Here is a 69753-nt window from a genome sequence, read left to right on the forward strand (position 1 = left end):
TCAAGACAAAGGTATAAATGGTAGGAGCTATTTTGTTTTGGTGATCAAGACACTTAGAGAGTGTGATCACATTTAGGTTCGATAGCCATACTATTAAGAGGGGTGAAACTCGTATCGGAATGCGGTTATAAAAGTGCCACTAGATGCTCTAACTCATTGCATATGTATTTAGGATCTAGTGGAGTGCTAACACCCTTGAAAATGTTTGTGAAAATATGCTAACACATGTGCACAAGGTGATACACTTGGTGGTTGGTATATTTGAGCAAGGGTTAGGAACTTCACTGGCAGAGTGTCCGCCTGTAGAGTGCAAATAGTCCGACGGTGCCACTGGCGCCCTAGACAAAAAAGATGAAGGTCACTGTAAGTGACCGAACGCTGGTCTCTGAATGACCGGCGCGTCCGGTCCGTAGCAGCAGAAAAAGCACAGCATCGGTCATCGACTGGACGCTGGCGCTGAAATGATCAGACGCTGACTGGCTACGTCTGATCACACTGACATGGTCACGCATAGAGGAGTCGCCGAGTGACCGGACGCTGGGTGTGTCCGGTCGAGCAGGACTGGACGCGTCCGGTCGTGAAAAATCATTTCTGGATGCTTACTGGAAACGATCGGACGCTGAGGTCTAGCGACTGGTCACTTTGAGCTGCTGTGTCCGGTCGTCACTTGACCATTGAGATCGAGCGATCAACATTTGAAGAGAGGGGACACGTGGCACGCATCGCGTGACCGGACGCTGAGGTCCAGCGTCCGGTCGATATGACCGGAGCGTTCGGTCACCCCGTGTTGTGCCTAGTGAAGGGGTACAACGGCTCTATTTCGTGGGGGGCTTCTATTTAAGCCCCATAGCCGGCTCAAGCTCACTCTCTTGGCTATTTACAATTGACATAGCAACCTTGTGAGCTTAGCCAAAGCCCTCCCACTCATCTCCATCATAGATTCAATATCTTTGTGGGATTGGGAGAGAATCTAAGTGCATTACTTGAGTGTTTGCATCTAGAGGCACTTGGTGTTCGTGTTTCACTGTGGGTTTCACTTGTTACTCTTGGTGGTTGCCGCCACCTAGACGGCTTGGAGCAGCGAGGATCATCGAGCGGAGGTTGGTGATTGTCTCCGGCTCCGATCATGGTGATTGTGAGGGGTTCTTGATCTTTCTCCGGCAGAGAGCCAAAAGGTACTCTAGTGGATTGCTCATGGCTTGTGTGATTCTCATCTTGTGTTGGTTGTGCGGCACCCTATTGAGGGTTTGGCATGTGATGCCAATTAGCTCTTGAACCTCCAAGTGAGTGAATCGCCACAACGAGGAGTAGCTTGCCGGTAAGCAAGTGAACCTCGGTAAAAAAATCATTTTGTTCATCATTTGATTTTGAGGTTATTGGTCTTCATTGGTATTCATTCTTGTGATTGATTGGCTCCTTCCTTGACATGGCGGTATAAACAAATTGCTCACTCTCTTTACTTTACCATAAACTAGTTGTCAAGCTCTTTAGTGTAGCTAGTTGTGAGAGCTTGTTAGTTCGGTTAGTGTGGCTCTTTAGTTAGCCTTTGAGAGCACATTAACTTAGTGTAGTATCATAGCTATTGTGTGGATAGAAACTATATAAACTAGAATTGTGGTAGGTGGCTTGCTTTTTTAGTAGGCTAGCACAACACTTGCTTCGCCTCATAATTGTCTAACCAGATTGTTAAGTGTTGTTGTTGAATTTTTAATAGGCTATTCACCCCCCTCTAGCCATTAGGACCTTACAGCTGGCAAACCAAATCTGTGGTGATAGAAATCTTTGAAGACTACAAGCTCGTCGTCATTAGGGGTTGGATAGCGCTCACCTGCGGTGGGCCGCCATGTGACTGTCGCTTGGTCAGGTAGGACTCCATCAAACACCAACTCCTACCGATCCTCCTAGGTGCTGGTGGATGCCACCCACTCCTTGCTGTAGGTGGTCATCTTCCATGACTTCTTGGATGGCGCCATTGTTTTGGATCTAGATCTGGGGACTTGCCGCGCTCGCTTTGATCTTGTGGTGAGCTATGGCACCCAAGGTCGGATGCGGGCGGTGGTGGAGGATGCAGCACTAGTGGCGGCAGCGTGATTCTGGGTTGCTCGAGGAAGAAGAAGAAGAAGGCGGTGTGTGTAACTGCTCCTGTGAAATGGAGTGCACCGCGGGTGGAGTGGGGTTTATAACATTTTGCCCCCATCTCTTCATCTCTAGGGTTTCTAGGAAACCATGTCACGCCACGCGTGCGGTTCCTGCATTCACCGTGCCACGCGCACGCATCTGCTTGTAGTTACTGCGCGATGCTCTGAATTCTCCGCAGACACTTTTTAATGGGCCATCTTTTGGGCTGTCGCGTTTTCACTCGCCTGGACGACACAACGGGCAGCTCAGTTTTACACGCCGCCCCGATAATTAATGCGTTATTGTGGCCTAGCAATTTTCTACTTGTTACTCCGTGCAAGAATCTTCTCTGATTTGGTGCCATAATTTCAAGCCTTATTCTTTGACCCTGCTACAAGATTCATCGTTCATTTTACAATAGGCTCGGGGACTAAGTGTGTACACTTCACCTCGCGGTGAATGTACTGATTTTTTTATCACTGAATTCTTCGGCAACACCGGGGACTGGTTTCTTTCTTAGCTACGTAAGGGACTACATATTTTTATTTGATCCTGCTACAAGATTTATTCTTCATCTTCCAGCAGGCTTGGGACTACATTGTGTACAATGCACCTTGCGGTGCACGTATTGCTTCTTCTTCATGGTGTTGTGACTGTGTCAAGCCTATCACTTATTGCCTTTGCCCAACTCAGATGACCACATCATCCGAGCCATCGCAATTGGCAATTAAGAGTGTACACTTCATCGATCAAGATTTCTCAATTTTTTTCTGTTGAACTCCTTACATCCTATTGGTGAGCCTCGCTCGGCGGAGTCCGAGATCTGTTGGTTGGTCACTGTAACACCCTTGGTGTTACACCATAAATCATTTACTAAAACATATCATGAGCATCATGTTTATGTGTTAATGCAAGTGATAAAGTGTGTAGATCAATTTCTGTAACTCGAAACGATCAACTAAAATGCGAAGCGAAAGTTGATTCGATAGTCATGTTATATCACTTAGGGTTTAAAAGAAATTTTTATTGAGAAAAAATGTTATAGAACATGTGTGTGATACTTAAATAAAGTTTGGAGTACAAACTTTGTAGATGACAATGAAATACTTGCGGTCAAAAAATGATATTACTAGCTAATATTTCCACTAGCTTAGAAATGCAATTTCAAATAAAACTCAGCTCAAAAACTTAGAAATTTTCAAGTCTGCCGACAGTTAGACACTGCCATGTTGAGCAATTTATTGTGAGAGATTGGATTAAGGAGTGGTAAGGTATTATAGCTCGATTTGGTAGTCTCATGTGCCATCTTGAGTATGGTGAAGACGATTTAGGTTTAGGAGCAACCGTTTGGTAGTGTTGAGCGCTTTAAAATTCGTGCGTGTCACGGTTTCGGGCTGGTTGGCCGCGTGGCCGCGATCACCACGCTCGGGCGCTCGGCGTGGCCGCATTGATCACGTGTGTACATGCGCACACTGCCATGTGCGGTCGGCCGTGGCCGCCTCTGGCCTGGGCAGGTCTCGGCTGCCGTAGGCCCCACTGTGTGGAACCGCTGCTGCTGCCGCCGACTGCCCCACACGCGTCGCGATAGAGCCGCTATCGGTGCCATCAACTCGCCGTCATGTCTACACTGTCGATTTGCCTCACGTCGTTACACTACCGCTACCGATGTCACTGCGACGCTGTGCTACTGCCGCTTGCCTTGTCCTAGTTCGCACGTGGGCTGCCCCGCGCCGTCATCACACCTTAATGGCGCTGCGGCCGCGCCTGCCGCGCCCCCACCTACCTTCGTGTGTGCGCACATGGTTTGGTTGCATTGTCGTGTAGTTGGTGCACAGACATCGCCTTAAGTCTGGTCGACCGCGTCCCGCCAAGGTGTGGATGGGCCGAACCCACTGCCAGGCCCCATCTCTCTCTCTCCCTCTGTTTTCCGCCGCCGTCGGGTTGCGTCACGGTAAAGCCAGAGAGTGAGCACCTCTCATCAATTCCTCATGCTCATGTCTCTGCCTTCATGTCCCCTCTCTAGCCGACCCACCCCGCCTTGACTCGCATCACGCCGAGCTCCAATTTTGGAGCTTTGCCGTCACCTTGCCGTTAAGGCTCATCGCTGCCCGCGTCGTGGCTAGTCTCCACCACTTCATCCCATGCCAATTCCTCTACACCACTAGCTAGCCTTGGCTCCCTCTTTGTCATGCGCACGCTAATCGTAGCTCTACTGTCGCCTCCACGCTACGGTCCGCCGTTTACCTCACAGCGCGCGTGTGGCCAGCCTCGCTTTGGTCATCTACGGCCGAGCCGGCTTCTTGGTAAGGTCATAGTTGAGTGGTCGTTGCTCACCCGCTACCCCTACCACCTTGTTGTTGCTACGGCTCACCTAAACACTGTTGCCATTACCGCAGGGTGCCCACCATTGTAGAGAGGTCCCTCTACGGTGTCTCGGCTCATGCAACCACCGCCCATCATCTCGCGTCAAACCCTAGGCGAGCGTCGGCCTTGTAGATATGTCAGCGGGGGCCCCGTGTGGCCGACGTAAGCGCCAATGCCATCGCTCACCACGCCAGAGCACGCGGGGATGACCGAGGACCTTGCTGTTGTAAAGAGGAGAAAGATCCAAGGGTTCCGTTGCAAAGTCATTGTCTATAGAAATAGTAACATGGATTGCGGGTTGTTTTGCTCATAGTCCAGGGGCGTTTTTGCAAGAGTGCCGGCACGCGCGGGCTTCCTCGCCATGGGCTGCCTCCGCTCGTGGGCCTTGCCTCGCCTATGGGCCGCCGCACACTCATGCGCGCGCGTTGCGCCACATGGGCCGCGTTGGGCCGAATTGAGTTTATCTTTTTCGTGGAGAATAGAAATAGCTTTTTATTTTAATTCTGAGCTGGACTTTGGTAAATCATATGAAATCATGTAGGTATCCAAAAATTATGAAACTAATTTTGTTAGTTCCTAAAATTATGCGCTATCTGTTGTGTATTTAGTTCATATATATATTTGTTAATACCAGGAACTATTAAATCATTTGAGAGTGCTTAATATTATTAGGTTAAATATTGTAGGAATTTTTGTGGCAATATGGTGATATGTATAGCTTTGAAAATTTTATAGTAGCATCATGATATTATTATGTGCTCACTGTAATTTTTATTGCTTTAGAATAGACTTAACATAAGGGTAGTTAAATGCTCTTTGTTTCAAATATACCCTTCAAAGATATATCCTTCATTTGTAAAGCTAGGTGTTTGTTAGTTGAACCCAACACTTTACTTGATGAAGATGATAGTGAGCTTAGTATCTTAGTCATTAGGGCTAGCTTAGTAGTTTACCATGTGTATTCTTAAATTAGGAGCTGTTGTTGCTAAAATATTAAGTGTTGCATCATCATCGCATGCATGTAGAGAATGAGTTGGCGGAGATCATGACCATCGGAAACAATGAGTTCGAGGAGGTGATCGAGGAGTACGAGGAGGAGATCCTTGTGTAGGAGGTCCCGGAGCCACCCCTGACTGACTGAGCTGACACCGCGCCTGCCCAAGGCGCTCCGGTGCATAACCCTTATTTTGAATAATTACTTGATATATATATATATATATATATATATATATATATATGTGTGTGTGTGTGTGTGTGTGTGTGATGTGCATTTATGTTACATGATTTATATTAAAACTGCAAGCATAGATAACCTATCTATGAGTCCTACTAGCATAGGTCGAGTAGCTATTATGCTTAGGCTATTAGTAGCGTGAGTAACCTACCATTACTCACAATAGGTGATTATTATTTTCACTCTCATGATAAGATGGTGAAAGGAAATGGAGACCGGGTAGGGATATGGTACGGGTATTGGTGGGTGTAATAGGTTGTGTCCCGCGGCCAATGGGGCATAGCTTGGTTACACTGTTTTCTCCATCCATGTCGGTTAAGGACCGGCCATTGCATTGGATTCTAGTCAGGTTACAGACTTATTATCATGAGCACATACTTGCTTATGGAGAGCGGGAAGGCTCGTTGCTCTCTTGTCGTGGGTTTTGGCTCTTTTCGGACCGACTGATTGGAAGCAGGGATGGGGGAGGTCTAAGCACCACACTGAGTCCAGGACTTAGGTGTGGGGGCTTGGAGTCCAAGTTTGGACGAGAACCTGGACCCCTTGATAGAAGAGTGGTGGGTTGGTCTTGCTTGTGCCTGGGGTACAAACGGGGCGTGTGTTTTGGGGTACCCAGCTGGGCTACATTGGTTCGCAAATCACCGTGTAATATGGTATGACTTGTCTATGATCTAGCACCGTAGTAAGAACTGAAAGATGAAAGATGGTGAAATGAATCTGATTACTCAACTCTTGCTTGAAAGTAGAATAGGTGCTTACATAGAATGGTTAGCTAATGAACTAATCATGACTGCTAATAAAACATACATAAGGATTCACTACTAGTAATGCTTTTTACAAAAAAGAAACCCAGCAAACCATAAAGCCTATCATATCCTTTGGAGTCAGAAAAGTATTCTCACTAGCCGGGTAAGTCTTACGAGTACATTGTGTACTCAGGGTTTATTTACCCCTGTTGCAGGTGTAGCTTGAGGAATGGCTATTGTGTGAAGGATTCTTCTGGTTGGCACAGATGGATCCTTGTATCTTATCGTTAGATGTTTATTTTAATTCCGCTATTAAATTCCACACTCTGAACTTGGTATTGTAATAATGTATTTCTAAGAACTTTTGTTGTATGAAATAAACTAAGTATTGCAAACTCGTTCTCACTATTGGATCCTGGAGGAAAAACATGGATTATTTGAGTTCTTCCTTGGGGTGTGCTCGACGGAACCAACTGATGTAGCTTACTTTCGGGGTGCTTAGTGTCTGGTGGAAGACAAGCACCTCCATAGGTGTGTTATTTCGGGCGGTTCTACCACAGTTACACTAGTCGGTAGCCACCCTTACAGGTCGGTAGGCTAGTTAAACTGGTCGACATGCTTTTTCACCGCCCAAGTCACCAGTTAAACCTGGTTGGCTTCCTTTTCACCGCTCGGATCATCGGTGGAGCTGATCGGCTTCATGGCAAGCTGCTCGGACTCGATCAATATGGTGTCACCAAGCGGATACAAGGCACTTGAGGACTAGCTATGGGGGGTCTGACCCCAAGTACCCACGGCAGACTACATGGGTCGCACCACAAGGGACGGTTGTTAGTGTTTGTTAACGCAAACAGAGAAATCCGCAAGCGTACGGATACCGTTGTAGCTTTTACCCAGGAGTATTCCAGGGTATCGTATTTATCCTCAGGGAAGCAAAGGTTAAATAAGTTTGTATTTGACCATCATGTATCGACTAACTAGTATACTAACTAGACTAATATGGGGGTAAATGATAAAAGATAGGAGTTTCATATAAGTGACACATATAGGAGAACTTCATGATAAGATAGAAGAGTAGACAAACTAAGCTGGGAGGACAACGGGTGAGTTCATGGTTCCTATTTACTTCTCCATTATTGTGGTTATGTTCTAGAGCGGACCAAAGAGATTAACTAAGCAGAGGTCAAACATAGCGATCACACCAAGACACTTTGGAGCAACAGTACCTTTTGATTCTCAAAAAGACTAGAAAGGGGTGATCGGGGTCAGGCTGCCAAAAAGCTCTACTAAAACACCAATTTGAACGTGGTGGAATACAAAGGTCTGGTCGGAGCTGTCATCTCCGGGGCTACCACAACTATCCGTGGGGTTGGGCGTAAACTCAGGTAACCTATAGTCTAGACACCATGTCTACACTATCGATTACTACTCTAGTTTCACGTAAAACTAGAGCATTCGGTCGAACGGAGATCCCATGCCAAGGTATAAACCGCTATACTAACCATCATTATAGATAACCACTAAGGTAAGAACTAGATAACCATAATAGGTATTTTAAGTAAATAGAGAAGATGAATATATGAAATAACTGAGTCTTACAAAGGAGCGATACAAGATTATACCACACCTCTGAGGACTCCTTCGGAACCTTGGCATCTCTCTCTAACTCCCAACTAGCTAGTACTACTACTACATCTTGAAAAGAGAATGGAATTGCTCTTTGAGGTGTGTTCTGAGAGGGGGGGGTTGCCCCTCTATTTATACAAGGCTTAAGGCGGTGTTGGAGGCTAAATTTGGTGCGAGCACCATTCTCCACCACCTCTGCATGCCCTCAAGCCACCGCCTAATGAAGGGGCAGCAGAGAGGCACCGGCAAGGGGTCAGCCACCCCTAGGGGTCGGCCGTCCCCTGACCTGGCCCCCTCGACACTGCCTTTGCGTTGTTGGTCGGTGCTCGGTCCTGGGCTGCTCCTCCGTCGGTGGTTGGCCCAAGTTCTTCGGTGGAGTGGGCCTTTCATCTTATTCCTTGGACCAAATCTGCTTTACGCTTTGTCTCTTTTGCACATTTTGCATGTGTTTTTCTTGATAATCAAACATGTGTCCTTGAAAACATATAAACATCAAAAATTGTGGAATTAGTTAGTTATAAACCCTATACTAAGTTCGGTGTTTCGAATAAATGGATTTTATGCGGGGTTTTGGCGGTTAAAATTATGCATTAAGGACCGCCAACAACGGTCCAGCCCACAAGATGATGACTTGCGGCTCATAGCATAGCTCGGCGCACGCCGCAAGACACCTCGGCGGCATCATGAAGATAGCATAGAATCTGTTAGGATATGCCGAATGTAATATTCCATGTAAATCTTATTTGTTACACGATTAGTTGTAGACCTGATCGGCATGTAACCCTACCCTCAGGCTATATAAGGCGGGTAGGGGATCCCCTCAAAACACGCGCAATCATATACGATAGCCAATACAAACCGATGGGACACAGAATTAGGGTATTACGTCACGCTGACGGCCTGAACCTGTCTAAATCTCGTGTCTTGTCACCATCTCGCTCCTGATCTCACTCACCTCTAGGACAAATCTACCATCGTGGGATAACCCTCGGTGGGCTACCGAGCATCTTTTGTCGACGGCGGTCAAGAACGTCGTGGAGTCAGGGAGGAGTGGCCGGGGACCTCTTAGAGAATACACGAGCCACACCAAGATCTCACGAGAGGAGAGACGCCACGCGATCAAGGTCTCCAGGTCACCGAGAGGGGTGTTTGGGACCTCGTCGAGAAGAGAAGAACCGTGTGGCTAGAGGAGCTCGCTAGAGGAAGGAGCCACGTGGCTAGGGTTGCCGGGAGGAGCAGCCAGGGGACCATGCTTGGGAGGAGAGGAGCAACCAGCGGACCATGCTGGGAGGAGAGGTGTTGCGCAGCCATGGGAGATCTATCGGGGGAGCAAGATGTCGCCCAGGAGGAGAGGGGGCGAGCAGGTAGCAATTAGTTCCAACGGCCAAGGACCAAACGGAGCGTGCCTACGAATGAGAGGACCGACGGTGGGGGGGAGGGGGAGGTTGATTTCAGTGCCTTTCATGGCACTGTTGGACCTACATTTTTTCGCTTGAGTCCATTTTTCAGTTTAGGGGGTTGTTTAAGAGCCAATGAACCATCTGCTGGTGTAAACGGAAATTAGGGTCGAACATAAACTAGTCTACCATTTTCGTTGTCTAACATCCCACAAGTATCATTTTAAGGTGTTTGATTTAAGGATCTTCCGAATTATATGTATCCACGAGATTAATTTTTGGTTTCCATGTGCAAAAGCAAACCATTTCGTTCTTTGGACCAACCAACCGAAAAGATGGGTTAGTCCATCATGTTCTCACTTCTCAATTTTTTGTTTGGTTTGTAGAATAAATGGGCTGATGCATCATCACCTCCTCACAAGCAAATAATTAATACTACTGTGAGAATAGAGTCAATCCACCAAATTCGAGAAATTGATTTATAATGTCAAACCTTTATTTAGAATTGTTTGCCTTATCTAGAATGGTTTCCTTGAACTAAACCCGCTATTCAGTCTCCAATTAAACAAACGCCGCTTCTCACTGATCGCAAGCATGAACTGCCAACGCCATCCTTTGACGGCTAAGCAAACGTAACCAAGTGCCAAGAACAGGGCACCGCTCGTTCATGGAAAATATCAACTCCCTCCACGTGGCCATTTTTTTTTCCATCCTTCAAGCGAAGCAGATAAGCCAACGGCATCGGTTTATCATATATCCAAAAGATGGACAGGGCATGCTGTTCAGCAAAACGGCAGTGACTTAAAGCCGAAAACGAAAAGTTCCCAAAAAAAAAATCCGAAAACGAAAGCGCGTACCTTCGCCGCGGCCGGCCCTGCGTCAAGCCCCCGGGACATTGGTAGGCCTTGCAGAAGAGTTTCTTGTGACATTTGCCATAGTATATTCATATAATATCTGAGCACGTCAGTTGTACACTTGTTCTAAAACACGCCTTCAAATCTGCTGGCCAAACCATGGTTTCCGTATCCAGTTATTATTACACTACTCACATCAAATTACATGTAATACAAAGCTCTGCCCAGTGACAAACGCTTCTAGAGCATTTAGCCGAGTCACTCCTGGTACCATGGCCGGAATATTCTAGCGGAAAACAGGGGAACCATACTGGAGACAGAAGAGCAGGCAACAGACCTAGATTCTCATGTGCCCTTTCGAGAAAATGGAACCACTTCAGTTAGTTTATGAAGAAACAGTAACTGTTGGTTCTGTGGGCATCACATTTCTGTTTTGTAGATTATTATTGCACTACCAATAAGAAAACTGATGTTCAAATAGTGGCAGGGCCATGGAAAGTTTACACACTCAACTCAGCCTCAGCAACTAATGGCTCAAAAACTGATTCAACCTCGCCCATATCTACTTCTTCCAGAGTGGCTGGATTCCACTTCGGATTCTGCAGAGTGACAGAAAAATTCAATGAGAAGTCAACTCCTTTTCACTTGATCATCTTGGTTAATAAATGCAACCGACCACTATATTTGCATAACATAAACTATCAAGTTAGTTATGGAGATAAAACAAATGTCAATCCGAGTTGCACCATGGTTAATCTAATTATCCGTTTTGCCACCAATTGCACCCAGTTTGCAAGACAGGAGTGAATAGTACGGCTAGCCCTGTACATGGACTGGGTTTCCCGGCTTATGGCTAGTTTGCAAGTTGCAACTAGCACGGAGGACAGGCTGGGTTGGTCTCCGCTAGTTTCAGAGCAGATTTGATTTGCCGCTGGGTTGGACTAGTCCTAGTGGTTTCAACAGGTTCAGGATGGGTTTCACGACCCCACTGCCCTGGACTGAGCGACACCAAGGAAATACCAGTTCCTGTCTCATGGCCAAGGTCGCCATAGATGTCAGCAACGCAGACGATGCCGTGGAGCTTGCCTAGAGGCGTTTGACCAGGGTCAAGTGGAGCTGTAGCCTAGGGGCGCATCCGGCCACACATGCTCCATCTCCGTCGTTCATCAAAGCATCTGGTCAGGAGATATCAAGCATGTGTGGCAGTCATGGGTGGGGTTAAGGGTGTTGGAAAGATCTCATACTTGTTGGAACTCAGAAGACTTCATGAGTGGCCAGGAAGAGGAAGATCCAAGAAGAATTAGGAAGGGACATCTAAGAGGATGCAATGGAGGAACCTAGACTCAGGAAGAGGACAGGTTACTTGGGTAGAACAAAAACGGATGGAAACAGACGAGAAAACCGCTTAACCATTTCCGTTTCCGTATTCGATCACCATAAACGGGAATGGGACCAGGATAGCCAGGAATGAGATACACTGGAATATGGAAACGAACAAATACAAATGGGAACCAAAAACTACTTCCAAAGATCATGACATGGCTCGATGTGCCTAATCGGCATGTTAGGAGACTTGTTAAAGTGCCTCACAGGCTTCTTGATGCCCCTCAAGACGACTTTCTAAATTCTTGAACTAATATTTGTTGTGAAGACCAAACGTTCAAAGGTTGCTACAATAACAACTGCTAAAGCTTATCCTGGATTTCGTAAATACAGGTCTATCCGCCTAAAAGTGGGATCCTGCAAAAACGGACAGGAAACACCTCATCCCACTTCCTGTCCAGTTCCCATATTTTTTCGCAAATACAGAAACAGACAAGATAAATGTAGAAAACAGAATGGGACGGGATGGGATTTATCCTTCTTGGATTAAACAATTTAAGGAAAGAAAATTAGATAACTTGCCTGGTCCTTGTCAACTAAAACAGCACGTACACCTTCAACAAAATCATTTCTAACCGATGACCTCAAGGCAATGCGATATTCCAATTTCATAACACCAGCCAGCTGAAACCTCACCAAACACCAGAATTAGCAATACCGATAAGTGGTCCATGAACAATTGAAAATGTTCAGCCCTAGAGGATACTAGATTCATAAAAAAAGGGCGTACCTAGTGCAGAGAGCTCCCGCTCTGTGCGGGGTCTGGGGAAGAGTGTCAGTGGCAAGCCTTACCCTCGCCTGTGCAATGCGAGGAGACCGCAACTCGAACCCGGGACCTTCCGGTCACAGGCGGTAAGACTCTACCGCTTGCACCAGGCCCGCTCTTCAGGATACTAGATTCATACCTTAGATAAATAGTGTTCACTAGTCCCATACGCTGATGCAACTTGAGAGAAATGCTTCTGTGTTAAACAAATAGAAAATGGAGCGCCTTTCTCAATTCCTGCTAAAGCTTCATTGGCCCATTCTGCCACTGCAGCCACCAGAGAAACAATTAAGTGCATAAATACAGATATCCCTTCTTAAACCACCATTGGATTAAATTCTTACATACTCCCTTTGTCCTAGAAAAAGTGTCAGCTATGGGATTTGTGCTAGTCAAACTTTCTTAACTTTGATTAGGTTTATAGAAAATATTAGCAACATTTATATCTCTAAATAAATTTATTATGAAAATATATTCCGCGATTCATCTAATGATACTAATTATGCACCATAAATATTAATATTTTAATATATATTTGGTCAAAGTTGATAATGTTTGACTTCTTGAAAAGTGAGGATGACACTTTATGGGGCGGAGGGAGTAGCACAGAGAAAGTAGGGGCATTTTTTAACAATCAAAACAGTTGGCATGTAAGTGTTTAATACATCAGTTTTGCCAAGGTGCACTAAAAGGGGTAAAAGGGAAAGCTTCATAGCAGGTACCTGCAGCATCACCACTTTGACTACATTTCTTTAGCTCTTCCACAGATTCAGCTACTGATTTATCACGACTGAAAGAAGAAATAATATATGGCAAAAGCTTTTCTAGTTGTGATTCAGACTCTGGTTCTTTCTTGTATCCTGTCAGAACCGACTCAACGTCTCTATGAGGATCATTGGTGCTGCAAAATAAGATCCGATACCATCAAAAGCTACAGATGTGCCAGCAAGCGTGATGAGGAACAAGGAAACAGAAAAAAAAAACGGAGAAGTTACTGATACCATATATTGATTTTGAAAGTATTTAGTTTTTGTCAGCAAGTACAGATAAGGAACATACAAGTTAGCACTCAGGAGGGATTCCTTGAGTGAACCCAAATTTGCAGAAGGTACATAATGAGTACCAAGGCCTATAAACATAGCATCAGCAGGTGATGATATCCTTTTTCCAGTAATCCCAAGGTAAGCTCCTGAAAAAAAACAAGGGTGATCATGAAAAGGAAAATATGTGTAAATATATTACACATACAGGCGAGGTGTACCCGATTGGGAACAGCTAGCTTCTTAAATATTTTGGAATAGTAGGGAAGGCCACAACAATGTCACGACTCAAGACTCATTATTGGTAGGACGATCAATCAGAACAAAATAATGATGATGGCTTAATAACATATTAAGATGATTAAGAACAGATAATTAAGTCTTATAAGCAATAGCAAAGATAGTAGAGAGCAAACAAAGCGAAACGGTCAAAATACCAAGAACTAAATAGTATGTGCTTTATGATATTATATATATTGGAAAAGAATATCCTAATGAGGAAATAAATAGCATTAGGCCTTACTTTATGAATTGATACAAGAAGGGGGAAATTACAAGGAGCATACCAACTGCACCCCCTCCTGGGGCTTTTGCACCAATGTAAGCAAAGCCAACATCTGGGAACAGGCCAATAGCATTCTCAGGCATGGCTAGTAGTGTCCTCTGCAATAATGATACACCAAGCAAGATGAGTATTCAGAATTTATATAATGAAATTACAAAACAAACATAAATTGGAGTTAAAAATTGCCTCAGTAATAATGTGGTAGTGGCCATGCCCTGATAGCCCAATTCCAAATCCCATTGTCACTCCATCCATCAAGCATATATAAGGTTTTGCATACTCATGTATCTTACAAATCAAGGAGTACTCTGCTGTGAAGACCTGAAAAGCATTAGGGTACTTTTTAGTGATCTATGTGATATAAATATTTAAAACAAAGGAATGCAAACTACTTTCAACCATCATTGCAAAACATCTACCCAGTAACATAAAATGGTAACATCATGCCAAAGTTTAAGATCCCAGTAGTGGAGGTGGCCTCTGGAGCAGAAATTGTTTCAAACCCTCCTAAATTGTTCCACCTAACTAATTGACCCCAACAGTCAACAGGGGCCTGGATTCATATGTTTGTACATGGTACAACTAATTGCTCAAATTCAATTATAAATTAAAAATCAATTTGATATTCAATTTTAAATTAAAACACAGTATCCATGAATAAAAACATAACATCAAATTACTCCAATGATTGCACACATACAATAATATTTCATTTCTTGAAAGGGTTGTGAAATTCAAATTATATACTTCCTTTGTTCCTAAATATAGTTCACTTTGGTTTTGTCCTAGCTCCTAAATCAAACTTCTCTAACTTTGAATCTTTGACCAAGTTCATAGGAAAATGCAACAACACCTACAACATCAAATCAGTTTCGTTAACTGCTCCATGGAATGTGCTTTGAACTTTTGGTAGTGCATTTGTTTGAACGTCTATAACAGTATAACCTAATATATTTTTCTGAAAACTTCATCGAAGTTGGAAAAGTTTGACTTAGGACAAAATCGAAGTGAACTATAATTTGGAATAGAGGGACTTCCAATTTGTCCATTCGAACAGGAGTTACAATTTCAATACCAACATTCTACAGTCAAAATTTTGAGAAGGTAGCAAAAGTGACCATATCACCAATTCATTTTAAATTTCACAAGGGCATGCTATGTCCAGGAATGCATTATCATGCTATAGTTAGACCTCTATTATATCTGGCATGGTGCAATCATTAGCAAGTCTCTTCACATCCCCACCTGCAGTTTACACTAAGCACTAGTCACTGTGTGTATAAGTTTCAGTAAAGCTACAACAAATAACATCATGATATAAACTATTGAACAAAAAGAAGAGATAAAATAGCCATGATAGCAAAATCAGATTAAAATGGAAGCAGTAAAGACCTTTTGCACAAGTGGTGTGTTTTTGTCTTTTTGTATTTCCGCGGCCACCCCCTTAATATCCATCCCTGCATTGGCCATGAATCATATTTGAAAGCATTTCCAATGCTCCGGAAATGAAAAGACAGATCACCGTGTTTGACATCGATTGCTTAACATACTCGTAAAAAGATAAAAAGAAAATTAAGAATCACCTGCTGAGAAGGCACGAGAAGAGCTGCTTTCCACAAGAATACACTTGACACTTGGATCTGTTTCCCATTCATCAAGAAGTGCCTTGTATCTAACATCCATTTCTGCAATCATGTTATAGCCGAAATATGTTACTGGAGCTCAAAAGGCTATTAAGCAAAAGTTCCAAGGGAAGAAAGATGTAAAAAGGACATCTAGAGGAGTAACAGAGTAGCAGGACATCTTATCAGAATTTGTATTATCAACTAGTAAAATACAGCTGTGCACATGCTTTGAGTGTAAGCCATCCTCAACATATATCCCAAATCAGAGCAACCCCAAACTTTGTACTGTAGAACATGTCCAGAAAGGGGTTAATCCTCAAGCATTGTTTTTCTGCCAGCATTTTGGCGAGTAGAACAAATGGATAACTAGACACAGGTTCAAACTTCAACAAGAAAATATACAACTTTTTTGTATCTTATACAAATTAATGTTAGTGTACGAAGTTTACACAAATCATCTTGCGTCAGGGTTAGGTTTACACAAAAGGGGTTGAATAAAAAAGTAGTGATGTTATTGAAACACTCAAAATGATGTCTCTTTTCTTTGTTAGGGTTTTATGCAGTAAACAATATTACAACTATACATAAAAAGGGCGTACCCAGTGCAAAGAGCTCCCGCTCTGTGCGGGGTCTGGGGAATGGTGTTAGTGGCAAGCCTTACCCTTGCCTGTGCAATGCGAGGAGACCGCGACTCGAACCCGGGACCTTCCGGTCACAGGCGGTAAACAACATTACAACTATACATAGTTGTATAAAAAGTGCACCTTGAGGCTTGAGCACCCAATTTAAGGATGCATGAAATGCAAGGGTTTTGCAGATCATAACAAAATCCAACAATCATAACAAGGACTTCAGATAATGTCAGCCTCAAATTTCATGTCGAATCAAGTGTCGATTTTCAGATTTTAACATCTATTAGCACATGGTCACAATACAGATTCTCCATAACATGAATTAATTTAGGAACACGATTGGATGATAGATTTGAAATGAGTCACCCCAGCCAAAAACTTTCCTTAGCTCTACGGTATTTTTAGCAGCAAAAAAATCGAACCGCTGCCTGATCCCGAAGCACTAGCACGAGTATATAAACTGAGCTAAACATCCGCGCACTACACCAGTTCGGTACGAGCTTCAAATATTTATTCAACAGCTGCGTAACATCTATTGCTCCGCAGCTTAACAAGCTAGTATAGATCGCAAAAAACAGTACCCGACTTATAGAAATCCCTGCCCAACCTATCGCTACTCAAATCACGCCTTGAGGGTCCCCCGAGGTCAAATAAGAGCAGGGAGGGCGATCCTCACCGAGGTTCATGGCGTTGAGGGCCTTGGGGCGGTCGAGCGTGATGACGGCGACGCCGTTGGGGAAGACGCGGCCCTTCACGAACTCGTCCGCGGCGGTGGCGGCCATGGCCGCGAAGCAGCGGACGAGACGGAGCGGGACGAAGGTGGGGCTCGGGGCTAGGGTCTTGGAGGCGGCGGTTGAGGAGGCGTGGAGGAAGGATGCGGTGGAGATGACCGCGGGCGGGTGGATCCGGAGGAGAGCTCGCATAGCGACGTGAGCTGACTGATGGCAACACGAGACTGCAACTTTTGGGAATTCGTGGGCTCGTTATTCTTTTTTTATATGGTTAATCGGAGGGGAGTTGAACGTCCGGGTATGGCTCGGTTCATCTACCATCATAAGCCGCCTTATAAGTTTAGTAAAGTATTTTCTCTCTTAACAAATTAATCGTATAAATCAGTATAAATGGTTTATAGACTAGACGAATAGAGCCTACAATGATTAGGAGCAACAATACAAAGTTGCAGTTGCAGATTACAAAAGGGATACAAGCAGCTCCTTAGGGCTTCCCCATAGCTCTAAGTTAGCGTGCTACCTCAATCACTATGGTCATGTTCGGCTTATCCATATTCGGCTTGTTCGGCTTCTTTTTTCAGCCGGAACAGTGTTTTTCAGCCAGTTTCAGCCAAGTTTCAGACCAGCCAACTGAGCCTATATCAGCACTGGATGTCTAGATCACAGCGCTGGGTGATTTCGCAGGTTGGTCAGAATAGCCTGCAGAAGAACCATAGGCCTCATCGGAAAAAAAGTTAGAAGCATCAATTAAAGACTTAAAGTTTGCGTTGTAGAGAAGAGGGACACCAATACTTAGCTTGAGACCACATCAAGTTGAGAATGAAGAAAGCTATGATGGGAAAAGACTCATTTACCTGAGTGCCCGTGTTGCGAGATTGGTGTCTCAAATCACCCTCGTCTATGTGTCCCATGCTTTTTGACTGATTGCAGGTGCTCTTAGGCAACAGCTCCTTAACTTAAGACGAGTACGTTAGTGTTGTTTTAGATAAGTCTTACAGTGTGGCAATTGTGGAAGACACTTTTCCCTCTCTCTCCAATACATCAAACCAATATCCCTCTATCTAATTTAGATGCAGGAAATCCATCAATTAATGCCTATGTTGGTGTGTGATGGGCCAAAACTATTTTGTGATGTCTCTGTGCTCACAACCATTTCCAGGTTGCCATATTTGGAACATTGGACGCCTTGGAGTCTAAAGCCCAGGCTCTCTTGCTTGGTGCCAAACTTCCTGCTGCCTTGAATTTGCAGGTGGCCAACATGCTCACTATTTGCCAGCTGCTTGCCTCGTCAGTGCAGTAAGATTCTCTTTGCGCCAGAATCTAGGTCATTGGTCTTTAAGGCCAATCGTCGCAGAATTTACTGAGACATCAAGAGGAAGACAGTTCTCAATGATAAAAATCAAAAGAGAAGCAAATAAGACTGCTGATGAACTTGCAAAGTGAGCAAGGCAGGCTCTTCCAAGTTCATGACTTTTTTTCTTGTCAGGTTTTAGACCACTCTTCTCATTGTAATGCGAGATTAGCACTTCAAAACTTCTTTTGGGGGATATTCCTCCCAATCTTTGTTCTCTGCTTATGATGAAATGAATATAATGTTTTCCCTTTCAAAAAATATACAATTTTGTGATAAAATATAAGATACAACTACAAGATACATGCATACTTCGATTTTTAATACTAGCCGCGCAACTTGCCAACCGGCAACTGATAGTTTTGCTTAAGAAAACAAATTCAAGCATGCAACACATATAGATTGTAATGCAGGTGACATATGCTTGCTGTCGACGGAACGCACACGATCAACCGAAGGCATGCATGATGCATGTGGCAGAATTTCTCTCCAAGACAAGACGAGTATCGACGGTAACTCAACCGGAGAAATGCACGTACACAGCCAGGCAACTAGCTGGACGCAATTGACAGAACGGGTGCGCTGGCTGCCGTCCTAGAGACGAGTAGACGAGGGAACATTTGGCACGCACGAGGACAGGGACGACACCACCGATCGGTGATCGGCAGCCTCCCTCCAAGGAGAAGGAGACGTCTCTCCACTTCGCCAAACGATGACGCAGGTAGCTGTGGAACTGACGCGTACCCTGACGTTTCGTGGGTATGGCTGATTGGCTGAACGCAGCTACAGCTGATGGTTTTTGTATCATATATATAATATCCATATATGGACCGAGCGGGCAACATCGCTGTGAATCGTGGCGTTTTCCCGTTTGTTCTCTTCTGATGAAATCGTCCTACGACCAGAAAGCATCAAAGCAGGCAGGATCGATATACATCCAAGGCACGTGCATCAACGATTAGTCCGCGACCGGCTACCGCAGCATCTACTCGGGCACGGGCTCGTGCTTGCTTGGCTACTTGTGGCGGAGCTCGGGCCACGCAGATGACAGACCGACAGACGCGGGCGCGCTAGCTAGTGAGAGTCGGAGATGTCGTCGCCGCGGCAACACTTCCTCGTGCTCACCTTCCCGTTGCAGGGCCACATCGCCCCGGCTCTCCGCCTCGCCAGGCGGCTGCACGCGGCCGCGCCCGACGCCCTCGTTACCTTCTCCACCACCGAGGTCGCGCACAGGCGCATGTTCCCGGCCAAGCCCGACGACTCCGATGAAGACGACGGACGCCTCGAGTTCCTCCCGTTCTCCGACGGCACGGAGGCCGGGTACGTCCGGAGCCCCGACCCGGGCTCCTTCAACGCCTACATGGCGTCCTTCCACGCCGCGGGCGCGCGCAGCTTCGGGCAGCTCGTGGACGCGCTCGCGGCGCGGGGCCGCCCGGTCTCCCGCGTCGTGTACACGCTCATGCTCCCGTGGGCCGCCGACGTCGCGCGGGAGCGCGGGATCCCGTCCGCGCTCTACTGGATCCAGCCGGTCGCCGTGTTCGCCATCTACCACCACTACTTCCACGGCCACGCGGGCGTCGTCGCCGAGCACCGGCACGACCCGTCCTTCGTCGTGGAGCTGCCGGGCCTGGCCCCGCAGACGGTCGCCGACCTGCCGTCCTTCCTCACCGACTCCACCGACCCTTCCGACTTCTTCCACAGCATCTTCACCACGATCCGCGACCTGATCGAGACGCTTGACAAGGAAAGCCCCAAGTCCACCGTCCTCGTCAACACGTGCCAAGAGCTCGAGGTGGGCGCGCTCGCCGCCGTGGGGACACAGGCACACGACGTGCTCCCCGTCGGCCCGGTGCTCCCGCCTGGGGATGACGACGCCAGCATCTTCGAGCAGGACGACGACGCCAGGTACATGGAGTGGCTCGATGCCAAGCCGGCGAATTCCGTGGTGTACGTCTCCTTCGGCAGCCTGGCCACGATGGCGAGGGAGCATCTCGACGAGCTGCTCCGGGGCCTTGAGGAGAGCGGCAGGCCGTACCTCTGCGTCGTCAGGAAGGACAACAAGGCCGCACTACTCGCGGACGCCGAGACAAAGGTTGACGAGGAGCTCAAGAACGGCGTCGCGGTGGAGTGGTGCGACCAGGTGCGGGTGCTGTCGCACGCGGCGATCGGGTGCTTCGTCACGCACTGCGGCTGGAACTCGGTGCTGGAGAGCGTGGTGGCGGGGGTGCCCATGGTGTGCGTGCCCCGGATGTCGGACCAGCGCACCAACGCTCAGCTCGTCGTGCGCGAGTGGCGCGTCGGCGTGCGCGCGAAGGTGGACGACGGTGGCGTGCTGCGAGCGGCGGAAGTGCGGCGGTGCATGGATGAGGTGATGGGGAATCTGGAGGCCGCCGCGGAGGTGCGGCGCATGGCGGAGGAGTGGAAGCAGGTAGTGACAAAGGCCATGGGAAAAGGAGGGTCGTCGGATCGTAATCTCATGGCGTTCGTGGATGGCGCGAGGAGCGCCGTCTGAAGATTGGCCTGTGTTCTTTCTTTCAGTGACAAAGGACATGTTGACTGCGGATATTGCGGGCCTGCTTGGATTCGTTGCCGAAGATTGCATCAGGGCCAGGCGCCTTGCCAAGAAGAGAAGTAGGAAATGATATTTGATCTCTCCACCGCTTAGCTCAGAGATGACGGCAACTAGTAGTAGCATAAAAAAACTGTCGCTGTCGTCTACCATACTCTGTCCATATATGATTTGGATTTATGGTCACGGATATGCAACGTCATTTTATGTTTTGAGATTTTGTTGTAATTCTTTTGCTAAAGCCATCTTGGAAGCAGCTTCGACAATTCCATGACCATACACATGCTTGACACAGCTACCGGCTACCGCTAGCTCAAGCTAAGCCTCAGTCAGACGGGCGAGGCTCCGAGATGTCATCACCGCGGCCGCACTTCCTAGTGCTCGCGTACCCGCTCCAGGGCCACATCGCCCCGGCGCTGCGCCTCGCCAGGCGGCTGCTCGCCGTCGCGCCCGACGTGCTCGTCACGTTCTCCACCACCATTGCGGCGCACAGCCGCATGTCCCCCGCGGCCAAGTCGACGGACGATGGCGAATGCGGCGCCCCCGAGGAAGACGGCCGCCTCGAGTTCCACCCGTTCTCCGACGGCACCGAGCGCGGGTACGCTGGCGGGAGCGACGACGTTGCGGAGTTCAACGCCTACATGGTGAGCGGGAGGCCGTACCTCTTGGTGGTCCGCAAGGACAACAGAGCGATGCTCGCGGAAGAAGCCGACACGGAGCTGGAGCTGGGTGAGCGTGCCAAGAACGGCATGGTGGTGGAGTGGTGTGACCAGGCGCACGTGCTGTCGCACCCGGCGGTCGGGTGCTTCGTCACGCACTGTGGATGGAACTCGGTGCTAGAGAGCGTGGCGAGCGGCGTGCCCATGGTAGGCGTGCCCAAGGTCTCGGAGCAGAGCACCAACGCGCGGCTCGTCGAGCGCGAGTGGCGCGTCGGCGTGCGCGCGCAGGTGGACGGTGGTGGCGTGCTGCGCGCGGCCGAGCTGCGGCGGTGCGTCGAGGATGTTATGGGGGATGAGACGGAGGTGAGGCGCATGGCAGCGGAATGGAATCGCGTTGTTGCGGAGGCTATGGGAAAAGGAGGCTCGTCGTACTGTAATCTCATGGCATTTGTTGACGGTGCAAGGAGCCGCTCTTGAAGGGTGACACGTGCCTCGGCCGTCCGTCGGAATTCAGTCGGTGGAGTCATGAACTGTTTGTCATGTGCTGTCAGCAGCACTCGAAGAGTGACATGACAAATGACGAACTGTGATCGAGCAAAGCTGTCATGGTCCCGGGAATGTACTCACTGTACTCAGAAAAGCTGTCATGGTCGAGCAACTGCCCAAGTGATTGTTCCCAAGTTCAAGGATCACTGGATCTGCGGTGCTCGCACTGAACTCACTTGCAGCTCCATCGAAAGCCTGAAACAGGCAAACGGCTGTCCTCCGTATTGCAGGGGAGCGGTGCGAGTGAAGAAGAGGAAAATGCTTTTATGAATTTATTAAGGAAGCACAGATAGATGGACCAAACACGCATTTTATTTTTATTGACAAGTTTCTTCTGCACGAACAGTGGAAATGTCCAAGCATCGTATGCACAAATGTTGCAGCAATCTCGTGCCCCGACGTGGCTGGTCGATCAGGCATCGCCCCCAGCCGTACCCAACGCGAACGCTCGGAGATTCCTCTCCGACGTCCCGCCGCGGACCACCGCCTCACGCGTCACTTCTCTCCAACAATCAGACTGCGCCCGGATGGCCGCCGCGGCCTCACCGTCGCCCATGACCATCTCCACGCACCGCTGCAGCTCACCTCGCTCGACCACCCCTTCGCCGTCCGCGCGCGCGCGCACGCCGGCGCCCATGCACGCGTCCACCAGCCACGCCACCGTAGGCTGGTCCGTCCACTGCGGCACGGCCACCATCGGCACGCCCCGCGTCACGCTCTCCAGCGTCGAGTTCCACCCGCAGTGCGTCACGAAGCACCCCACCGCCGGGTGCGACAGCACGCGCACCTGGTCGCACCAGTCAACCACCATCCCCTGCGCGCCGTCACCGTCGGCCGCGCTGCTGCTGTCCGCGCTCGCACCACCGGCGCCGGCCTTTCGGGCCACCCACAGGTACGGACGGCCGGTCGCCTCCAGGCCTTTCCTCATCTCCTCCTCCTGCCGCCTGCTTACCGGGAGGATGCTCCCGAACGACACGTACACCACGGACCGCGCCGGCCTCGTCTCCAGCCACTCCATGTACGGCTTCGGGTCGTGGCAGTGTAACAGGTCCGCGCGTGATGACGTAGACACGTCGTCCGGCGGCACCACGGGACCGACGGCGTCGACCTCGAACTGCGGCACCGCGCGGAGCGCGTCAGGCTCCAGCGCGTCCAACGTGTTGACGAGCACCCTGGGCTTGTGCTCGTCGAGAGACAGGAAGAGCTCACGCACCATGTCGAGCAGCATGTGGTGTCTGTGCTCCGGCGAGGTGATGGACACGACCGACGGCAGCGCGTTGGGCTTGAGCGGCGGTAGACCTGGCAGGGCGACTGTGGCGTCCGGATCGAGGCCGTTCGCGCACGCGGCGAGGGCCGCGTCGTGGCCGTGGAAGTAGTGGTAGTACACGGCGAACACGGCGGCCGGCTGGATCCAGAAGAGCGCCGCGGGCACGCCGTGCGCGCGCGCGACGTCGGGCACCCACGGCACAAGGAAAGTGTACACCATGCACGTCACGGGCCGTCCCCGCGCGGCTAGGCGCGCCACGACGGCGGACAGCGTCTCGCGCCCCGCGGCGCTGGCGCGGGCCCTGTACTTGCCGGCGTCGTGCACCGCTGGGTTGAACCCGTCGTCGAAGCCGTCGGAGTAGGGAGCGTGCAGCACGCCCGCGGCGTCCACGGCCTCCTCGTCGGGGGAGGCCAGCGACGGGAAGATGCGGCGGTGCCCGGAGACGGCGGTGCAGAAGGTGACCCGCGCGTCCGGGTTGGACGCCATCACGAGGGCGGCGAAGCGGCGCGTCGGGTTGATGTGGCCCTGCATCGGGTTAGTCACGAACAGGAAATGCTGCTGCTGAGGGGGAGGTGGGTTCTCCATTGACATTCGACTGGTGCAGAGGAAGAGGAACTGGTAAAAGTGATCTATGGCTGGTCTAAACTGCAGGCTGCAGCGGTTATACTATCAATAAATAAATAAAGATCACTTGAGTATGGTTTCAGCTTGGCGAGCAAGGCACCCACTTATTATCAGAAATACTATACAATACACATGTATTCTAGAAAAAAAAACACATAGATTTTTTCTCTCTCTCTCCCTCTCTCCCTCTCGTTTTTTTCCACCGGGCTGTCCTGCTGCTGCTGTCCGATCTCGTGATCCGACGGCACGTACGCACGCCGTGCGGTTGTTTTCGCGGCGTCATCGATCAGCGGGTGCACGCTGGATCAATGGTGACACCGGAGTCGCAACAAAGGCTGCAGATTAATAGATGTCATCGACGGCACGTGATCGTGGCCACGGAAGGACCGTGGCGAGCCGGCCGTCCCGTCCAGTGAGAGGTGCCGATCATCAGCAGCTAGCCAACGCAAGTTTTTCTCCCCTCCCTGATTAATGCGGCAGAGCTCATTGATTAATGATAGCCAATTTGTTCTTTTATCCTTGCATAGAAAAAAATTATTTCTTGTAATCTGTGGATTTATGATCTTGTGATTTGTGATTGTCTGGAGGTAGAAGAAGGTCGAAGGTAGAAGAAGACTAAAAGTAGAAGAAGGATAGAGGCTGTTGGATCTTAATTCTATGATAAAAAAAATTTATGTGTTAAAACTGCATAAAATACATGGTTGTTAGTGGTGGCGATAGTCAAATCCAGCTTGGCAACCACGACACCCACCTATTTGAGCGGCGATAGTCAAATCCATGATTGGTGGCCCAAGTAATCCGTACAATGTAGTGGAGAGGCCCAGCAAGGCTTTGGTGGTGTGCACCACCGCTATGGTCCAGCAAGGCGTGGTGGTGCCCGCATGTCGGCGAGCAGGGAAGGTTGTAGATGTAGTGCCATGGAGGGTGAATCCAGTGGCGGACCCAGGATTTAAAACAGTGGTGCCCGCACGCCGGACAGGGACTAGTGTCCAGACGTATGAACGCTAGCCACACGGATTCATATATCTTGCTACAACATGAGTAATGTTCTTGTGACAACTCTATTCGCTAGGATTGGGAAGATAACAATTCCAAATCCTTATTATAAGCATTCCTAGACCAATTTTCCTCAACAAGATAACTTGTGGCTTAGTTCAAACTTAAGTCAAGTCTCCAAAATGTCTAAGACATAACTGCTCTTCCAAACACAACATAAGAGGTATACATGAACTAGAACAAAAAACCTAGATGTTGCAATTTTAATTCAACAACAGATTACTTTCGAGAGAGAACAAAAATACACTGGTCATCATACAACTTTGCCCTCAATGCAACACAATTTGCTGCATCTCCTCCCTGTAGAACAGAAACTACGAGATGTTACCAATATCTCACAGCCTCATACTAGGTATCGCTCATAATAATTCATGTAGAAGTCTCCTAATTTCATCAGAGTGCATTAACGTTATCCTGGTCAACCTCACAACAGATCTGTCCAATTGAAGTTACAAATCGGAACAGGTTCAAGAATCAAGCTTACTCCTTATGGTCTCTGCCCTTCTTTCTCTTCCATTTGAGATATATTTGGATAGAGAGGCCTAAGAAGACCATCACAACACTACCCCATTGCTTCAAAGATAATGGATTGCCACTGATGACGGATGAAACCACAATGCTCATGAATTTACGGGTGGTAGTGATTGTTGTGTTAGTAAGAGAGCCAAACCGGCTGATGGTTAAAAAGATGAAGTTCTGCCCCACGGCTGCCACATAGGCAGAACAAGGAAAATGTCCCAAGGCCACCTCTGGGTTCTCCTGGCAAAATCTCAATGCCTCAAACCCATTTGCATATGGCCAGTTACTGAATAGTAATGGCGCAACAAACATAATTACAGCATTATATATGGTCCCCCAGAGGTTCATGCCAAGCATTATATCCCATGGGTTTGTCTTTGGGTACCTACAACAAACATTTCTTTTATTTAGAATAATTATCACATGTTTCATGATAGCTTGGTATGAAATAGAGAGGATATAAGTACCTTGACTTTATTAAATCTTGGGTCGAGTTAGTATACCCATCAAAAGCTAAGTTGAGGAAGCACAATGTATAGCCAAGAGGTGCATTAGGGTTGGCAAGCTTCTTAATTGTCTTGGAGCTTGTCTGATAAGTAGCAGAAAACAGATTTTAGAAGTTCAGCACTTGCACAGAGCAGTATAGTTAAAACGCTACAGGTTTAATAAAAGTAATAGTGATCTAATTGAAATAATGGTATGGCACAAATTTAGATAGTTTTCCTTCAGGTGGTGCCATAACCAAACACCACAGAGTTCTTGATCTAACGTTTTGATCAGCCTTGCAAGTCTTATTCCATAAAGTTAAAGGACACCGAATAAACAAAATATGGAGAAAATATTTTCTATGTTTAATTCTGGAATGAAAATTTACACCCAAATTTTTCATCTTTAAAATAAAATATGTCAGTATAAATTTCATCTTTGGACTTATTCCAGTATCATCAAGATTATGAAAAGGTGCAAACTAGATGAGTTAGAAGGCTATCAGATGCACCAGAAAAACATTAGTTCATTAGTATGGCAGTTGATGAATCAACAAATTGAAGATCATCTTACCTTAAGCAACGCAAAGGATGACACACCGCCAGCAACAAGAAAGGTGCAAAAATACTCTGGAAGTGTGTACTTCACACCATAGAGAAGAGTTCCCATCAACATTACTGTATAAATTGAATTGCTAGTCAGAGGAGAATCATCAAATATGCAGCATGCAATGTTGAGGAAGAATACATTTCTTTCAGGAAAAAAAATTCTTAGATACATACAAACAATTACTAATCCAACTCATAGAATAGTTTCATTAATGTACTTATCAGTCTGGCTTATCAGCCATGGTAAAGTATTTTTCTCTCATAACAAATCAGTGAACAGTACTTTTCAGCCTGGCCTTTAAGCGAAGCGAACAGGGCCGGTAAGCAATGCACATAAGATCCAACAACTCATGGTATATTGGCGAGTTAAACAGTTAAAACATGTAGGCAAATAAGATAGAATGCCCATGAGTTTAGTTGTCAAAGGAGGTTTACCTTAATTAGTATTCACCCTGTGATGATTTTGTAAACTAAAAGAAGGTAAACCACAAACATATTCATTTTCTTAGAACCGTATGGGCTTAGATGTCAGGGGCAATATAATACCTTATGATCCCTAATAAAACACATTAAGCCAATGGATATCAATAAAAATATCCCCACCCTTGTTCCTGCTAATGCAAAATTATGCTCGTACTATTGTTGAGCAGGGTGTGCCTCAACTCAAAAGAAAAAGGCATTATCTTTCGTTGCCCTTTCATTCTGCTCTCTGAAGTTTTCTTTACTCAGCGAAATAAATTAAATTGGACTGTCCAAGAAGAAAAGAACAAGTGACCCTGAGATGCAATGTGCACTGCCAATACTTTTATGTAGGTATACACATACATTGGGCAGTGTGTATAAGTAAACGTAGACTTACCAGGAATCATCTTAGAAGATTTTGCCAACACCTGTTCACACCAACAGTAAATCAGTCAGGATTCATATTCGTTTACTGGAGATCGTTATACAAGCACATGAAAAGAAACTAATTGTGATTCCTCTTTCCAAGTATTGCTCTAGCTAAATTAGAAAAGTTGATTCCACACAAGGGGACACATTAAAGAACTTGGTATTCAGAAAGGAAATATAGCTTTATTCCTTTGTTTCCAGTAAATCTGAGGACACGTGATATCAAAAAATGACTGCAACTGTATGTGTTTCAAAGCCCTGCTATCAGCAAGCATGATTGGAAGCATACTTGTAATTCTACTGACATAACAGAACATTCAGTCATCTAAATATTAATAGCATATATGAGTTGCATACTTAGTACAAGAACATCATACAAATAATTCATATACCATCATGAAGTAGAAATCCATAACACACGCCCTTCATATTAATATGTTCAAAGGATTTTAAAGAGTCATCTAACTTGATTTGTGGCCAAGTTCACATGAACAAAGGAGCTTGTCATTCTTGTTGAATGGTGACAAAATCCAATCGAGGTTGAACTGAAACTCCCAACTTGGCAACCTGCACTACAATATCAAATGCAGAAACCACATGTGCCGAACCCATGGCTCAACAAAAATCATATACCAGCTGACCACTAACGCCAGCATTTACATTTCCATCTTCCAAGCAATGCATTGTTCTTCCTATGTTCCTTAAATTAGCATTCACAAGCCGTACCCTGTACCGTTACATTTTGCTTTCTAAAAAGCAGAGTTTATTCTCGTTTTAAAAAAGAAGCAACGCGGTGTTCTCCCTTTCACTTAAGGAAGCACTTCCACAGAGCTCCCTATCGTTAATTAACTCTATCATAACATCTCAATCCATAAGTGCTAGGAACTATATTACCGGAACCTATTATTAACATAACACAATGTCCGGGACGGTGCATAAAACAACCAAGGAAGGTGAGACAGCAAAAGCAGGTGGAACCATACCTGAGCTGGATAGCTGATGTACTTGAGCGCCTCGATCCCCATGGTCGGCCCGATGGTATTGGTGACGCTGACGCCCCAGTATTTCCATAGCGGCGCACGGCCATCAGAGCTACTCCCGCCCGACCACAGCTTAATCACTTGAAAAGCAAGACAAAGTCAGAAACCCTCGTGTGCGGTCGCCACCCACACTGCGACGGAATCGATCACCACGAGCCCACGACGCTGCACGAAATGCAATTAGGCAACCACGCGGAGCGAGAGGAAAGGAAGAGGGCGCTCACTTATGAAGGACCAGACGAAGCAGACGACGTTCTGCGCGAAGTTGAGGAACGCGAGGTGCTCGAACCGCCGCGCCTCCGGCCCGAACCGCTTCGTGGATCTGAACCACCGGCGAGCAAACTCACCAAATTGATCCCAGCTTCTCTAATTGTGTGTCGGAGTTCGGACAGCATTAGAGAGAGAGAGAGAGAGAGAGAGAGGGCTTACAGAGTCTCCTGGAGGACGCCCTGGTAGATGTAGGCGGACCAGATCCCGGCGACACAGAAGGCGAGGACGGACACGCGCCCCGCCATGCTTCCGCCGCCGCCGCCGACGCCGCGGTCGCGGGGGCGGGGACGGACGACGCCGTTGGCACCGTCGCCGCCGCCCCGGCGCGCGGCGGCCATGGTATCGATTCGCCGGCCGGCGACGGCGAGGGATCAGCAGAATCGGCACTGGTGGGGGTTCGATGCGCGGTGGACCGGTGCTCGCCGAGTGGAAGCGGGAGCGCGTGTTATAGGAGGAGCCCAACGCCACCGTGGGGAGGAGGGAAGGGCGAAGGGCGCGTAAGAGTGGTGACGTGGCGTAGAGCCGATTGGACGGAGCATGCCAGGACAGACGCCCGATTGGCTGGATGGCGTGGAAGGTACGGCCTGAGCGTGCGTCTGCGGTCAGATCTTGGGCTGTTGGACCGTGGGTTGGGCCGGAAACGATGGTTCTGGCACCACAGAAAACAGAGTTAAGAGAGTTGAATTTTTTTTTTTTTGAGTTGAAAGTAAACCTGATCAAAGAAAGCTCGTGGCGCCTTGACACATAGATTGGCTGAAAAAAATTGTCGCACCGCATCGGGGATGCGGCGAGTTTGGGGTTGCTACAGGGAGGCAAGATGATGGTTGAGCTCCGAGCTGGCGGCGGAGGAAATGCAGAACGAAGCAGGTGAGGGTGGCCACTGGCCATGGCGGCGAGGACGCCATCTGGGACGAGTAGAGTAGGGCGTGAAGCGAGCGCAAGGAATGAGTGAAGAAGACGATGAACATAAGATGTGATGAAGAGTTGAAGACTATGCGATGCAACGAACTTACATAGAAAAACTATCGTGCTATGTATTTTTTTAAAACAAATGTAGGAGCTCTGCCGCCCGAATGAATTTTATGTACCAGAAGAGTAGCCAAACATGATGTCAAAACACGCCACACGAAGGGCTGACCCACCCACGTGACGTGGAAGGGAAACAAAACTACCATGAGTCATCGTTGCCGAGTGTGGTTGCAAAGCAGCCAGCGGCTCTGACTTCCCATGACAGGCCTAGATGAACCTAATGAAGACAAACATGCGGCCTGAAGCGAGAGGCCACAATAGGTCATCGACTCATCGTTGCCAAGCTCAAAACAAAAAGCAGCTCCAACTTCCTAGTTCGATCCTCCGGGCCACCCCCGGCGTTTGCAAGATCTTGAAGCCTCCCAGTAGACGAAGAAGGGGGTGGTTCGCCTCGTGTCATCGTTGTCGAGCCGTATCCCCTGATGCAGCAACTCTGACTTCACGCTACAAGTTCCCCTCCACACGCAGACCAGGCGTCGAGAAGCTACGAGCATCAACTGAAGGCGACATCATGGCTGAGACAAGGTCCAATCAGCGACGCCTTCAAAAAGGGCATGATGTCGATAACGCCACCGTCACTCATCCAAAATGGACTGGGCTTTCACCCGTGGAAGGTAGTGCCGGGGAACATGACACCCTCAGCAGGGGATGCGCCGCCCACAGGTGTCGTGGTCGCCAAGGCTTTCGCCCAGAGGGTTCCCCGACACAGACGTCCAGCTAAGACCACGGACGCTTGCTATCGCCGCCGTCGTCACAACCCAGCCATCCTACCGAAACCTCCCAGAGGAGCATCGACGCGCCAACTGCACGTAGCAGCCGCATAGCTGCGTCGGACGCCACCCCCTCCGACCAGACAATGTGGAATCGGGCTTACCCTGCCACGCGCATCACCTGCTGCACATCGAAGACGTTGCCGATCGTCGTTGCCGGTTGTCGTCGTCGGCTATAGCACCCGTAGCGATGCTGCCGGCCACCGCGGGGCGCCACCAGATGCGAGTGCCCCACCACTGTGGGCGCCGCCCCTAACCCAAGGGCGCCAGATCCGGCCGCTAGGGTAGAGAATCCGGTGCCCCAAGCCGGCGCCGCTGCCACCACCATGGCCGCCACCACTGGCACCGCACCGCGCCCTGGGGGCACCGGATCCGACCCTAGCGGATTGGATCTGGCCGCCTAGGCCTAGGAGCAGCCTAGCGCGGCGCTGCCATGCGAGGAGGAAGGGGACAACGAAGGGGAAGAAGAAGAAGAACCCGTCGCCACCACCACCGAGCGCCTGCCCCGGGCTCCGACCAGCACTACCGTAGCCACGGCCAAGCCGCTCCGTCGAGCTCCACGCAGCTTAGACGATGTTGCGCCCAGCCGACTCGCTGCAGCCCGTGCTGCCGCACTGCCGAGACGCGAGGAGAGGCCCCGCCACTGCCATCACGGCGAGCCACACGGCCCTGTTGGCGGCCTGCTCCGGCGGCGGTGCAGCGAGGGAGGGGAGAGGAGGGGAGGGAAGGGGCGGCGCTGTGCTCGGGCCGCCCGAGTCGCCCGCGTGGGAGGCAACGCCGAGGGCGAGGCGAAGGGCTGTCACTACACACCTCGTATTCTGGACTGTGAATCTGTGATGCTTGTAGATTTGTCAGATTTGTCTCGTTTCGTGAACTACAATGCCTCTAAAGTTGCTAGATTTGCAAGTTCTGAAATTTCATTGAATTTCCCATCCCTCATCAATTGATTGTCAAAAATAGTATCAGATAAGACCACTGCAGATGCCCCTGCTTCCATATACCCTTGATTGAACCAATTTTAATTCCTTGAGAAGCAACCATTGGTATGAGAGGAAATGGAAAAAGTCTACTTAACCCCCCATCTTTCATACTTGGTCTACTTCACCCCCTCAACTATGAAACCGTCTGTTTTACCCCCCTTGAACTTTCTAAAACCGTCTATTTTACCCCCTGGGCGGTTTTTAGCGAAGGTTTTGCTACAGTAACAGTGTGTCTGCTACAGTAACGGTGGGTTTGCTACAGCACCGATGGTTTTGAATTTTCTTTTTCCTATTTATTTTCGGTGATTTTTTGAAAAATCATAGTAAATCATAGAAAAATCATAAAATGAAAAATCTAATTTTATTGGACTCCACATGAGTAGATCTACACAGTGAATATATAATACGATATGTTTTAGTACAAAATTTTTACTGTAGCCTTAGATTAATTGAAAAATCTAATTTTGTCTGTAATTAATTGAAATAATTCATAGCTGCAGCTTCTATGGTCTAATTGTGGTGAAATTTTTATGGTACGCTAATTATTGTATGCTTGAACTATAGTAAAAATTTCGTACTCCTTGGATTATGTATAACTTAGTTATAGATAAATTCTAATTAATTACAGATAAAATTGGATTTTCCAATTAATCTAAAGCTACAAAAAAAATTTGTACTAAATCATACCGTATTATATATTCACTGTGTGGATCTACTCATGTGGAGTCCAATAAAATTAGATTTTTTATTTTATGATTTTTCTATGATTTACTATGATTTTTCAAAAATTCACCGAAAGTAAATAAAAAAAGAAAATTCAAAACACAGGCACTGTAGCAAACCAGCCGTTACTGTAGCAGACCCGTTGTTACTGCAGCAAACGTGCCGCTGAAAACCGCCCAGGGATAAAATAGATGGTTTTAAAAAGTTCAGGGGGTAAAATAGACGGTTTCATAATTGAAGGGGTGAAGTAGACCAAATATGAAAGATGAGGGGGTTAAGTAGACTTTTTCCGAGAGGAAATGGTTTCTTCAGAGCTGACATGCACGTCTCTCCACCCATCACTGAAACTGGGTACACCTTGTCAACTTTTGCACCAGCACTGCAAGCACATAAAACTTCACTTGTCAAACTCCTGGACGAGATCTAAGGGCGTATTTAGATCCGAAAATTTTTGGGTTTTGAGTATTATAGCACTTTCGTTTGTATTTGTTAATTAATGTCTAATTATGGACTAATTAGGTTCAAAAGTTTCATCTCGCGATTTCTCATCTAACTATACAATTAGTTTTTTTTCGTCTACATTTAGTACTCTATGCACTGCGCAAAAAATTTTGGATTTTGGAAGAACTAAACGGGGCCTAAATTCTGGACGAGCAGCTGCCACGCCTCGAGATCCGGGACGAGCTGCACGAACGCCTGCGTGTCGTGCTCGGCGTCTCTGGCGAGGCGGCGCATGCCGTCGGCGCCGCTGGAGAACTCGGCCTCGACGAACTTGACCCCAGAGGAGACGGCGGCGGGGGAGAAGTCGAGGACGACGTCGCCGGAGGTGGGGCGGAAGGCTAGATTGCCGGCGAGGGGGAGGAAGACTGCGAGAGTGGCGGCGAGGGAAGACCGTAGCGCGCTCACGGCCGACGGGAGGTCGGGGCCGTCGAAGAAGAACAGCCGCTGGATTGTCTTGGAGATCTGCAGCAGGTCCAAGAAGGACAGCTTGTGCTCGCCGTGGCACGGCGGCGACAGGCCGTCGGTTTGCACGGGATGGACATGGCTGGTGTTGAGAACACACACCTGAGAGCTCACGGCGGAAACTAGCATTAGGATACTAGTATTACTTAGCCAAACAAGTTCGGTGACGATGAGGTGTGAGCTCACCAATTAATATGGGATCCAGCGTTGGGCCGCCTCCTCACCTTCTCGGCTCGTCTTGTGCCGACAGGAAGCTGAAAAGCTGAGAGCCGCCACCACCATTCCACCAAGCTCCAACGCCTTCCACTTCCATGCCTCCCTAGTCCCTCCCACACCACCCAAAAAAAAAAAAAAAAGTTAGGCAGCGCCAGCCTAACCGCGAAAAATAGATTTGTCCTCTCCCGTCTCCGGCCGTTACCGTTGCTGTTTCTCTAGCCCGTGGTGCGATTTCTCGTAGCTGTTTCCATAGCGCGCACAAGGTGTTCGACGGAATGCCGTGGACACATTGCGGCCACCTTTGCAGAGTTTGCTGCGTGGAGCCGCGTACCAGTAGCGTGTGGTTCAGGTGATGATGCAAGAAAGGTCCTTGGAGAGAAGATCTGCCCTGGGAAGTGGTTTGATTCCTCTCTCAGGATTTGTTGCTCCAATCATCACAAGCCCAGAGAATAAGAGGAAATGATTAGTCTAATAAGCTGGGCCTCGGTTTATAACATTCCAAAATATCGACAGGTATAACTGAATTGCTCTTTTATATTGGCACTATGCTTCAGATATTTCTTGGGGTGTCATCCACATGTATTACACATAGTCACTATCCTTCTTATTTATTAAAATTAACAAACTAGATTTAACTAACAAGATAATATCAGTGCGAAATGAAATTTCGTCTGCATAAATCAGAATTCAGAAAGATTGACTTGGCTTTATGAATTACACATAGATTTGTTCAATGTGCTTGCTCCTGTGTTCTTTCTGCTACCTGACTTTCGAATGTGCCTTCATTGTTTCTTAATGGTTAGAGTTTTTCTTTGATTTTATGAAGTTCTTTTACAACATCCCGCATTTGCATCCGCTCTGCAGGTAGTTGTTTTGAACAGATGAGGCCAATCCTCAGAATGGAAGCAAGGCATGAGAGTGTTGCTTCCTTGTTAAGGAGTGAGTTTGGGTCCCTCTCCGTGTCTTCACTTGATGGAATGAGATTGTGGTCAGCTACAACCTCAACATGATTAGGAAATGTTGCCGCAACAAAACTATGAAGGTTGAATTCTGCCTGAAAATTTTCTTCAGTAGGACTTCTTCCAGTTAACATCTCTAGTAAAAGTATTCCATAACTGTAGACATCTCCACAGGTGGTAACTTCATTGCCAATTCCATATTCTGCGAGTATGTGATTGCATGAAAGTCAAAAGTCAGTGTGTTAATACCAAAGCAGATGACATAAAATTTTAGATATCACTGATGTTAACGCCAATTGCCAAAACAGATAATGGATAATGCACAAGTTATGCAAATGGAAAAATGTCACAACAGATCAAACTGTAAATTATCTCAAATGATTTATATATTCCACAAAGTTTCAATGTACTTTAGGGTGTAAAATATTTTGCTTTCCAAACAGAAGGGTAAAAAAGGGTGAAGTGCAATTGTGGAACCATTTTCAATTGAATACAACTAATCATTTTATTGTATACAAGTGAACATAAGTGGTGAAATGTTTGATATCAATATGGCATGTGATAAATTTGGAGCGGCATATCCAAAGGTCCCCCTAAATGCGGTCCATCCTGATGACTGAAATTGATTTCTATTTTGTTGATTTATAAACCTTGCTAGACCAAAATCGCCAACATGAGCCACCACGTCACTGTCCAGAAGGATATTGCTTGGCTTAAGATCACAGTGGACAACTGGCTTTGGCTTGAAATCATGAAGATACTCCACTGCAGATCCTACATCGATGACAATGCTTAGCCTTTGACAAAGGTTCAGAGCTTGTTGACCACCATGCTCGCCCTTGTTAACATGCAGCCATTTGTCCAGATTGCCATTTGGTAGATATTCAAAAACTAAAGCTTTAAAATCATATTGTCTTGGATCTATAGTTGAGCAGGCTGTTAAGATCTTCACAAGATTCCGATGCCGAAGATATCTTAGGGTTTCACATTCTGCAAGAAAACTATGGGATGCTCCCCTCTCCTGGAGCTTGAGTATCTTCACTGCAACAATACTATGTTCGCCGAGGCTCATATTTCCCCTGTACACTGAACCAAATCTTCCTTCACCAATAAGATTTGCTGTGGAGAACCCATCTGTTGCTCTTGACAGATCAGCATAAGAAACTCTTGGTAGTTGGCTGCTAGAAGCTATTGGATCTAATTGTTTTTTTATTAGATTTATGTTTCCCATATTGAAATATGAGAAAAGATATGAAGATGAGAGATAAAATTGTTGACACTGACACCACTACTGGTAACCTTGGAAAATTTTTCTTTTTCGTTGATTGCTTCAAGCATGGTGGCAAACCTAATGCCGGGATACCACCACACAGACCATCGTTTCCAACAATTGAGAATGCTGTTGCATTATGAAATATCCCAGCATCTGGAACTTCACCTATCAATTTGTTGAAGGAGAGGTTCAGATATGTGAGACCAGCAAAGCTGCTAAAAAACTCTGGAATGGTCCCAGATAGGTTGTTGCTTGAAAGGTCCAGCTCCTGAAGGCCTGTTAACTTTTTCATTGTAGAAGGAATTGAACCATGAAGGAGATTCTGTCTAACATAAAGATACTGCAAGCTTTGACAGCCTCCGATGGAGACAGGAATTTCACCGGTTAACATGTTACCCATGAAATCAACAACTACCATGTTCCTCAACAAACCAAGCTCTGAAGGTATTGGGCCTACTAGCATGTTGTTCTGGAAGCTTAAATCTATTATTGTGTCGGCTAAGAAAACCTCATTTGGTATTTTGCCGGTAAGATTGTTATTACCAAGGCTTAATATACCCAATGAGCATTTTCCAAGAGATGGAGGAATTTGCCCGGTAAGTTCATTGCCAGTTAGATAGAATTCAATCAACTGAGTGAGGTTTCCAAGTGTCGGTGGGATCTCTCCTGATAGTCTGTTTTCAACTAGAGACATCACATTCAATTTTGAAAGCGTACCAAGAGAAGAAGGTATGGGTCCGGTGAGGAGGTTTGGACCCATGTAAAGCGCCATTAAATTGGTGAGTCCTCCAATTCCCTCTGGTATATTTCCCTCTATCTCATTGTTGAGAATCTCAAGGCGTTCCAGACTGGTAGAAAGATTAGAGAGTGAGTTCGGTAGAACACCCCTAAGCCTGTTGAAACTCAATTACAGGACTTGTAGATGGCTGCAATTTGTCAAAGCATCCAAGAAGGCCCAGTCAGCAGCTTGATTTGCCTCTAGCATGTTGTAATCCAGGCGCAGTTTCAACAAAATCTTGAGGTTTCCTACACTTGAAGGAATTGTGTCATAGAACGAGTTATTATCTAATTGAACTATGTTGAGCATTGAACAGTTGAAAAGTGACAAAGGGATGTGGCCATGAAATTTGTTTCCATTCAACGCAAGTCCCCGAAGATGAGGAAACTTCTCTCCAAAATAGTCTGGCAAAATTCCACCTAGCCTGTTATTTTGCATGTCCAACTTCTGAAGAGAGGAAATGTTAAATAATGATGGCGGGATCACCCCCACGAGGTTGTTGAATTGCAAACCAAGATAAACTAGATTAAGAAGATTCCCAAATGATGGAGGAATGGTGCCTGTGAGCATGTTTACTCCTAGAGAGAGATGGTTAAGACCATAAAGATTTCCCAAGGAATGAGGAATCTTACCACTAAAATAATTTCTTGCAAATCTTGTTAGGATTGATCTCGCGCCCTGATCGGAGGCGCCCAACCCTACATGGTTGGTGGGCCCCCGTCGCACAGCGCTATAAAAGAAAGGTGGGGGCCGGGGTTCGCAGTACGAGGTTCACCGCGCCGCTAGTCACCCCACCGACATCGTAACCCTAGACCCGATCGAAAGTAGGGGCGCTGCCAGCGACGGGAAGTACCACCGACGCCGGCAACGCCACACCGACGCACACGCCGCCGCCGAGGATGCCACAGCGCCGACTCCCTCTCCACCGAACGTCGCTGCCGGCGCGCAGATGGCGTCCATCAACGAAACACCGGCCGGAGCTTCAACAACTACGACATTCGATGGTTTGCTACCTATCACCTCTCTCTCTCTCTGTGAAACCCGAACATCTATTACTACCATGCTAAGTATCCCGATCCGATGAATATGCCTAAAACGAAGAGCTAACAATGGTACCGGAGCCACGGTTCGACAAGAAATCAGATGCGGATCGGGAAAGAAAGTAGAAAACCGAACCCTAATTCCCCAAAATCAAAACTGAACAAGGGATTGAAAAAGGGGAAGAAGAAAGAAGAAGGGTCGAACCCTAACCCGAATCGGCAGAACAAACCCTAAACCTAACCCTAGGTTTTTCTCCATTCGGATAAACCCGAAAAGAACAACTCAAAGAAAGAAAGGGGAAAGAAGGGGTAGGGTTAGGGTGCGTCGGATGAACTTTCACCGGCGCGGAAGAAGAAGAGCCGAACCGGTTTTTCGCCGGCGCCGGAGAAGAAGCCGAGTCGGGGCGCGGGCTCGCCGGGCTCGGCCAAGGTTGCGTCGCGGCCAGGCCGCTCGACGGCGGCGTGCTCACCCATTGGGGAGCACGCGCGCCAGCGAGGGGGCCGGCGACGGCGCAAAGGACCGCCCGCTCTGCTTTCCTCGCTCGTGGCTGCTTGGTGGCGGCTGTCCTTGCTGCTACGACTGAGAAAGGAGAAGAGAGAGAGACCGAAAGGAAATGAACTCTAGGGTTTTCGGGGGCGGAGGTCAGCTGCCGTTTTGATCTGGCGAAATCACCGGACAGCCGTCAGATATGACGAACGGTCGAGATGCGGCTGCGCTAGGGTGAAACCCTAGAGCGCGTGCTCTGGGCGAGCTGGGCCGCGCTGGGGCTGCTGGCCAGGCCGCGCGCTCCTGGCGAGCTGTGCCGCGCTGGGGCTGCTGGCGAGGCCGCGCGCTGCTGGCGAGCTGGGCTGCGCTGGGGCTGCTGGCCGGGCCGCGCGCTGCTGGCGAGCTGGGGCTGCTGGCCGGGCCGCGCGCTTGGGAGAGCTGGGCCGCGCTGGGCTGAAATGAAAGAAGGAAGAAAAATGAAATTTTGTTATTATTTTACAGGAGTAATTTAAATGCATATTTTGATGAATTTGAATGATTTTGATGCAATTTTTCTGTGCAAATTTTATCCAACGATATTTTGCTCAGAAAAACAGTAAATTTTAGTGCTTCTGGAAAATAATAATATGAAAATATTATTAATGGTTCCGTTGTGCATGATAATTATTGTTCTCTTTGATTAAATTTGAACCAACGGGATAATTTAATTTTAAGAGAAATGAATTTCTGATTATTTTGATGCGATTATGATATTGTTATTTTCTGACCAACGTTGTTAATAACAATATTATAATTTTTGATCCATGAGAAATTGTGCATTAATTTTACTTCTGCCCAACGGTGATGTAAAATGTTTGCATGGATGAATTATAAGTTTTAATTTGACCAACGTTGAGTTAAAGCATGAAATTTTATGTATAAATGTTTCTTACTTACTCTGGTATGATTTCAGGAGGCAAATGCGTTGTGAACATTGCCAACATCCCGACACTCAACGGAACCAATCACCGTGTGTGGCGGGAGAAATATGAATTGGAACTTGCGTTGGGAGAGGTCGATTTTGCCATCACCTCACCGTGTCCTACTGAGCCAGAGGACCCGGTGAGAGGTGACAATGAATCTGACGCTGATTTCGTTTCTTGAAAGCGTGATCATGCTGAAATAAGAATGAAATATGACCTTGAACATAGGCAATGGACTCTCTCCAACCGTAAGTGCCTGTTGGTAGCCAAAGCCACCATAGAAGAACAGATAAGGGGCTCAATTCCTGAATGTGCTACTGTCAAAGAATATCTTGAGAAAATCAAGAGTCAGTTTACTGGGTCTACCAAGGCCATAGCAAGTTCACTGATTAAGAAGCTTGTGAATGAGAAATTCACTGGTGGTAGCATAAGAGAGCACATTTTGAAGATGAACACTACGGCATCCAAGCTAAAAGAAATAAATTTGAAGGAGGAGGATTTCTTGATTCATTTGATTTTTGCTTCTTTGCCAAAAGAATATGACACCTTTATTGTGAACTATAATATGCAGCCTGAAAGATGGGGCATAGAAAGACTCATCTCAATGTGTGCTCAAGAAGAGAAGAGGATAAAGTCCTCATAAGGTGAATCTGCTCATTTTGTGAAGGATAACAAAAGAAAAAACTTTAATGGTAAGAATTCTAAACCACAAGAGAAACCTAAGTGGGATAAGTCCTCTTCCTCTAGTTCACAGGAAAAGAAACCCTAGGATTCTGAGAATCAGCAGTATGGTGGAGCTGAAAAAGATCAGTGCAAGCACTGCTTCAAGAAGGGACACTACAAGAGGGATTGTCCAGACTTCCTGAAATCTCTGCTAAAGAAAGGTGATGAATTTATTACATTTGTAGATGAATCCCTGTATTTGTGTTATGATACATCCACTTAGTGGGTTGATTCAGGTGCAACTACTCATGTTGCCAATTCCTTACAGGGGTTAAGTGGGACGAGAACCTTGCAAAGAGGAGAAAGAACGATTAAAGTTGCAAATGGAGTGCAAGCCAATGTTGAAGCCATTGGACTTTTTTTCTTTAGAATTGAATAATGGTTTTGTACTTAGACTTAAAGAAGTACTTTATGTTCCCTCTTTGCGTAGAAATTTGATAAGTGTTTCGAAACTTGATGATGATGGAATTGATTGTCATTTTGGTGATGGCAAGTGTAAGATATTGGTTAATAATAAATGTGTTGGTCTTGCCTTCCGACAAGACAAGCTTTATTTATTATCTCTTGCCGAGAATGCGAACAATGTATGTGATGAGAATGTGAATGATTCCCCATCTGCGGATGTAACTAAGAAGCGGAAGAGAATTGATACTGTCTCTTCGAAATTATGGCATTATCGCTTGGCCATATTTCGAGGGGGAGAATGGAACGATTGGTTAAGGAATCAATTCTCCCGCACTTAGAATTTTTAGATTTAGAACAATGTATTGATTGCATCAAAGGAAAGTATGTCAAGAAAATTAAGAAAGATGCCAAACGAAGCACATGAATTTTAGAAATAATCTACACAGACATATGTGGTCCTTTTCCTGTGAAAAGTGTGGATGGTTATGACTTGTTTATAACATTCACAGATGACCACTCTCGTTATGGTAATATTTATCCAATTAAAGAAAGATCGGAAGCATTGGATAAATTCAAAATAGTTAAAGCTGAAGTTGAAAATCAGCACAATAAGAAAATCAAGATAGTACGATCAGACCGAGGTGGAGAGTACTATGGGCGACATACCCCATATGGCCAAATTCCTGGACCATTTGCAAGGTTCCTACAGGAAAATGGCATAGTTGCTCAGTACTCCACACCGGGGGGGCCTCAGCAGAATGGAGTGGCTGAAAGACATAACCGTACCTTAATGGATATGGTAAGAAGCATGATGAGTTACTCCACATTACCGATTAATTTATGGATGGAGGCACTGAAAACCACCATTCATATACTTAATCGAGTACCAAGTAAATCGATGCCTAAAACACCGTATAAATTATGGATAGGAAGGGAAACCTCACTTAACCATTTGCGTGTGTGGGGCTGTTCAGCTAAGGCAAAAGTGTTTAACCCAAACATAGGAAAGTTAGACTCCAAGACAGTCAGCTGTCATTTTATTGGCTATCCAGAAAGATCGAAAGGATATCGCTTCTATTGTCCTGACAGACATACAAAGATTGTAGAAACAAGACACGCTGTGTTCTTGGAGAATAACATGATCAGGGGGAGCATGGTAGCACGAGAAACCAGCCTACAGGAGAAGCGGGTACATGTACCCACTCCGATGGTTGAAGAACCATTCTTCATGCTACCTGTTGCAAGTTCTCCCGTGGTGATAATAAATGAACATGAGGAACCTGTCCTTGAAGAACCTATCCTTGAGGAACCTATAGAACCAAATGTTGCACATGAGGAAGAACAACAACAGCCAAATATGGAACAAATGTCGGAGGCACCTAGAAGGTCTCAAAGAATAAGAAGATCAGCTATTACTGATGACTATGAAGTTTATGAAACAGAAGAATGTCAGATAGGGGATGATCCCACTTCATTTGAAGAAGCCATGAGAAGCGACCACTCATCAAAGTGGCTTAAGGCCATGGAAGATGAATTGAAATCAATGAGTACCAATAAAGTTTGGGACTTAGAAAATATTCCTAAAGGAGCCAAAACAGTAGGCTGTAAATAGGTCTACAAAACGAAATATGACTCCCAAGGGAATATAGAAAGATTTAAAGCGTGACTTGTGGCGAAATGCTTCACGCAAAGAGAAGGGATTGATTACAATAAGACGTTTTCTCCAGTCTCATGTAAAGATTCATTCAGAATTATAATGGCACTTGTAGCCCACTATGATTTGGAGTTACATCAAATGGATGTAAAGACGGCTTTCCTAAACGGGGATTTGGAAGAAAATGTTTATATGGCACAACCGAAAGGTTTTGTCGTAAAAGGAAACAAAAATATGGGATGCCGCCTGAAGAAATCAATCTATGGATTGAAGCAAACTTCAAGACAGTGGTATTTGAAGTTTGATAGAACGATAAAAGGTTTTGGGTTTGAAGAAAATGTTGAGGACAATTGCGTTTATGCAAAGTTCAGGAATGGAAAGTACATATTCCTAATTTTGTATGTGGATGATATCTTGCTTGCTAGCAGTGATATCAATCTACTAATGGAAACGAAGAAATTCTTGTCCTCAAACTTTGATATGAAAGATCTCGGTGAGACCTCGTTCGTTTTGGGAATAGAGATTCACCGAGACAGGAGAAAAGGGGTTCTAGGATTATCGCAAAAGGCATACATAGAAAAGGTCCTGAAGAAATTTAGTATGCATGCGTGTAGTCCTTCACCTGCTCCTATAGTCAAGGGCGGTAGATTTGGGGAACATCAGTGTCCCAAGAACCAATATGAAATTGACCGAATGAAAGCGGTACCGTATGCTTCAGCTGTTGGAAGTTTATAATATGCTCAAGTGTGTACACGCCCTGACTTAGCTTTTGTTATCGGGTTACTTGGCAGATATCAAAAGAATCCAGGAATTGAACATTGGAAATTAGTGAAGAAAGTCCTGCGTTATTTGCAGGGTACGAAAGGCCTCATGCTTACGTATAGAAGATCTGACTCCCTGTAGATAGAGGGGTATTCAGATTCTGATTATGCGGGAGATGAAAGAAAATCCACATCAGGATATGTATTTACTCTCGCAGGAGGGGCTATATCGTGGAAAAGCTCCAAACAAACCGTGACTACATCCTCAACAATGTATGCCGAGTTTGTAGCATGCTATGAGGCAACGGGACAGGTGAATTGGCTGAGGAAATTCATACCTGGATTGAAAGTGATTAATGATATAAATGAACCACTGAGATTGTATTGTGATAACAATCCAGCGGTACAGTACGCTCACAACAATAGGTCAAGTGGTGCTGCCAAACACATTGACATAAAGTACTATGTTGTGAAAGATAAAGTTCGGGATCATATAATAAATCTTGAGCATATAAGTACAGAGAAAATGCTCGTGGATCCGCTCACAAAGGGCTTACCACCCAACATGTTCAGAGAACACGTAGCCAGCATGGGTTTAAGGGAAAGCCTGTGATACCCGAACATACGAAGGGCCCAAAGAAAGTTTACATTTCAAAACGGAGAATTGTATTGTGGCTGTTAGTCTAACGGCACTAATTGTTGTGACGATGGGACAGTTCTATGCACTAATCTGTAATGAAATAGGATGGAAGCAAGAAAAATATGAATTGAAAGTTTTGAGTATGAAATTAAAGAACGAAGAATAGATGAGAGATAGGGGGAGAATGTTAGGATTGATCTCCCACCAGTTAGGCCCAATGGCCTAACTGGGCCTTGTTCTCGCGCCCTGATTGGGGGCGCCCAACCCTACATGGTTGGTGGGCCCCTGTCGCACAGCGCTATAAAGGAAAGGTGGGGGCCGGGGCTCGCAGTACGAGGTTCACCGCGCCGTCAGTCACCCCACCGACATCCTAACCCTAGACCCGATCGAAAGTAGGGGCGTTGCCAGCGACGGGAAGTACCACTGACGCCGGCAACGCCACACCGACGCACACGCCGCCGCTGAGGACGCCACAGCGCCGACTCCCTCTCCACCGAACGTCGCTGCCGGCGCGCAGATGGCGTCCGTCAACGAAACACCGGCCGGAGCTTCAACAACTACGGCATTCGATGGTTTGCTACCTATCACCTCTCTCTCTCTCTCAGTGAAACCCGAACATCTATTACTACCATGCTAAGTATCCCGATCCGATGAATATGCCTAAAACGAAGAGCTAACAAATCTCAGTTCAGTGAGGAAAGAAAGGTTACCTAATGATGGAGGGATGTCCCCAACAAGGTTGTTGCCTGCTAAACTGAAAGTGTTGAGATAAGGAAGGTCACCAAATGATGGTGAGATGGTTCCAGAGAGACTGTTGTTTTCTAGAACCAACCATGACAACGAGGAGAGATTGCTTAAAGAAGCTGGAACAGATCCAGTCAGTTAGTTATAGTCCATGTACTGCAAAGAATGAAGCTTGGCAATTGCTGCTGGGATGGAGCCAGTAAGGCCATTATTGCTCAGATCAAGCAAGTATAATTTTTTTCAAGTTACCTAATTCAGGGGGAATGCTCCCATTTAGGCCATTGTCAAAAAGATTGAGGAGCTCAAGATTTTGCAGTGTACCAATCTCACTCGGTATCTCTCCTTCAAGATAATTAGCAAAAAGTTCAATTGTTCTGAGGACTGAACAGCGGCTTAGGTTGGCTGGAATTGTTCCTTAAAAGTTATTATACCACAGGCTTATGGTCTGGAGCTTTGAGCAGCGAGAAAGATCAACCGGAATCTCTCCCCCAAGAGCGTTGTCACTCAGGTTTAGATGCTTAAGATCACCAAGAAGGCCGAGCTCATGTGGTATGTGCCCACTAAACTGGTTCATTGGCATGTGGAGCCTTCTGAGGTACGTGAGGTTGGAGATGGAAGGAGAGATGGTACCGACCAGACCGAAGGAGCCGAGGTCGAGACCCACAACGCGACCACGACGATGGCCATGCTTCCCGCACGCCGCACCTTGCCATCTACAGAAATGGAGCGACTTGTTGCCCCATGAGGACAGCGCTCCAAAGGGATCCTTTTGTTATGTGAGTGACCTGAACGTGAGGAGCACGGAGTGGTCCGAGAAGTTGGTGGTGGTTGTGGCAGCAGGAGGTGAAGGTTTGGCAATGGAAGAGGCGAAGCGTGAGGTGCTAAGCATCAGAGCAGCTGCAAGCAGCAGGAGGGTTGCTGCTGCCCAATATTTACCTGTCAAAGGTTTTAGCTCCATTGAGCTAAGATGATCAAGAGGTGAACTATGTGAGTAGTATGTATGTGTAATGCATTGCACCTCGAGTCTCAACTAAACCTAGGCCATCTGTCCTAAATACTTTTGTTCGGAATGCAGACTGCTAGTATGGTTGAAGTCATGTGAGGGGGACAGGACTGGCTGCCGCGTACGCCACGGTCCACTGATAGTCTACCCGGCCTGTTAGAAGCTTCGTACGTGTGAGGGGGACAGGACTGGCTGCCGCATGATTTGAGCCTCACTGGGTGACTTAACTGGCACGGCACACGGCACTGGGGAAAGAAAATTGGACACCTTTTCAGTGCTTAGCGTCAAACAAGTCGGGACGGACTGCTTGGCTGATAAGGCTGAAAGGGTTAGACTTTGCGAAAGAAAAATACTGTTTGTTGGCTGAAAAAATATGACTTATAAGCTAAGTGAACATGACGTAGAATAATTCATTTGTTCCTTCTCTCCCCAATCGAGATGCATTTCCTAACTTTCTTCTAGATCATTTGTTTTTCAAGCAACTTATTTAGTTTGAAAGGCTTTGGGACTGCTGTTCTTTTCTTCTAAATATATGACATCGACTCTTTCATTTGGTGGTTCTTGTCGACAGAATCATCTGTTATTTGTTTAACGTTTGATTTTGTTTTACTAGTTATATAACATGGGTCAATATATAGTTTGTTCTCTTGTGTGATACTCTTTGATGCACACAGGAGTGTTCACGCCAATTTCCACCAAAGAGTGCTACGTGTGTTAATTAATACTTATTAGTACTAGTGTTAATTAAGACTTATTAGTACTAGTGTTAATTACACCAGTTTCCCCCGAAGAGTGCTACGTGTCTTAGCTAAGACTCATTAGTACCACTAAACATGTTCGTCTATTGCAGCGAACCTATATATAATTTATTACCACTTAACCACAGGCCCATTCGCTACAACATGCGTTCTTTGCCTGAGCTCTCATCATCCATGGACAGTGCATGGAAATGCATAACGATGCTTATCCTACGCCAGTTTTTGCTTGGCCAAGCAACATAATAGCCAATGAAAGATCTGTTAACGCTGAAAATCAATACACGAGTCATAACTTGTAAGTGCCAAAAATGTGTTATGTTTACCCCCTTCGTTTCACATTGTAAGTTGCTTCAGCTTTTCTATCTAGATACTTTTATTATACAACTAGATAAATATGTATCTAAATACAGTACATAGTAAAAACAGTGCATCTAAAAAAGTCAAAACAACTTACAATTCGGAAGGTATAGTACAATACATAGCAGAAACCAAGGATCAAGTTATCGACAACTGGGGAAACCAAGAGTTTGTTTAGACCAAAAATACAACTTTCACATGCTATGCAAGGCGCAGCCCATGTGTCGGCGAACAAATTCCAACCTTAAAGAATGTTAGTATCTTATCATGTGGTAAACATACAAGGGTAGACAATCTATAACAAACCACAAATCTACAATGCCCACCCAAAAAGAATCAAATTGCAAAATTTGTTATCTAGACCAAATGCTAATTACCATCCAGAATTGTTTCTGTAACCTCAATGCTAGACCACTTACAACGCCTTGTAGAAATGGAGAGGAACTTCTTTTACATGACTATCGAGTCTCAACATGTGGCGACCTACAATTGTGAGAAGAAAGTTTAAACCCACAAATTATACTAGGGAAAATGATGGTCTACCCTGGGACGTGGACAGATATTTTGTTTAACATGCCAAACATGAACAATATTACATACTACTTAGGCCTAGAAAACATTACATACAACATAGATTTATTCAAGGATATGGGAGCACAGTATTCTTTGACCATTTAATTTTTCTCTGACTTGTGCATATACATAATGGTACTTACCTTCTTTACACAAAAACAACTGATCTGCTGGTGCAGAATGTTGTCGTAATATCTCTACTATTGGTCAGAAGTCAGCACTGAAAAGGAAAATCAAAGAGCAAACAGTAAGAAAGACCGTAATTGGGTTATCCATCCATGTCAGACGTTAATTATTGGGTGTCAAAACAGCTTGAGATGATCCACACAAGTTAGATCGACAATTCAAATTGCTGAGTCCAACATAAAAGCATCAAAACAATGACATGATTCGTTGTGTAAATATTAAGCTTCCTAATGGGGTAATTTTTTGTGCATACAGTCTATGAACAGTTCCCTTCTACCAGAAAGTTATACTAAGATTTCAATTACGATAACGGTACAGCCTTTTCCTAAGATCCACTAGATATCTAATATTTGATAGTGAGCCCTGCAGATAAATTAAGCTACGGTCGTAGCCAGTTCTTAACGATGATGTTTATGAATGTTCACATCATGTACTATATCACGTTCCTCTTGTTCCAAAGGATTTCTAACACATACATGCTGGCATTCTAGTGATAACAGGTGAGGGCAAGGGATACAGGATACTACTGTGTGTATAATAGAGACACTAGCACCCACTCACTGGATAGTTAACCTACATATATTTTTTGTTGAGCTTGGGATCAAAAGAGATGACTAAAGATTATTGGACTGTACAGTGTACACTTCCACTACTACTGCTTTATGCTAATGAAAAGTTCCTTCATTGTTCATACCCCAGTGTTCGTCACCATCATTCCCATTCACAAGGACACCGCCATCTGTTGAATCATCGGTTCAACTTCAACAGCATCCTCCTGACTTTCCTCGAGTCCGTCATCCTCAATGACCTGTAGAAATTCATTTGGTGTCAGCATCATGCAGTAACTTAAGAAAGTAGAAAAGCAATAGAAGCAACTGTGGTAAAAATAATATTAAGGCACCAGCAAATATATGCACACGTTTCTGAGCTGATCCCAGCTGTTCCTATGAGTTCAAAAGGGATGATCAAAAGACAGAAACCAATCCAACACATAAATTGTGCTAGTAACCAACCAAAATGTAATACCTCATGAGCAGCATCTCCATTCTCACTTGGTACTCCTTCCACATTCATACTTTTGAAAACTTCCACAAGGCTCTCATTGGACCTCTCCGCATAAGTCATGTACTCCTCAGCAGGTGGGTAGACACCCCTTTTCAGAAGTCAAAAGAAGGTCTTGTCAGGATACAATTTAAAATGAAAGGTATGTTTTTAAGACTACATGTCCCACAACGCGTTTATCCAAATGGTCCCATAATCTTTGTTATATCAGAGAAAATTGCAGCACAGGTAAATTTGCTAGGTGGGTGCATGCATATCATAAAATATATGCATTCCTTAAATGAATAACAGAACTAGTTTAAGGGGTAAGGTCACTCAAGACCTCACACCGTGGCTGATGTTGGCCCTAACTGAGATGCTACATGGATGCGCTCAGTGTCTCAGTTTATCACTCAGAAAAATATTCTCTCATTGCTCCTCCTACCATCTATCTCTCCAGACTCCAGCACTCCAGCAGTAGCCATAGCTTGGTTCACTGCCGCTGCTGTTGGTGCATCACCTTTGTGGACCCTCCCTAGGTAAGTGGCTAAGATGACGTGACCACACTGAAAGCCACCAGGTACAAGGGGACCATGGAGGAAGATGGGGGAGAGGTCACAAGTCAGGTGGGAGTATCCCTCCCCATCTAGTTTCTAGTGACATGGTGATGCAATGTGTGCGTCATTTTGTAGGAGTGAAAAGGACAAACCTAAATCTGTCTTCAATGCACTCTTACAACCAAAGAAGCTTTCACATTGAATTTAATTCTTCAATACAACATCTTTTGCACACACAAAAAAAAAAGATAGCAGCCTACAAAAGATTGGGGGGGGGTACTCCCTCTATCTCAAAAAGATGCAATTTAGAACAGGTGCTATGTTAAAGTATGTCAAGCTTGACCAATGTTATATAAAAAATTACACATTATCGAGCTAAATAGATACCAATTGGATTCATCATGAAAATATATTTCATAATATACTTATTTGGCATAATTAACATCAATATTTTTATCTATATATTTAGTCAAACTTTAGGCACATTTAACCGAGAATGCACCTAGAATTGCATTCTTTTTGGGACGGAGGAAGTATGCTACAGTGTCTGCCATTATTTCAAATACTGCAGTTCAGCGTTAGAATAATCCAGCTAGATGATTTTGTGCCAATGTGTTACCTAACAGCAAAGAAGGCACAAATGCATATGAAATCAAATATCAGAAAAATACAGGGCATGGTAAAATATTTGGTGCAATCGTGAAAACCCTCTTGAAGTACATACCTAGAAGTTTTCAAAATTTTTGAAATGATGCACACATGTAGTGCATCTATAAATGTTCACTGTCACAAAATTTGAGATGCAAAATCGTTTTCTAAAAGTTCACATGAAAATGACCAATTTCAGGTGCATATGTTCTAGAAGACAATCACAGCAATTTTGTCTTCTAGTGCACATACACATGAATTTTGTTATTTTCATATGAATTTTTCTAGATTGAATTTGAATCTCAACTTTTGCAACAATGTACATATATAGATGCACTATGGATATGCATCATTTCAAAAAAAATGAAACCTCAAGGTACGTGTTTCAAGGGGGGTTTTACGATCACACTGAAGGAGTGGTTTGCGCTGAATATTTTCCCAGACAACATTGCTCAAAGATTGCTAGAATACTCTTAAGTTTCTATTGAAACTGCACAATATTGAAGGATTGCCTGTTTAAATCATAGAACGAATGAAGGATACTAAAAGCTTGATAAATTTATTTGAGCTATATAATCCAAGGACTAAAAATACCTCTTGGGAGCAACGGTAGCTTCTACATTGAGAGCAATCTGCCAGTCCTTGAACAGGTTTGGGTACTCAGCAGGATCTGCCAGAGATTCTGCAGCTTTGGAGTTCACCTTAAAAGGCACAAAAAAGGTGATGAAACCAGCACTTCCTAATAGCTTGAATAACAGCAGCAGAGTGTACAACATCGGTACAATAAATAAGTTATGGAAAAACATCGCTGTTTTGTATGATTGAAGTTGGTAGATACAATTCATCAGCCTAAAGAATTCAGTGTTACATGATGAATCTCAACTTGGTACTGATCTATTTGAAGTAGACAAATAAGAATCCTGCATTCTAAGCATTCCAAAAACAATGCAATCCAGCTTCTCTGAAATTCTAAATTTGAACCCAAAGCTGGTTTTCCTTTGATATCTAGAATACTGGTAATCGGTGAACGGTGCTACGTACCATGACATCATGATACATAACAGTATGTAAAGTAAGACATATTGTTTTAAAACCTTAACATCATCGCTTTGTCTTAACAGCTAATCTTACATTCTCCACAACCTCAATGCAACAAGTTGAGAAAATTGGATATTTGGGACTCAACATAAATAAGGTAAACGTTAGCAAGAAATCATCCATTGACAGTTAAAATACTCCACCCATTAGCTTAATTTCCCAATACTCATATTACTGATAGTTCAACAGTGGATAGACAAAAGAAAGGAAGTGCTATAACACCAGTCAGAAGCTCGTAGAACAATACCCTAATGCATAACAATGAGTACCATGGATCTAGCACTGAACGTCTTTTTTTATAAGCCTAGGAGTGAGTGTGGTGGGTGTTGTAAGGGTTTCTCCAAGCCCCTCTTCTTCTTAACATAATGATACATAGTTCTCATGCATGTTAGAGAGAGAGAAAACAAGTACCGTGCAGAAATATGTTCTTAGAAATTGAGGTGACCATTTATGCTTAAGAGAATTAGAAACAGAGCATATTAAGTCTTCACTTTATGTTTTTCAAAAAAGAAAGTCATCACTTTTGGAAAATGTGAAGTGTGATTGGAAGGAAGATTAAGGGCAGAGAAAGAATTCATTAGGAAGATACCTTTTGAAGGTCCTTTTTCCATCTTGAAACAATATCAGAAACTTTGCTTGGAAGGTGAGATCGTGCCATCAATGCTGCTTCTGGAATACGATTACTGTACAGAGAAGGACCAATTGTCAACATATAATGTCCAAAACAAGATGTTACTTAGTAGGGCAAAATGCATTCAATTGCAGAAGCCTACCTATCAACCAACAATTGAAGACATTCTTCCAATTTGCCTAACATAAACAAGCAAAGGAAAGCAACATTGTTCTTTCCTAGTTCTTTAGCCATGGATGCCAGTTTTGTTATCCCTTCAGCATCTCCAAGTGATGAATATAGAAGCAATAACCCACTAAGGTCTGTAGCTTGAAGGAGACATTCTTCTGCCATCTCGAGCTGCGGTTATTGTATATGCAATAAAGTAGCTGTTTATCTCAAATACACAGGAGAGCTGCTTATCATATCACTAAAGTGGAAGGTAAAGTAGGTGTTCAAGTCCAAATGATTGCACTCTAGAGAACCGCAGAGCAAATATATGACAAGGAGGAAGCAGCAAGCTCAATCTGATGGAAAATTATGATAGAAGACTCAAGATTTGTAAAATTGAGAAATGTTATTAAGGCTGCAAGCTAACCATCACAATTACTAAGTACATAGTAACTTTTTTATATCTCTAAGTACATAGTAACTAGTACAACTCAAATGCCAGAGCTAGAGATACCAGTAATTCAGGGAAGGAAAAAAAAACATATCAAGTGAATTACATCTGCGCATGAATGAAATTTGACGCAAATACCTTTCCAGTGGACATAGCAAGTTCCCCCAACTGCTTCCACTTTGATTCACTCCGTGCCTCGATAGCAATTTCCTGCAGAGCAACTAGATCTCAGGGTGCGCTTAAGAAAAGGAGAATTTCTTGGACGATGTGTCCAGTTAAGAGGTAGGTGGTATAATTGCACTATGCCTTTGCAACTTCGAGGCTTCCAAGCTGCACAGCCAGGTCAAATCTGTAATTAGGGTCAGTGGCTATATCAAGGGCTTCCTCCAACATGCCACGTGATTCAAGGAAATGTGCCACACTGCAAGCCAAAAGTAAATCATATAAACACTGGGGCACATAAAGGTTTGAATTAACATCCACTACAAAATTTTCAAACAGTCGAAGAGGATGGCACCTGTTGTGTTGTTCCTTTGGTATGGATGGTAAAACAGTATTTGCACGTTCCAAATCCCCACGCATCACAAGTGTTTTGTACTCAATCAAACTGAGTAGTAAAGTATAACCCACCACACTGCAATAAACAAATTTGTTGTCATAACCCAAAAGCATATCATGAAGGAAGATTAGAAGTAGGTATGCCGCATGTTGCTTACTTAAACTCCTTGTCAATAAGATATACACGGCTTTGGTTAGCGAGATATCCTAATAAATACATAGGATGATCCAAGTGAAACATTGTAGTAACCTGTAACACATCAGATGGTAAATAGACAGCACCTAAAACCAAACACACTCAGGAATAAAACGGATATGCATACAAAATGCTACAGATTATGGTGAACTTAAGTGTTAACCTCTCCTCCAACGCAGTAATTCAGGCGCCATGAAGAATTATTGTATATAAAACAGTCTCCGACCCATAACCCAGTACGGACACGTTCATTTATCTCATGAAGCAATTCAAAGGCATCTTCAACACCTTCCTCACCAACTGATGCCCCTCCATCTAGATGAGAAGAAACTAGATCCCTCTAGATGTTATCAAGTTACAGTTGCGTTAGTAAATAATAAACAGGGCATATCATTGTCAGTTGCAGAATACAAGATGTGCTTAACCAACACAACAAAAAACTGTGATCTATAGTATCTACAATTTGTGATGAAATTAACTCACATTGTACTTCAAAATGTAGAATGACGAATCGCTTGCTATTGTTACCAAATCACCACTGTCAGCCCAATATACATTCTGCAGCAGGCACAAGTAATCAATTCCAGTGGCGTTAAGGCAAAAAAAGACTAAAAACACATGATGGATATCCATTCCTGAAGCAAAAGTAACAACTCACTTTTACGTTCACGTCAATTCGATGTATCAACCTGCACTCTGCCCAGTCATAGAAACAAATGAAATCATTTGTACACATAGCAAGCGATACTCCCCCATATATACGTTCTGCAGAGAATGCTGGTCTTATACTTTTCCTCTCCTGAAATTACAGCTGCTGTTATCGGGAATGCAAATAATAATAAAGTATGTTTATGTATATATGACATTAATAAGCAATATAAGATGTTCCAAACTTACAATCAACTTTTGCTACAGCCGATAAAAATGGATGTAGCTGCTCCTTAAGCGCATAGTTTTCATAAAATAAAACAAGCCACAAACTTTGCTAATTTGAACCTTGGATATATCACTATAAAAAACAACAGCATCTAAATTGTTTCTCTTCAAACATGTAACACATGGCGTTGCAGTCTATGGTATTACTCCCTTGAGGTATAATAAAAATGGAAGCATATAAGGTTCAATAGTTCCAAGACACAATGCCAAGAACATTGGGACACTATTGCTGTATATGAAGCAATATTTAAGTGTTCTAAATTTCAAATAGGGATGAAACTTGACTAATAAAGAATGAAAATAACAACTCAAAAATCATGTCACATAAAGAGCAAACCTGAAAGTTTTTACTGTAGATCTTTATTTTTGATGTGCTTTCCCTTACAGCATACTCTCCTTCAGTTGACCAGACAATTTCAAGAGCAGACCCAAAGGATCTATTTCTCCATGCTAGTGCTGTGTAGATAATGTACTCTCCATCTCCACATACAACAACAAACCTCCCATTTGGATTGTGCCGTAAACTCTGAAAGAACATAAAGGATTAGTTAAAAAAACTATCCTAGCGTAAGTTAGAGCTAAGTTGTCAAAAACCGGTGCTTTCTTCCTTCCATAAAAAGAAAAAAAAAGTTTACACATACAAAGAAAAAATCCAATATTTGTTAGAAGCATAATATAAACAACTCTTAGCCCCGTCAAGCAAAATTTAAAAATTAGCCAATTAACTCTGATTTCCATCATTAATTAATTGAGATAGTTCAGGAAACCAGCAGATACATATACCTTGCTAATGAGAAATGTGTAAGCAACATCCAGCAAAAAGAGAAAAGAAGAGCCTAAACTCAAAAAGAGAAAAGAAGAGCCTAAACACAAAAGATAGAAAGATACTGAAAACGTTCAATGTCACCAAGGCAGTGACACACTTTATTGTGTTATTAGTAGCTTAGCATGCATAGTCCAAGGCAAAACCATGCAGAACTATAGGAAGTGCCTTTATTTGTCTATATATACTGTAACATGAAGCAAAAGAGTGCTATTTAAACAAAGCATCCACTTAATATCAAACATAAACATACTTGTGGGTAAAGGTCGCAACTTCCTAGCTCCTTCACAGCCAATGGCAGACGTTCTCCATCTGCAATCTGACATATGAAGAAAATTAAGAGTATTATAAATCATAATATGGAATAAACCATTATCAACAGGATGGCACGGTTTACAAAAATAACCTCAGCATCCGCACCAACTGCCTTGATATTGACAGTTTGAATTTCGTTATGTTTGGCCCATATGATTTTACCACTGCTATCCATACTAGCAACAGGTTTTTTACGGCCAATCTTAATCATTATTGTTCCTTCATCATATCCAATCACAACTCTGCATGAATTGATACATTCAAGAAAACACTTTGAAATTTGGAGAAATCAAGAAACTAAGTTTTTTTTTAATACCTTCGTGAGCCCTTCATGTAACCTAATGCCCAAACTCGTTCAAGGCCATAGTTAAGTGTATTCTCAAGCCTGCAAGAGAAGAGAACCAACCACAATGTTACTACCAAGTTTCCATGAAAAGAAAAGGTTAAACTCGAAGCCTAAAAAGAGTAAAAGGTTCAAGGTCTGTCCCAAACAGAAGGTTATGCTATTAATGAGTAACTTTGTTATCGAATCACAAGCAACAAGCAACAGCTAATAATTTTGCTAGTATTATGCCTTATGTCAAATAGCATGGAAAATCACAACAGGAGGTCGAAGATCACATAGCGTCACCACGAGACCAGACTATTCATTCCCCAACAAAAATCCTTAAAATACATAGCAAAACCCAAACCCCTCCCTCCCTCCCACATCAACCAAAAAAAAAAGTATGAGCTGGGATGTACTCAGCAAGGTAAGTTGCTTGAGGTACGATTTAGAGGGGAAAAACACATGATCAGGGAAATCTAGAAATCAAAGAAAATCGAACAGTTATATGGGCAGTCATCAGCAGATTGATTACTGTCACCTGTGAATATCTGGGAATTTTGCAAACCGAAAACTTGAAGCCATGTTTGTAACTATAGATCAACTGTTTTCATTTTAAAATACTAAAGTCCACTTCATTTTTTAAATAATCAGTTACAGCTTTCAATTCAGCTGAGAAATTATAATTGCAACCCATGGTCATTACAGGACAGTTTTTTCCCCCTCAGATCACATGCAGTATCGCGCTGGCTTGTTTTTAATGATAGCACTACCATGGGTCTGATCATGAGAGATTTTGGTTGGTGTAATCACTTAATCAGTTTAGCAGAACTTCTGCATAGAAATACATATACAAGAGCACCACATACATCAAGATGTAAACACGAAGACAGAGTGTCATAAAGCCACAAACTAGAACAGAAATAGCATAAGAACCTGTAGGTAGTGGAGTGCCATAGGCGAACAGTTCCATCCTCTGAACCTGTCATTATTATTGGGAGCTCAGGATGGAAGCATACAGCAGAGACATTATGTGCATGTCCTTCAAGTGTTTGAACACAGCTCTTTGTTTGATAATCCCAAACCTAATTCAAGTTAACTGATCAGCAACAATGTCCCAACTGCTCATATGTGCAAATGAACATGTCATACCTTTGCAGTTTGATCATCAGAACCTGTAATTAGATATGGCCGGTCACCGCCAGTGAAGTAATCAACACAATTGACACCTTTTGAATGGCCATCCAATGTGAAGTTAGGATCAGGAGAACCAAGACTCCAAATCTAGAAATTTCAAGTGCAAAAAATTGCTCGTTAAGGCTACGAAAGAGGAAAGTGAGAAATGAGTACATTATCATTTAAACAAAATAAAACATAAATGGGTATACCTTTACAGTACGATCAAGAGAAGCACTAGCAAAAGTATTTGTGTCCTTGGGGTTAAATGTGACTTGCATGACATAGTGAGAGTGGCCCTCAAAAATTTGAGTACACATCCAACCCTTATCCCAGTCCCAAAGCTTTATAAGCATGTCATCTGATGATGACAACACATACGGCAGGGTTGGATGAACAGCCACACACCTGATGTAATCAGTATGAGCTTCGAACAACTTGACCTTATCCATGGTATTATAGTTATACACACGGATGAACATGTCATCGGCACCAGCCACAACCCATTGCTTCCGTGCAATAAATTTAGCCGAACGAACTGCAATTAACATGGTTACATGAGCATAATGGCACAACCACACAAACGCATGCAGAAAAGTGTAAACAGTAATGGTCTTGTTTGAGTCTTCTTAGACTCCTTTTCTTCTCTTAATATAATGATACACACTCTACTGCCTGATTAAGGAAAAAAAAACATGTAAACAGTAGAGTGAGAAAGCAACCTGGTAACTCACTGACTTCAAAAGATTTCACCATTGTCTGGTAACAAAATAACACAGAATTAATCAGATCAAATTTTACATTGGCTGTACAAAACCATATAAATCTTTCAGATTGCCAGCTGTAAGAAAAGACTGGAAATAGACAGTGCCAGTGGGTAACGGAACCCCATTTCCAGTGGACAATGTAACCACAGAAAAAACTATGTACAATGTGGCCTGTTTTCCTTGACAAACCCACCTCTGCTTGGTGGATGGCCTCACCATCACATGTAATCACATAGTATTCTACTTCACAATCCTTTCCACTCTAATTCATCACATCCCTGTCACTCATCAGTAGAGATAGTATGATCACCGCAAAAGGTCAGTGGACATGGCCCAGTCTCTACTGAACTCACAGATGAACCACCTAAGAATTCCCTCAATAGCCATTAGTTGTGGCGAGTTGTACCCTATGTTAACACTAGATTAACAAATTGGCCCATTCGGCATTCATTAAAGCACTAAAACGCTCAAACCAAACATCTCAACTTGATCCTCCTATTCCAGCTGAGTTGGTTTTGTGCACATTTTTCCATCCATGATAACTGATAAGTTGCTACAGAATCGAATATATAACAGATTTTATGTCTCTGTTTCTCTCCTTGATTATTAGTCTTTACCTACTCTTCAGAACTTCCTCACAATCCCCGTGCATGAAATTGGTTATCATCTTAAGGTGAACAATTACTACAGTCATTATACCCACAGATACAGGTGCATTCTTATTAATTAGGCAGTGTACAACATGTAAAATAATTAAAAACTCTGATATGCTTGTATTCAGAATTCCCAACCACAACATGACAATTCATTATTATTGACACATCACAACAAAACTATTCACTTTCATAATATACGTACTCTGCACATATGAAGGGGAAGGGCTGACAATACATTGATCTTAGGTTGTAGCCTAGCATTTACAAGTCATATATCGTATTTTCCATAAACAGGATGTAAATAACAAATATGCACTCATGGAAACTAACAAAAAAATGTCATATTAACTAGTTGGTGAAGAGTTTAGAGTGTTATCTAACTACTCCCTCCATTCCAAATTATAAGTCGTTTTGACTTTTTTGGTGCATCCATTTTGCTATGCATCTAGATATAATAATATGTCCAGATATATAGCAAAATGGATGAACCAAAAAGTCAAAACAACTTATAATTTGGAACGGAGGGAGTAACTCACAAAAGACACTGGCTTCCTACCTGTGTCTGGTAGTTCCAGATGCAAACGCTGCCAGAATAAAGACTTGACATGATCCTGCACCGAACAAAAGCCCATTATTCTGGAAATCCAACACTCGGAACGCTCAAATGCACAGTAAATTTAAATTTGCAGCGATTAGCCAAGACAAAAGGCACCAGCAAATTTACCATGGTTCCGTGGGATGCAGGTCCACAGACTTGACCCTCTCCGACCTCTGCGCGAGCTTCCTCTGATGAAGCAAAATACAAATCACCATTAGAGAAACGACCTCAACATTGACAACAAAAGGCACTGCCAAATTGACCGGATTCAGCCGGGTATTCTCGAAATTACCTTGATCTCTAACCGGAGCGGCTGCATCATCATTCATCCGCGCCAACAACGACCAATAAAAACAAACACACAAAAAAAAAAACAACACAAGTCAGCACACGCGTAGCACGTAACACGTCCGAGCCCCAGATCCACGCACCAACCCATAGGTTCGGCCGCGGATCTCGGCTCGGGTGCCAAGGTCGCATCGGGATCTAGCGTTTTTCGCGAAGCGCACTGCAGGCCGGACCAGACCCCGACCAGCAGGCGCGCGGGTAGCTGGTGGCGAGAGGAAGTTACCATTGCGACGTCGTAGGTTCCAGCGCCGGTGGGGCGTAGTTGGGGGGCAGTGAGCGTGAGTGGCCGCTCGCCTGTCCGAGAGGCGGAAGGAGCGGAGTTGAGGGAAGGAGGGCGCGAGATCGCGAGTGGAGGGAAGAAGACAGTACCAGTGCGGAAGGTAGCGAACGAACCTGCGGGTAAACGGGTCTGTGTGTTTTTGTTTAAGAGCGAAGTAAGCGGGACTTCGCAGTTGATCGGTGGGTCTGCGTTTGACTTTGGGCCACGTTTAGTTCCTTGCAAAGTTGGCGCCGACTGAATTCTGGATCCACTGTAGCGCACTGTAACGTTTTATTTTTATTTAGTAATAATTATCCAATCGTTAACTAATTAGGCTCAAAACGTTCGTCTCGTAAAGTACAACCAAACTGTGCAATTAGTTTTTTATTTCGTCAATATTTAGTACTCCATACATGTACCACAAGTTTGATGTGACGGGGAATCTTCTTTTTGCATAGTGCCAAAGTTTGAAATTGGGGGTAACTAAACACAACCTGGTTGCTAAGCTACGGAAATTACATTTTTATTTAGACCCTAAAAACTGAAATAATAAGTAGAAATAAATAAATTTACTGAACCAACGTGTATATGGGAAGCTCTCAAATTTGTGGACAGAAACAGTTTAAGTCTGGACAATATGACAACAAATATCAGTAAGCAGTAAGGAATACTCCCCTTCTCAAATCTGGGAGTAGAAGTTACTCGGCATTGCCAAGCTCTACTAGTCAATCATTTTAAAATTTTATATCAACATAAATATTTATGTAGTTAAATAAGGTGAGACAAAATTCACTAGATTTATCATGAAAAGTATTTGGAAAATTGTAGTGTTTTTATCTGAGGCCGATGAACGACCGCATTTCTTTAGTGTCTTGTACAAATTTGACAAAAGTTATATAAAAAACATTTATAGTAGAGAATAAGTGCATTAAATTAATTATAAAATATATTTTCGTAATGAATCTGGTTAAAGACATAAATATTATTACTATTCACTATAAAATTGATTAAAGGTAAACTAGATTGACTGATACAAAAATTTCACAGTTACATCATTTTTATACACTGAAGGAGTGTCATCATTATGTTTAGTGCTACAGAAGCATGGACGAAATGTCAACTATTCAAATAAATGTTCGGTAGACCGTTGGTAATAACGCAGGACCAGGTTTGGATTGCCTTCCCACTATCATAAACTTTACATTAGTTTAATAGTTCACAGTTTTCAAACTTATTGTATTTAGAATTTACTCCATCGTTCATATAACGAGAATATGTCTCATTTTTCAAGGAACCCATCAATCTCGTGTTTAATTAAATATGTAAAAATTGATAAAATTTTAATGCGTAAGATATATATAAATATTAATGCTATTTTCTATAAACCTAATCAGTGGAGGCACTGGTCCATCCGATGTACCAACAAAAAGATGGACGATTTTACCCCTATATGGTATTTGAGTTGTGTGCTTTATATACGGACGTTTTTTTTTCTTTTGACAAGTGCCTATATATGGACCCGTCCGGCTCGAACCAAAACAGCTTTAGTTGTGGCTTCATGTATGGAGTAGATTCACTCGGGGAGTTCATGTAGTTTTTTAGACCGTTTAGCGAAACCGATTCACCTTGTAGTCAAATAGATGAAATATACATTGTACCCTTGTTTTTTTTTTCTTTTTTTGTTTTCTTTTCTTTCTAAGGCCCCGTTTAGTTGAAGCCAAAAACCAAAATTTTTTTACATAGTATCCGTCACATCAAATCTTGCGGCACATTTATGGAGTACTAAATGTAGACGAAAAAAAAACTAATTATACAGTTAGCCGAGAAATCGTGAGACGAATCTTTTAAGCCTAATTAGTCCATAATTGAACATTTTTTGTCAAATAAAAACGAAAGTGCTACAGTAGCCAAAAGCCAAAAAAAAAAAAAATTGGAACTAAACGGGCCTAAATCTCAAGGCAACGAGACAGCAACCAGCGGCCACTCTTGCCTTGTGCGGTTGAGCCTTATCTCTATTTCTCTCTCCTCCTTGCTCTATACCTTGTGGTGGCCGCCTGGCTGTTTGAGTTGCGGTGGCCGCCTGGCCGGTGGAATCCGAGCAGCAAGGAAGGCGAGGAGCTGAGCCAGGGTGGCGTCGCGCGTGCCCGCAGCCACGAGGGCCAGCGGCTCGGTGCCGGTCTCCGCTCCACCCCGCGCCGGCCTCTTCGCCTTCGTCCCTTCCCGCGCCGGCGTTGCCTGCGCCGGCTCGGAGGTCCTTCTCCGCGCGACTGCGCGCCCCGGGGCAAACTGGACCATGGATGCATACCGGGTCCACACAAGGTTGAGGAAGACGGGCGAAGCTACAATTTTTCTTTTTTTTTGCTTTTCCCCGTACGTCATTACGAAAGATGCTTTATTCTTCACTAAAAAGCGCATAAACGGTTGTTTAGTCTGTTTAAACACCGTGTAAACGCTATACGGTGGTGCACTGTTTTCGTTTAATCACTCGTTTACCCCGTTTAATTGGCCGTTTAGTCCGTTTAATATGACGTTTTGTTCGAATATTGGCTAAACGGTAGGTGACCGACTGTTTACCGTTTAGCGTTTAGGAAAACACTGCTAAAAAGTTCACACGGACCCCGGTGTCATGACGCTAAACTTTCTTCCTCCACGCCATTCCATTCGTCTTCTGTAGATTTCCACCATTTTGCAGCCCTGACATACGGGCCCGACCAGTGATAATGTTCAGAATACCCTTCTCTCATAACCCTGTCCAGAATACCCTTCTCTCGTACGCGGAGGTGAGCTCCACGGCGGAGGAGCAGAACCCGCAGCCAGCCGTAGAGCAGTTCCTCACCCTCCACGTCGCGCTTTTCGCACGCCACGGTGATCACCGACACCCTCACCAAGTCTGCCATATCTGCAGCCTCGCCAGATTGCTCGACAGCCAGCGACGATGGAACGGTGGGATCCGCTACCTCCTTCTCCATTTCTCTCTTTGGCCCTATCGCTGCTCTCTGTGGCCCTATCGCTGCTCTCTCCCTCTGTCCTGTTTCCTCCTTCTCCATTTCTCTCTTTCTCTCTCACTCTCCTCATTTCCTCGCTCTGTTGACCGCGCGGTGGGGAGATGCGGACGAACAGAAGTCGTGGCATCCAAAGTGAGGGTATTTGAAACTTTTTCCAACGCAGATTGACATCGTTAGATGGAAAAGTGGACGGAATGGCTTGGGAGGTAAAAAAGTAAAGTGTCATGGCATATAGGTGCGTTCGAACTTTTTAGTGACACTTAGGCCGCGATCATCTTTTATAATGGCACACAGGTAAAATGCTCACTTTTTTTTGGCTTCGGTTGTGGAATACAGCTCCTTTCCGTGACTTCTTGGACGGAGCCATTTGCTGGCGCTGCGTTTGGTTGAGCCATAAAACGGCTCTGAAGCCATCCAAGTAGCCCTAGGCAAATTTTACCGAGAACTGAACCAAAAAAACCGGGAACCAAACCGAATTTACCGAGAACTGAAGTCTCGGTTCCCTATTCGGTTCTCATTTCCGAGGAACCGAAATTTGTTCGGTAAAATCGGTTCCCCCCTCGGTTAACCGAACTAACCGAGGAACCGAAAATAGTGTAGTAATGTGCTGTCTTAGTGTCTTGCACTCTTGCTGAATGTTGGTGCCTTGCTTTAAAAGTTAGCACTCTATTTATGTATTTGTTACTCTGTTTGACTGTTATATTTGTCACTGTGGTTTGTATGCAATCCTGCTGTCAAAATTTGCTATTGAACATGCTGTTACATGAATTTTGGGTATTGTTCGGGTTTTTTGTTCTACCCGGAACCGAACCGAAAGAACCGATACCGAACTTGGTCGGTTCCATGTTTTTCGAAGAACCGATCGGTTTGATTCGGTAGAACCGAACGTCGAGGGCTACACCCAAGAATCCATACCCAACGGCCCCTATGTGTCAAGGGCTAGTTAGGCAACTATCCTGGTAAGGTGGTATTTGGTTGCTCCTCTTAAATTTTAGTCGTTATCCTATCGAATGTTTGGACACATGCATGGAGTATTAAATATAGACTAATTATGAAACTAATTGCATAGTTTACGACTAATTTGCGAGACGAATCTTTTAAGCCTAATTAGTCCATGATTTGACAATGTGGTGCTACAGCAAACATGTGCTAATGACGGATTAATTGGGCTTAAAAATTTTGTCTCGTGGAGTACTGACGGATTATGTAATTTATTTATTTTATTAATATCCGAATACCCCATGCAACATCTTCTCGACACCTCCTATATTTTAGTCACTGTATCCGAATACCACCTAAGTGTCCCGTACTCTCGGTGCTAAGAGGAGGCCTCAGTGAAAAAGAGGAGTGACTGTTGTTCTTAAACTTTTTGCTATCTTAACTTTGATTTAGTTAGAAGTGCCTTGACATCTTGATGTAATCTAAGGACCAAATTCGTGCTACACTCCTTCCCATCTCCTAATGTGAAGTTTCTCTCTTTCTGTGATTTTCGGAGCTATTTTTGAGGTTTTTTTCGTTCGTCGGATTTGACTACGTTTGGGCTGAAATTTCTTGGGGCAAATTGGTGCTAGAACTTGTGTGGACAAGGCTAGAGTGTTTCCCTAACAAATCCCTCACCTGAGTACCACGAGTTTGAAGTTCCCCAAATTTGTTCTTCACCTGAGGTTTTCCGATTTTCCAAAATTGATGGTTAAATTTTCAGCCTTGTCGAGGGCTTGCTACTGGGATGGCTTCCAGGTGATATGACGAGACTGTGGTTAAAATATCATTGCAATCCGAATTAATTTGATCTTCTTTGGGAAAATCTTTGTGGTGTTCAGTGCGCGCTGTTTCAGTTCACCAGGATGGTTTTCTCTAGGCTTATTTGGAATCATACTATTATAATTTTTAATGTTCGGAAACACGTCATTACTATTTGTCTATTTTGAAGCATGTCATTATAATTCTTCGTTTTCCACAAATATACCACGGAATACGTATGGACACGGTCTGAACCCAGCTGCAGACGTATATGGAGACGTATACTTCATCGCAGGCTCTCTCTCCCTGTCACTGGCACACGGCCCCACCTGTCATCTTCTTCTTCCTCCTCGCGCTCATCTTCGCTTGCTGAGCGCGTCGATGGCGATGGCGAGCAGCAGCACACGGCCGAGCAACAGCAGCACGCGGCCGAGCTCATCCATTCCGAGATATCCGACGACACGCGGCTACAGCTCAAGCACCAAAGTCCTGTGCGGAACCGACCTACCTTGGCTATAAAAGCCAGCCATGACCGCCGCCGCGGGACGTCCCGTCAAGCTCGGGCACGCGAAGTCGAAGGTGAGGTAGGAGCTTGCCTCTCCCCAGTTGCTCGCCTCTCCCCAGCTGCTCCCGTCAAGCTCGAGGCCGCCGCGAAGTCGAAGGTGCCCTGCCGCCGCCGGCGCACTCCCACCGGTGCTTTGCTCCTCCGCTCTCTCCCCTTGCCCTACTCCGCGTCTCTCTCGCCCTCCCCGTTGTTCTCTCTCTCTTCCTCTCTCCCTCTCTTCTTTCCTCCCCCACTCTGCTACCTCGCCCCTCTACTCCTCTCCGATGAACGCGGGTCGCAGCACCGCCGTCGCGCCAAGGCCGCCGCTGTCCGACCACCCGCCATGCTTGCTGCTCTGCTCCCTTCTCCTCTCCTTTCCTCTCTCTGCCTCCCCTTTCTCTTTCTCTTTCTGTCCGCCAGGAACGGATCGGGACGGACTGACACAGCACCGATGGCATCTCGAAATGTCAATGCGAATTCCCTGTCGGGTGTTACTGCCCCACCCCTGTCCCCGTGGGGGCAAATTTTCTCCGTCCCCGTCCCCGTAAAGGCTCACGGGGAGCACTTCTTCCCCATCCCCGTCCCCGTTCGGGGATTTAATCCCCGCGGGGATCCCCATCCCCGTCCCTAGGCCACGACCTCGTCTCCCTCTCGGAGTTGCTACACCACCCGCAAGCGTAGGACCCGCTACGCCGCCTCGGCCCGTCCCCGTTTGCGGAGCACCTCCTGGACAACTTCTTCCGCCTCGCATCGGCGGCGCGCGCGCTGCGCCGGACCGCCAAGCCCTCATCCCGCCCCGCCCGTTGACCTCCCCGCGGACGCGGCTGTCGTCGTCGTATCGGCCTCCGCGGCAGTGTTCTCCGGGGTGTCCACCCTCTCCGTCGCCGCCACCACGGCGCGCATCGAGGTCGAGGCCACCATGCCGTGCTGGATGCTCTCCCCAGCCAGGTTCAGCAGCGCGCCATCGTCCGCCACGCCGAGACACGTGGTCGTCACCACCAGGACCTCCTCGTCCTCCATGCCGCGCATTTGGTGGGTCGCCGACCTGATGCGATGGATGTCGTGCGCTAAGGTAGGGATTAGGGAGCGGCTCAACGGCAGCGGCGGCTGGGGGGGGACGGGGGAGGGGATTGGAAATTTGGGAGCGAATGGAAACCGGAAAGGATAAGGTTAGGGTTACAAATTGCCTTATATAGTACACAGGAATTGGGCCTTCTCAGATGGGCCTTAAACATTTCGGGTCCCCGCGGTGAACGGGGACGGGGGCATACATACCATCCCCGCCCCCGTCATACCCGATGGGGATGATTTTTCTCCATTTAATTCCCCATGGGGAGAAGATTTGTACCATCCCCGTCCCCTAATGGGTGAATTCCCCGCGAGGAATCGGGGAACGGGGCCCCGTTGACATCTTTAATGGCATCCAAAGCTAGGCCGGCCACGTCGCGTGAGCTAATGGGAGCGCGCCACGTCGTCACTCTGGAAGGAGATGACATGTGGAGCCCGCGCGTCAGTGACAGGAAAGGGACTGCAACGAGATACACGTATTCGTATACGTCTGCAGCTGGACCTAAATCGTCTCCATACGTATTTTGTGACATTCTCGTGAGAAACAAAGAATTATAATGACATGTTTCAAAATAAGCGAATAGTAATGGCGTTTCTCCGAACATCGAAAATTATAATGGTATGAATCTAAATAACCCTTTTCTCTATGGTCAGCAACAACTTGGATTTTCCTCTGCTCGTTCTGGTTGGGACTTCAATGTTTCAGCAGCAGTAGGCTTTTGCTAATTCCATTTTCAGTTGGCAACTTGTTGGCTTCTTTCATTTGCCGCAAGTCTGCAGCAGTGCAGCAGCTGCTCGTCATCTCCTCTGTCTCAGCAAGCAGCAGTTTCATTCAGCAGCAGCAGCATATCAGCTTGACTGCATTGCACCACTAGCTGTGCGGCTGCAATAACAAGGTTGAGCTCCTTGCTGTCCTCTCATCAACGAAGCAGCAGCAGTCCGACAATTGCAGCCAGGTAGTCTATATTCAGTACATGCAAGCTCTGTTCTTTTGCAGCTCCTTTCAGCAGCTAGGCATCGTGTTGTCTGAATTTGCAGCACCTCAGTGCATAGCCTGACTTAGATTTCAGGTGTGCTCTATGCAACTCGATCGAGAGCAGCAGCTTGGCGTGGAGTGTTTTTGTGAAGTGACTTTTTCAAGCTACAATGACGCAACAGTGATTCAGTTTTTCGTGCAATCATTAGCTAATGATTTTAAGCGCCAATTTATTTCCCTTTGCTGAATCGTGAGTGCAGCTTGTGTCCTAGTAGTCGCAAAGAAGTTGCACTTGTTGTTTTGTTTTATTAATAGGCAATAGCTCTTGGATGAAGGGCGGGCCTACCGTCTGTGACCGGAAGGTCCCGGGTTCGAGTCACGGTCTCCTCGCATTGCACAGCTGAGGGTAAGGCTTGCCACTAACACCCTTCCTCAGACCTCGCACAGAGCGAGAGCTCTCTACACTGGGTACGTCCCAATAACTCTTGCATGCTTTTATCTAATGAGCTTGATATTTATTTCACATGCTCATTAGTACTTTTGAGCTCATAATGAGTAGCAACGCATTGTCGCTTTGTTTCCGCACTGTTTTGAGAAATGCCTAATTGTTGCTAGGACCGACACATCACTAGTTGACGTGCGTGATAAGCATGTTAGGTTGTAATCGGGATATAGGCCAAGTTCTTTTCGGCAAAGAATTTTAATCGGCTCCCATTCACCCTCTCTTTGGTCGTAAAATATCTATTGAGAATTTACTGATTCACAGTGCTATTGAAGTATTACTGATTTGAGATTTTTTTTGTGTGTGTGTGGCAGTGGGAATACCCAAGAATATCCTCGCTTCACCACTGTCTTTGCGACTTTACCAGTATGTTGGGCACCAGTTTCGTTGAGTTCAAAGTCGATTACTCAGGCACCATGAACCTGCCCATCGGCGAATACATCGTCGATACCGGTAGCATATTGGCCGGAGGACGCAGCTGGACGATAAGATGCTACCCGCGTGGGTCGTTTGGGGACCTGTCCAACAATGGCGACTACCTCTCTCTCTCTCTACGCATGGACCACAAGCAAATCCAGACGCGGCGTGAAGGCAGTCTTCCAAGCCTTTCCAATGGGAAGAGACGGGGCACCATCGTTGTCCCATGCAAAATGGTCAAGCGAGATCGCTGCTGGTGGCCCCGATCATACACCGGTAATTGGGTGGCACAAGTTCGTGAAGCGCAGCAAGCTCGAGTCGAGTTGTTACCTCGTCGATGGCTGCGTGACATTTGTATGTGGAATCATAGATCTCAACGGCAACGACCGTGTGCCGGTGCCTCCCACGGACTTGGTCGACCATCTCGGACACCTGCTGGAGTGCACCGACGGCTCAGACGTCTCCTTCTCGGTCGGCGGCGAGACGTTCTGCGCACACCGGGCGATCCTCGCCGCCCGCTCTCTGGTCTTCAAGACGCAGCTCTTCGGCTCCATGGCGGACGCCCAGATGGACCGCATCACGCTGCACGACGTCCAGCCAGCAGCTTTCCGGATCCTGCTGCGGTTCCTGTACACCGACGCACTGCCCTCGGACACAGAGCTCGTCAAAGATCTTGAGAGCTCTTCGGCCACAGACTTGCTCCAGCATCTGCTTGCGGCGGCAGACATGTACCAGCTGGACAGGCTGAAGCTCATGTGTGCGCAGAAGCTATGGGACCGTGTGTCGCCGGAGACTGTGGCGGCGATGTTGTTCTGCGCTGAGATGCACAACTGCCCGGAGCTGAAGAAGAGGTGCATCGACTTCTTTGTGGAGGAGAAGAACATCAGGAGTGTGGCGCTGACGGAGGGCTACTTGCGCCTGATGCAGGGCTTCCCGTCAGTTATAGAGGAGATCAGAGCAAGGCTAGTCCAGCCATAGATGAATGATGATGATTCATGAACAAACATCTATCCCTATGTTATTGTTATATTGTTATGACGAAGAAGTGCTCGAATTTCTGTCATCGCCATTATTATGTGAAGTGTATGAAGTATATCTACTTAATTTCAGTGCTCCGTGACGCACAAAATTATAAATCATGCTATGTTATTTTGATATATCTGGAGTTGTCTCTCTTTATTCCCCAAACAGTTTAGTTTTCTATACTGTTTCTTGCATGCCCCTGAATCATAGCATGAAATTAAAAATGCATCTTATATATATTCTGTAAAGCTGTAGAATGACTACGTCAAAATGATGCAAGTTGTGGAAGATTCTTGCATGCTGCTGGAGTGCTGGCAGGCATCCGAATTCTCTACATCTACATTTTGTGAATTCCAAGCGTTTTGAGGCCTCAACATACCAAACTATACACTACAAGAAGATTGTCGCAAACGGGATCCACTTTGCATCGTGTATTAGTCTTTGGATGTGACACTTGTGCGCGTGGGCCGAGCTGGGCCGAAAATCAAACGATTTTTGTGGGCGTTGGCACACAATAGTCTTCCAATCAGAATGAATATTATTGGTGAAAAGGTGCCGGTGATTACTGGATGTAGAACAAATTCAGTTGCAACTTAATGATCTGTGAGATAGTAAAGTGGAAGCAAGACTACAAGGTTGGTCACAAAGTAAGTTCTTTAATCTCTGAATTCCATCGGCTCCAATCAGAACATTAGAAAAGGAATGTAAGTGCCCCAAAAAAAATGGCGTCCACCACCTGTTGAAGTTCTGAAAATGAAGAGGAGTTGATTTTTTTGTTACAATTCAAAAGCAAAAGAAACAGGGAGGAAGATTGGACGCTGTGCACAATGCTGTTTGTGCTGAGGCGATGCATGCAGATTGCAGGGATGGTGTTATGGCAGCATCAGAATAAGGCATCACGCGGTTTCAATCCGTATAACAGGTAAATGCACTGAAGTCTAGCACTTCTGATTACTCTGCTGAAGATATGCTCTTCAGAGTTCAGAGAGATGAAACAGTTCTTCAGAGGTATGCACTGAAAGAGTTCAGATGTAAATGCACTAAGAGGTGAATTCCAAGAGTGCTGAGTCCTCTATCTATGTGTGTGTGTGTGTGTGTGTGTGGATATACATTATAATACATGCATGAATATTTTGTTTCCCCCATCATGATATGACGTCTTTCCGTACATGATCGTGCTGTGCATGCAGCTTGTAAGCGGCTCCAGGGACGGCTCGCCACCGTCGTCGCATGCACGCGCTCCGTTCGTGCTCGTATACCCGCCCGATGACGGCGACATCGCCCTGGATCTGGACTCGGACTACGTGGCGGGCGACGGCCGCGTTAACTTCACGTGCGGCGTCATCGTCCACCTAGATCGACCTCCTACTGGACCGCGCCGCCGGTTGGGAAGTCGCGTTCCCGGTCAGCGCCGAGACGTTCCGCGCGCACCGGGCCGTGGTCACCTCGCCGGTGTTCTGAACGCAGCTCCTCGGCGGTGTTTTTCAAAAAGGGCGTCCGAGAGAGACTCCGAGTTCATCACGCACATGCAACAGGTTCCAACTCCGAAACGTTCACGGGCACTTTGATCCTCAGTAGGACTACCTAATATATACTCTCTCCGTGCAACAAACCCAATGCTGCGTACGCAAATTTTGGCAACAAGATGTTGGGCTCCGGATTTCTCGAGCTCAAGCTCGACTACTCGCAAGCCAAGAACCTCCCCATCGGCGATGTCATCTACTCCCAAAACTTCTCCGCCGGCGGCTACCTCTGGCGGATCAGGTGCTACCCGCGAGGCAATAACAAAGACGACAGGGGCGACTACCTGTCACTGTTCCTGGAGCTCGTCACCCAGTCAGCCACCAACGTGACGGCCGTCTTCGACGCCTTCCTCCTGCGCGGCGACGGCGCGGCGTCGCCGGTGCACCAGAACCGGTGCGTGCGCGCGCACCCGCCGGAGGGCTTCTGCGCGTGGGGGTGGAGCCACTTCGCGCGGTGGAGGGACCTGGAGC

General features: G+C 45.5%; 8 protein-coding genes, 1 long non-coding RNA gene and 2 pseudogenes across 12 annotated transcripts in view; 5 read left to right on the forward strand and 6 right to left on the reverse strand.

The window, feature by feature from the left end:
* Nucleotides 1-10401: 10401 nt before the first annotated feature.
* Nucleotides 10402-17313, reverse strand: LOC136527857 (3-hydroxyisobutyryl-CoA hydrolase-like protein 3, mitochondrial). Of its 4 annotated transcripts, none has more exons than XM_066520708.1 (10): nt 17027-17313; nt 15677-15778; nt 15286-15338; nt 14280-14414; nt 14095-14191; nt 13548-13677; nt 13211-13389; nt 12628-12758; nt 12245-12346; nt 10402-10938 (listed from the first exon to the last, which is right to left on the reverse strand). In XM_066520708.1, exons 1-10 carry the CDS (start codon nt 17271-17273, stop codon nt 10840-10842), a joined length of 1275 nt encoding a protein of 424 aa, XP_066376805.1. In that variant the 5' UTR covers nt 17274-17313; the 3' UTR covers nt 10402-10839. The 4 variants fall into 4 exon arrangements, with proteins under 4 accessions (XP_066376805.1, XP_066376806.1, XP_066376803.1 ...); XM_066520709.1 differs by having other exon boundaries at nt 12628-12755; nt 17027-17312; XM_066520706.1 differs by lacking the exon at nt 15286-15338 and adding an exon at nt 15486-15550 and having other exon boundaries at nt 17027-17312.
* A 1517-nt stretch (nt 17314-18830) lies between these two features.
* Nucleotides 18831-21216, forward strand: LOC136527112 (cyanidin 3-O-rutinoside 5-O-glucosyltransferase-like). Its single transcript, XM_066519731.1, has one exon. It carries the CDS (start codon nt 19523-19525, stop codon nt 20942-20944), a length of 1422 nt encoding a protein of 473 aa, XP_066375828.1. The 5' UTR covers nt 18831-19522; the 3' UTR covers nt 20945-21216.
* A 131-nt stretch (nt 21217-21347) lies between these two features.
* On the forward strand, nt 21348-22381 carry LOC136527113 (anthocyanidin 3-O-glucoside 5-O-glucosyltransferase 1-like). The gene has a single exon (XM_066519732.1). It carries the CDS (start codon nt 21352-21354, stop codon nt 22135-22137), a length of 786 nt encoding a protein of 261 aa, XP_066375829.1. The 5' UTR covers nt 21348-21351; the 3' UTR covers nt 22138-22381.
* A 121-nt stretch (nt 22382-22502) lies between these two features.
* LOC136527111 (UDP-glycosyltransferase 75C1-like) lies at nt 22503-24142 on the reverse strand. Its single transcript, XM_066519730.1, has one exon. The coding sequence runs from the start codon at nt 24062-24064 to the stop codon at nt 22619-22621; it is 1446 nt and encodes a 481-aa protein (XP_066375827.1). The 5' UTR covers nt 24065-24142; the 3' UTR covers nt 22503-22618.
* Nucleotides 24143-25276: 1134 nt separating this feature from the next.
* On the reverse strand, nt 25277-29412 carry LOC136527468 (UDP-galactose/UDP-glucose transporter 3-like). The gene is made up of 7 exons (XM_066520214.1): nt 29127-29412; nt 28922-29019; nt 28641-28777; nt 27626-27656; nt 26732-26835; nt 26140-26261; nt 25277-26057 (listed from the first exon to the last, which is right to left on the reverse strand). Exons 1-7 carry the CDS (start codon nt 29303-29305, stop codon nt 25634-25636), a joined length of 1095 nt encoding a protein of 364 aa, XP_066376311.1. The 5' UTR covers nt 29306-29412; the 3' UTR covers nt 25277-25633.
* A 3684-nt stretch (nt 29413-33096) lies between these two features.
* On the reverse strand, nt 33097-33561 carry LOC136526661 (malonyl-CoA:anthocyanidin 5-O-glucoside-6''-O-malonyltransferase-like). The gene has a single exon (XM_066519256.1). It carries the CDS (start codon nt 33559-33561, stop codon nt 33097-33099), a length of 465 nt encoding a protein of 154 aa, XP_066375353.1.
* Nucleotides 33562-34568: 1007 nt separating this feature from the next.
* On the forward strand, nt 34569-40538 carry LOC136528518 (uncharacterized). Its single transcript, XR_010777101.1, has 3 exons — nt 34569-34690; nt 39138-40031; nt 40139-40538. It is a non-coding gene; the product is annotated as an uncharacterized lncRNA (long non-coding RNA).
* On the reverse strand, nt 34800-37436 carry LOC136528517 (receptor kinase-like protein Xa21; annotated as a pseudogene).
* A 5797-nt stretch (nt 40539-46335) lies between the features above and the next one.
* Nucleotides 46336-58606, reverse strand: LOC136527588 (coatomer subunit beta'-2-like; annotated as a pseudogene).
* An 8325-nt stretch (nt 58607-66931) lies between these two features.
* Nucleotides 66932-69220, forward strand: LOC136526662 (BTB/POZ and MATH domain-containing protein 3-like). Its single transcript, XM_066519257.1, has 4 exons — nt 66932-67702; nt 68682-68790; nt 68950-69002; nt 69116-69220. The coding sequence occupies exons 1-4, from the start codon at nt 66932-66934 to the stop codon at nt 69218-69220; spliced, it is 1038 nt and encodes a 345-aa protein (XP_066375354.1).
* Nucleotides 69221-69404: 184 nt separating this feature from the next.
* Nucleotides 69405-69753, forward strand: part of LOC136526663 (BTB/POZ and MATH domain-containing protein 1-like) — a 1107-nt gene continuing 758 nt past the window's right edge. Inside the window, exon 1 of the mRNA XM_066519258.1 lies at nt 69405-69753. This exon is cut by the window's right edge and continues 758 nt beyond it. Within this exon, the coding sequence (XP_066375355.1) occupies nt 69405-69753 (349 nt within the window).

Source organism: Miscanthus floridulus, chromosome 19 (assembly GCF_019320115.1).
Source record: "Miscanthus floridulus cultivar M001 chromosome 19, ASM1932011v1, whole genome shotgun sequence".
Classification (NCBI taxonomy): Eukaryota; Viridiplantae; Streptophyta; class Magnoliopsida; order Poales; family Poaceae; genus Miscanthus; species Miscanthus floridulus.

Excerpts from the sequence above, each read along its gene's own strand:
- LOC136526662 (XM_066519257.1), top strand. The coding sequence starts at position 66,932 with ATGGGAAGAGACGGGGCACCATCGTTGTCCCATGCAAAATGGTCAAGC. Across the intron at positions 67,703-68,681 it reads AGGAGATCAGAGCAAGGCTA|GTAAATGCACTGAAGTCTAG; the intron begins GTCCAGCCATAG and ends TCCGTATAACAG. Across the intron at positions 68,791-68,949 it reads TGCACTGAAAGAGTTCAGAT|CTTGTAAGCGGCTCCAGGGA; the intron begins GTAAATGCACTA and ends CTGTGCATGCAG.
- LOC136527112 (XM_066519731.1), top strand. The coding sequence starts at position 19,523 with ATGTCGTCGCCGCGGCAACACTTCCTCGTGCTCACCTTCCCGTTGCAG.
- LOC136526661 (XM_066519256.1), bottom strand. The coding sequence starts at position 33,561 with ATGCTAGTTTCCGCCGTGAGCTCTCAGGTGTGTGTTCTCAACACCAGC.
- LOC136527113 (XM_066519732.1), top strand. The coding sequence starts at position 21,352 with ATGTCATCACCGCGGCCGCACTTCCTAGTGCTCGCGTACCCGCTCCAG.
- LOC136527468 (XM_066520214.1), bottom strand. The coding sequence starts at position 29,305 with ATGGCCGCCGCGCGCCGGGGCGGCGGCGACGGTGCCAACGGCGTCGTC. Across the intron at positions 26,836-27,625 it reads ATCTTCTAAGATGATTCCTG|TAATGTTGATGGGAACTCTT; the intron begins GTAAGTCTACGT and ends CAATTTATACAG. Across the intron at positions 26,262-26,731 it reads CATCCTTTGCGTTGCTTAAG|ACAAGCTCCAAGACAATTAA; the intron begins GTAAGATGATCT and ends GCTACTTATCAG.
- LOC136527857 (XM_066520706.1), bottom strand. The coding sequence starts at position 17,273 with ATGCGAGCTCTCCTCCGGATCCACCCGCCCGCGGTCATCTCCACCGCA. Across the intron at positions 15,551-15,676 it reads TTCTCGTGCCTTCTCAGCAG|GGATGGATATTAAGGGGGTG; the intron begins GTGATTCTTAAT and ends TGGCCAATGCAG. Across the intron at positions 12,347-12,627 it reads GTGAACACTATTTATCTAAG|CTGGCTGGTGTTATGAAATT; the intron begins GTATGAATCTAG and ends GTGAGGTTTCAG.
- LOC136527111 (XM_066519730.1), bottom strand. The coding sequence starts at position 24,064 with ATGTCAATGGAGAACCCACCTCCCCCTCAGCAGCAGCATTTCCTGTTC.